The 72,089-nt window shown below is 48.8% G+C and overlaps 1 long non-coding RNA gene across 1 annotated transcript; it reads left to right on the forward strand.

Annotated features, from left to right (window-relative positions):
• The first annotated feature begins 24,975 nt into the window (after positions 1-24,975).
• On the forward strand, positions 24,976-26,448 carry LOC143272770 (uncharacterized). The gene is made up of 2 exons (XR_013050357.1): positions 24,976-25,091; positions 25,553-26,448. It is a non-coding gene; the product is annotated as an uncharacterized LOC143272770 (long non-coding RNA).
• The last annotated feature ends 45,641 nt before the right edge of the window (positions 26,449-72,089 follow it).

Genomic DNA, 72,089 nt, shown 5'->3' on the forward strand with positions numbered 1-72,089 from the left:
CTTAACGATTGAAAGAGGCAGGAACCAGAGCCAGGGGTTTTCCTGGCCATGGCAGTCTCACACAGGGTCTTGATAGGTTCCTGTCTCAAGGCCCTCTTGGCCTGTGGTACAGCACCACCTAAGTCATGAGTGTTTGTGTGTTTGTGTGGGTGTGGTGTTAATGCATGTGTGTGTGTGTGTGTGTGTGTGTGTGTGTGTGTGTGTGTGTAAGTGTATGGAAGTCCAAAGGTATCTTCTTCAATTATCTTCAATTATCTCCACTTTGTCTCAGGCAAGAGCTTCCTCTAAAGCTTGGCTAGCCAGCTTGCTCTAGGAATCCTCTGTCCCTGCCCCCACAAGTTTTGAGATCTCAGGCTGCCACCAACACCTATGTCCAGCTTGTAGGTAGGTTCCAGGACTCTTCCTTCTAGTCCTCACGATTGCAAGGTAAGAAGTGTCTTATCTGCTGAGCCATCTCTCTAGGTCTCTATCATGAGTATTTAACAGTGTGTGTGATTGCTCTGTCCACACCTGCCTCCACCCTGCCCTAGTCTGAGAGCATGTGTCTCTCTTTCTCTTATCATCCACTCAGGCTCACAAGGATTCGTAGGGCGTGTTCACACTTAACCTGATTGCATGCTCCTTTAGGGTCAGAGGATGGCCTTAAACCCTCCTGGGAGGTGAGGGCCTAGGCAGGCTCTTTATCTTTCAGCTTCCCACTTCCCACGAAGTGCTCTAAGTGACCTGTGTCCACAGATAACCACTGTGACCCAATTGATAGGAGCTGTAGGCCAATGCTGTGCTCTGTCCTGGGCTCTGCTATACCAACATGGGTAATTTACGTAGAAGCTGCCACATTCTTCACCGTTTTTCTAGTACTGCAGCTGTTACAAAGGCCTAGGACAGAGAAGGGGTGGGGGTGGGATAGAGCATTCAACACAGTGACTCATGTCCTCATTCACTTGTTTGTCCCTACAGGCCAAAGTTCAAGAAGCAGGGAAGACAACAGGAAGGGCCCCCTACTACGTGAAAAGAAAATACATTGAGGCCTTACATCTACAGGGAGTCCCTGGAATTGACCCTTGGTAGCTCCTATTTGAGACCAATGGCCTCCAGATAGCCTGATATAGATCTACAGTCATTCATTTTTGCAACAAACTTTGGTTGAGAATTGCTGTTGACTTTTTTCTCTTAGGACAGGGATGGACCCCAAGGCTTGGTGGGTGCTACATTTCCAACCTCAGCCATGAATTATTTCCCATTCTCTTGCAACTGTGGCTGCCAACCTTTGTGACCAAGACTTCATGCACAGGCAAGGCCATAATCTCAGAGATATGGTGAGCCAGAACCAGGTTAGGAGACCAACTGATAGGCTCAAATAACATTCCTAGCTGACCCCAGCCTTCCGACCTTGCCAGCTCAGGCCCCAGACCTTCGGATGAGGACTGTCTTCCCAGATATCACAGATCCCTAGGCATGGCAAGATAGCAACATAGTGATAGGAACTCCAGCCACGTCCTCGTGGTCGCACATGCCCCGGCAGGACACTTAGTCATTTCTGCCTAGTCAATTCTGGATCATACGTCCTACATAACCCATGTGCTGCATGGTCACATAAATCGAACACGGTATGACCACATGATCTATGCACTTGCGTGGAGTAGCCACATGGGCCTGTGTGTGCATGTGTGGGGTGGTCCTTAAAAAAGCGGGGCCCCATATCTCCCCGCCCTTCTTCCCTCACATGTGTAGTGGGTAGCCATTCCAGCTTGGATCTGGAAGTTCCAACCCCCATTGAGACTCTGGCAACTGTCACACCTACGAGGCGGGGCCAAGGGAGGCGTCTGGAGACCCAAGACCTGGATGGGCGAGCGCTCTCTCAGTTCCTGGACCCTAGACGGTGGAGGTTGACTGAGCAGAGCTCCAGAGAACACTGCTGGACTGCGATACACATTCCCCAGACCCCCGCAATCTACCTATTCCTTCATTTGTAAGTCACCCACTAAATAAATCTTCCTTTTAACTACGTGGAGTAGCCTTAATAATTTCACCAATACACATGTCCTTTAGCAGGCCTGATTACATTTATCCCTTGTCCTTTCTTTAATAAAACTCTTGTTAGTGGATTTTGTCGTGTTTTGTGACTTTTCCTCACAGGGTAAGAGCGCCACTAAAAACCATCACATAGCCCTTCTATGCCATCTGTATCTGTGGACAAAATATAATGGTTGTTGTTGTATGTCTCTGGGTTTAGAAAGGCCCTTGTGCAGAATAGGTTGCGGTGATGTAGTGTCCCCCCAATATACTGTGTCCCCCAATAAAACTTATCTGAGGATCAGAGAAAAAAGCCAGCCACTATATAGAAGTCAGGCCATGGTAGCACACGCCTTTAATCCTATCACTTGGGAGGCAGGGATCTGTCTGGATCTCTGTGAGTTCAAGGCCACACTGGAAACCACAAAGCCAGGCATGGTGACACAAGCCTTTAATCCCAGCACTAACCATAGAGGTCTGGAGTTCTGTACAGACAGACAGGAAGTGATAGAGCTGGGCAGGAAGAGGAATTGATGTAGCTGGGCTGAGAGAGCCAATGAGAGAACAGAACAGAAAGACATATAGGTGTGGGTATAGGGGGAAGTAGCTCTCTGGAGACTGAGGTGTCAGTGAGGTGAGGTTAGCTTGTGGCTTTTCCTATTTCCCTGATTTCTCAGATTTTCACCCCTGTATCTGGCTCCATATTTTTTATTTAATAAGACCATTTAGCAATTCGTCTACAATAGGTAGCTGGGATAAGAACCAACCTATGACTTCAGCTCCAGCCTTTAGCTCCAGGGAATCCATCACCTCTGGACTCTGTGGGCACCTGCACTCATGTCCTCATGCACACACACACACACACACACACACACACACACATACACACATACATGTAATTAAAAATGCAAGTCATATATAGACATAATAATAAATAAATTTTTAAGGCTTATTAAAAAACAATAAAATAAATTTTGAAGAAGAAGAAGATGAAAAGGAGGAGAGACATCTAATCAGGATTATATAGTAAACATTTGGGAGCTTGATGTTCTTACAGCTTAGTTTCGTAGAGACTCGTTCAAGTTGCCTGTAACAACCGTTCATTCCTCTGTCGCTCAGCATGGAGGTAGACATTGAAGACCACCTGGACTTATCGAGACTTACAGCCATGACGCCAAAGCTGCAGTGAATGTTTGCCTGCAGCTTCTGCACGAATATGTTTTCACTATGTTTCTTTAGGGCATTCCAACCTGCGGGTCGAGGCCGCTTTGGGGGGTTGACTGACCCTTTCACATATTGCAGATATTACATTACGATTCATAACAGCAGCAAAATTACAGTTAGGAAGTATCAACGAAATAATTTTATGGTTGGGGGGTCACCACAACATGAGGAACTGTATGTATTAAAGGGTCACGGCATTAGGAAGGTTAAGGGTATAGGACTACAATCTCCAGTTGTATGGTAGCTTAGCTTTTAAAAGAAACTTCCACACCATTTTTCAGAGTAGCTGTACCACCATACGTCCCACTAACCACAGATGAGCGATCCAGTTTCTCTCCAGCATCCCTGGCATTCCGTCTCAGCCACCCTGATAGGTGTGTGATGATCTCTCATCATAGCTTTTATTTGCATTTCCCCAGTGGCTGGAGCCAGTGAGCATCTTTTCATGCACTTCTTTGCCATCTGTAAACCCTCTTTGGTTAAATCTGTTCATTTCTGAGCTGCCTCTTTTGAAAAGTGAAACTACCCAGGTAATTCTGATAGCTGTTTCCCTGCAAGGCTTCCCATTTGCAAGAGCCACATCTACCAACAGGATGCCAGGTCAAGCATCACTGCTGCAGGGTTCAGGAAACGACTGTGGTCCATGGGTGAGGATGGCCAGAAAGAGAGCAGACGACAGGCAGATTCTTTAAATAGGGCTGGAGAGGGCAGTCACTTGTTTTCTCTCTTAATTCCTGCCATAATCTTCGTGTTTGTTTGTTGTTGTTGTTGTTGTGATGAAAACACCTGACACAAACAACTTTAGGGAAGAGGGAGACAAATTTGGGTTCGTGAGTTTAGAGGTGTCAGTTCATCCTAGCGGGAAGGGCTGGGAGGCAGGGAGGGGTTCACAGGATGGTGACAAGAAAGCAGAGGAAAAAAAGAGGACACAGGAAGGAGCCAGGGAGAGCTGTGGCCCAAAGACACCCCTCCAGAGACCGAGCCAGCTCTCTCCTGCCTCCTGCCTTTCACCGCCCTCAATAATGCCATGGTATTAGGAATCCATCAAGGGATTAGACCTCCAATTAAGTCAGAGCCCTGCAGATCTTCCAGATGAAAAACACCGTCACAGACATACCCAGGCGTGTGCTTTACCACCCTGTGGATTTCATAATCCAGTCAGGTTGACAATCAGAACTGTCACTGTCCTGCCTTTCCAATGGGTGAGCAGAGGCTCTTAACCCAGCTTATAGAACCTCATCTCTTCAAGATCTTCCCAGAGCATCCTTTCCCACAGCCCCTCTCAAAGTACCAAAATGCTGACTTCACTGTGATACACATAAATATCTAGTATTAACTGGCATTCTAGGTGTGCACAGGACAAAAATTCAGTTAGCACTGGCCAGAAAGTTACTGGACCAGAAAGGCAAGTAGTTGAAAGGAAACATTTATGAGATATCACAAGCCGGAGGGGGGGGGGGGGCTTTAATCCCAGCACTCGGGAGGCAGAGCCAGGTGAGTTCGAGGCCAGCCTGGACTACCAAGTGAGTTCCAGGAAAGGCGTAAAGCTACTCAGAGAAACACTGTCTCGAAAAACCAAAAAAAAAAAAAAAAAAGATATCACAAATTAATGTGAGAAAGAAAGGGTTGAGCCCGGGTCTCAGGAAGCTGGCCTCTGTGACCAGCACTGTGACGACTCTCTTTTTGACTCTCAATTCTGTCTCTGTCCAATGTCTACAATGTAGGAGACATGGTCAAAAGACCCAGAGTCGCCCAGAAAGAGTGGGTCTGGCACTTAGTATGTCAAGTCTTAAAACAAGGCAATGCTTTGCTGAGTTGTGGCCTAGGTCCACGGCACCATTTTGGATAGTTCATCAACATCAAGGTAGTGGAAGTGGACAAGCTATGAAGACCTAGCCACTGATGGCCTAAGTTTACTGGTGACCTTGAGGGTTTCTATGAGGCCATTAAGGATACACAAAACTCACATTCTTCCTTTGTTCATGCACACTTCCAAAGTGCTCAGACAAGCTCACATGTGCACGTGAATGCACAAGCATGCTTTCTACATGTTAATTCAAAATTTTTAAATCTCTTATAATCCTCTTGCCTTGCCTGTCCCTGCCTCTGAGTCCTTTGCATTAAGTCAAAAAGATGGAGAAGAAAGTGGAGATGGCACACCCTTTCTTAACCACTTCATTTCTATTCACATTCCATTGTTGGAGTCATATTCCCTGCCAATTAAGATGCAAAGGGTACTGGGATATGTAGTTTCTGATGGACAGTTACTTCCTGGGCACAACATTTGATCATGTCTTAGTCTGTTTATTTTTCTATACTTCAGTACTTGAAACTTTATAAAGAGTAATCTATCTGGAGGCTGGAAAAAAATCAAAGAACAAGGCACACACATTCGCTTGGGAGCTGGGAGGGGGGAGGTCTTCCTGTTGCACCATACACACTATGGCTGATATCACAGGCAATCGTATGAACTCTGGTTTCTTCTATCCTCTTATAAAGTCACTAATGCTACCATGGAGCCTCCACGCCCATCATCTCCAACCCTAATTGCCTCCCAAAGGTCATACATCAGGATGCCTTAAACATATAACATGCTTTGGGGGGGGGGAGTTAAGTTTTCAAGTTTGGGGAAACACGTTCCAATCATGACACAGTGCAAGAAGGAATATATGCTTTCGTAGGCTACCTGTTATGTCACCCTCCTCTTACCTCAGCAGTCAGTCACCCACAGACAAGTACCTCATTGTCCTGTTTTCCTGACTGCTAGTATCAAGATGTAAGACACCGGAGTCCCTGTCTCTGGCTACATCCAAGCAAGACCCAGAAAGCCTATGGGTTCGTGAAAGACAATGGTAGGCCTTACTCAAGTTTGGGAGAAACCAAGTTTACAAGTTATAGCCTGCAAGCTACCCTCTTATCACACAGGGCTGGTTGGAACCAGGTCAGGAACCAAAGTAGACAAAAGGAGATAAGGCTGGGCCAGCACAGTATTGGATCCCATCTGTGTTTACGCCTTAGCATTTGGTTTATCTCGGGATGTCTGTGTTCATGTTGATTTGTAAACTATTACATCAGGGGCTGAGGATGGTGCTCAGCGGTAGAGCAGCTGATTGCCATACTCACGATCCTGGGTTCAGTGCCTGCACCCCCAGAAGTGAGGTCCGAGTGTTAGATCCTTGATTACTAAGTTCGTGGCACCTACAGTAGTATGCCGGTTGCCTCTCTCGCCTCGCCCGGCTTCTCTGGGCCTCAGATCTCCTCACCAGCGGCCAGCCTCAGTTTCTCTCATGCACTCTCTGACAGCCTGGTGTCTGGGGATGTGCACAGTTCTAGCAGCAGGGGGCTGGGCTGCAGGTCCAGGACAGGTGCCTATAGCAGGGGCTGGCCTGGGGGCTCCAGAGAAACCTGTCACCTTTGTCTTTGTCCTGAAGAAGAGCCATCCAGAGATTTCCCTCAGCCCCTGGTGGGGGGTGCAGGGGGGACTTAGAGGCTGCATAACAAGTGGAGAGATGCTAGTTCACTGGTTCTCAACCTGTGGGTCGTGACCCCTTTGGGGGGTCAAACGAGTTTTTCACACGGGTTGCCAAAGACCATGGGGGGGGGGGAGATACTGACATTACAAAATTACAGTTGTGAAGTAACAACAAAAATAATTTTATGTTGGGGGTCATCACAACATGAGGAACTGCATTAAAGGGTCACAGCATTAGGAAGGCTGAGAACCACTGCTTTGGTTTGTCCCTGGGTGGGACCTTAAAGCCATGAGAGGGGCCTCTGCTGTCTCCGGTTGGTTTGGCTTCCTTATCTCATTTCTCTGGAGCCATTTGAATTGAGTCCTGTGAGACTTTCAAACTGAAGTCACCTCTCACAACACTTTGGTAGCAGAACACAGCTGTCACCTATTTGAAGATACAGATTTTTCCCTCAGAACTACGTGGTCTCGCGTGGGTGCCCCAAGGCTCCATTCCTTCCACTTTGCTCACTTCAGATCCCTCTCCCCTCTCCTCACCTTGCCTAGACGCCGTCTAGTTTCTGTCAGCCATTGTTTCTTACCCTTGTCTCTCTCTTCCCTTCCCCATTACATCTCCTCACTCCTGATCCCCATCCCTCTGTCTCTGTCACGCATGGGTGCAGCAGGTCTGGGTGGCTGACATTCTCAATGCTCCCGATAACAGATGGCCATACACGGGAGCCCCGCAGGACCTGGGCCTCCACCCTGCACTCCTTCCCCAGGTCATCAGGATTCCATCTGCCCTCCAGCCCCAGGGGAGGTGCTGGTGGCTCAGGGAGCATCAGGTGTTGGGAAGAAGGAATGTGGTCCCACCGGACCCAGGCTCTTTGTTGGAGGTCATCAGAGGCGGTGACTTCCTTTAAAACAAACAAACAAACAAACAAACAAACAAACAAACAAACAAACAAACAAACAATGTGTTTCCTAAAACAGCTCACTGCACCTCAAAAGAGAAGGACCCCAAACCTTAGGATAGCAAAATCTCTCCCCTAAAGCAAACCGACTGCTTGTGTGTCCTCGGAGCAGCAAACAAGAGCTTTCACCCCAAACCCTCAGCTGCCTCCTGGGCACAGCTTCAGAGAGAGGCACCCTTCAGGCCAAAAGACACATTTAGGGAGGTTCTCAGGGGTGCCACTCATGACCACGGCAAGTTAGAAAGCACCCCAAAACTTCTGGAAATAAGATAACAAATTCAAGAGTCCAGTGAAAATGAAGCAACTTTTAATGTACAATCCTGCAGAAAGCTCCCCCACACCCCCGCATCCCCCACGCATAGAGCTGAAGCACAAACAGCCGATTGTGGTGTGGCGCAAGACAGTGACGTAAAAATCACAAAAAAGAGAAGTCCCTGGCCTCTTCTCCATAGGCCAGGGCTCACTCTATCTCATTGGCTTAGGACACAAAGCCTCATCCAATGAGCAATTTGGGGCTTGAAACTGACCCCCCCCCCCGCCCCACCCGCCCCAATCCTAGACTCAGTCACTCAGCAGACCAAGGATAGCTTTTGATCTCTCAAAGTCCTAAGACACACGGGCACCACCAAAGACGGAAGACCGGGGCTGGTGTCTCTGTAACTCTGACAAACTCTGAACACACCTCATATTGAAAATGGACCATGATAATTATTTCTTACAAAACCCACCATCAGTAACAGTGTAAACACAGCAGACAATAATATTGAGTGGATAAGTGAACAAACGCAAGCCAGCGCAAGGAGAGTAAACTATTCAAAGTTGTATACAGAGAACCCTTGTTGGCAAAGGACGCCCTGCACTAAGAGCATGTGCCAGTTGGTTCCATGTGGATGTGAAGCTGAAAAGAGGAGCACATATCTGCTTTAAGGTGATGGTGCCTGCCACAACAGGCACAGGCTGGAGGCTGGGGTGGCCTCTGGCACCATAGTGGTTCTTGATCCGGGTACTCATCACCCCACACATCCTGCTTCTGAGATATTGTCAATCTGTTTTACAATAATAGGAAACCCATCTCTTTCCATGTCTACTAGGCAAAACGCAGCCATCTTACCTAATGACTGGACATTTGGCCTTTGGGAGGAGTGAGGGGTCTTGGGAAGGTGTGGCAGATCCAGCAGGTCCAGCAGGTCCTCAATGCCTCCCAGGGAAGGGTAGCCCTCAAAGTGTCTCATTTCCTCCACCAGGGTAGCTAAATCACGTGGAATGGAACATTTGTGTGACTCTGTTTTCTGCTGTTGTAACAAATAGCTGGAATAAAGCGACTTAAAAAGAGAAAAGGTGTGGAGGATACAGCTCAGCCAGCAGCAGATGCTTGCCTGTGGCTGTATGCAGCCCTAGACTGTTTGATTCTCAGCACTGGGGGAGGGCAAGGGAAGGACATTAATTTTGACTCACAGCAATTTTGGAAGTTTTAATTCATGGTTGTTGGTCCTGTTTCTTTTTGTGTTCCCATTTTTTTAAAAACCCATTCATTAACAAAATCCGTAACTTTTAATGTTTTCCCCAAATTTTCATTACTCAGAAAGTCAAACATCTGAACAAACAGCAAATGATCACCCTGTCCAAATTCTATTATTATCATCAATTCATGGCCAGTTTTATTGCCTCTATTCTCTAACAATTCCAACCATCAGTCATTTCATCTGTCAAGGTTTTGTTTTTGTTTTTGTTTTTAAATGATATTCTTTTCATCTGAAAAATTCATTTAAACCAAGGTGTAAGCAACTGAAGATGTCTAAACTGCCAACTCTCTCTAGCTCAGTGGAATCTTAATTAAGTCTTAAGCTGAGGAACAGGGCAATGGCAGCAGCATTTGGGGCACCACTTCCCTAGTGGAAAGCAGGGAAGCGAGGCATCTTGGGGGTGGAGGGAAGCAGATTGTATGTGGAAGTGAGGCATCTTACTTGAGGTGAGGTTTCTTGGAGATGGAGACTGACATCTTGGGGATGGAGGTGAGAGTATCAAAGTTGGCTAATACAGCCTCTTTCACAACGTGTTATCAACTACCGTTACTTTCTCCACCAACCAACCCTGTTATTGTCTTCAGCAAGAATGAAGATACTTGAGTCCCATTCAAAGAATGCTCTGATTTTGCTCCCATCTCTCCAGTTCCAAATGCCTTGCTCTACAGTAAAGCCAAACCCCAACAAACCCATTGTAAGAAGCAAATGTACCATTTGGCCTAACCTACTGAATATCCCGGCTCTGCCACCAACACACTGAAGTTATTGGTGGTATTCCCTTGTGACTGTGAGTCTCTCTGTCACTGGCAGCATTAACAGAGAGACTCACACCACATCAATCACCTAGAAAACATGAAGACCCAAAGTACAGTTTCTTCTGTCTTCACTCCATCAGAGAGCCGGAAAAAATCATCAAGTAGAACCACTGTTAAGTCCGGGGCCATCTGCTGTAGTTCAAATTCATTGGCTATGCCTTTTATTGGGGGAAGGGTTCAAACTCCAGGGTATCTTAGGAACTTTATACAAACCTGTAGTCACTCAGAGTTCTCAGGTTCTTCATTCCACTTTGGGTCCAAGGGTCTCCTCCCAACCTAGATACATAAGAGGCAACCCTTGATGGCAGGACGGTGGGGCTTGTACTCTTCCCAACATGGGCAAACCATAAGTCCATTGCTGCGTCCAGGTGTTCATCTTCTCCTGTTTGGCTCTTGCAGTAGTAGAGATTTTGGGATCATTTGCCAGAGTTTACCAGTCAGGGGGTGTGGTGGTGTGAATAAGAATGGCCCCATCGGCTCATATATTTGAATGCTTGGTCACCAGGGAGTGGCACTACTTGAGAAGGATTAGGAGGTGTGGTCTTGTTGGGGTAGGTGTGGCCTTGTTGGAGAAAATGTGTCTCTAGGTGTGGGCTTTGAGGTTTCAAAAGCCCAAACCGGCCTCAGTGGCTCTGTCTTCCTGCTGCCTGAGGATCCAGATGTAGAACTCTCAGCTACCGCTCCAGCACCATGTCTGCCTGTGTGCCGCCATGCTCCCCACAGTGATGAAAATGGACCAAACCTCCAAAACTGTAAGCAAAACCCAATTCTATGCTTTCCTTTGTAATAGTTCTTGTGATCGTGGTGTCTCTTCACCAGCAATAGAACACTGACTAAGGCAGGAAGTTCCACCAAATTCCCACGGAGCCAAATCAGCAACTTCCCTTTAAAGTACCAGGCAAGGCAGACTGCAGGCTCCATCATGATTCTCTCCCAAGGAGCCGCCAGTCAGTGATGGGTGGACAGATGTTGATGTAGTAAATGTTTTTGGTGGGGAGTTCTGAAGGATTCTCCATTTACCACACTGCCTATCAACACAGGCTTCCTTGTCTCCCCTCTCCAGCCCCCTGTTCTTACAGGAATCACCTTCCAAGAGATCTACACGAACTCCATTCATGTCTGTCTTTGGGGAGAACCCAGGCAGAACGCCAAGCTAGGGGTGCTGAGCTCAGGTTGTCCTGCCATCAACCCCCACCCCTCCACGATGGGCATGTCTGTCTGGAGAGCTGCTGTGAACCATTGTGCAAGGGCGGTTTGCCTCAGAGATCAAAGAAGCCTCTGCATTCGGGAAAAATATTGGGTCACATAGCATGTCATTTCAGAATGGCTCTCAAGTACAGCATTTCCTGAGCTCTGCAATTACAGCCGCTTTCTGTGTTCAGTTTAAATGACCGTGTAAGCAGCTATTTACGCTCTGGCTCCGGGCACCACTCAAGGGCTCCTTCTAAATATATCATGGCAAACTCATAACCCTAGGCTGCCCGAATGCCTAAGCGCGAGGGGTGCCACCGTGTTCGCGGATGAGTGCTTTCACATAAAGCCCCGCCTGCCTGGTGCACCATTGAAAGCCATATAGCCCTGCCTCTGCTTTTCCCTTCTCCCTGCCCTGGTATAGAAGCCACAAGGAATTCCCACAGAGCAGGGAAAGCCACAGACCTTTGAGAGTCATTGTTAGGCTGGCTTCAGGGGCCAGAACTCTGCGGAATTTAACAACAGTCCCGCTTCTCAAAACATGTGCCCAATAAATGTCTGTCAGACCCCAAGCCCATATTCATGGATTACTCAACCTCTCTCCCTTCCCTCCCCCCCTCCCTGCTTCTCTCTTCTTTCTCTCCCTCCCATCCCCTCTGAAAAAAGTGTATCATTGCTTGTGATGGGCAGAGACTGGACTCGCCATCTATGTCCATGGATGGATGTAGGCGGGTGAAGTCCATTAGACCCACCTATGGAACACTCTGTGGCCTTTTAAAAGCTGTTCTTTATGCTCTGGGACGGAAGTGCCTCCGAGACATATTAAGTGAAGAAAGCAACATGCTGAAGAGAGTGTGCGGTGTGTTATCCTCGCTTGTGAGATCAGAAAAATGTTAGACATGCACAGAGTATGTCTGAAGCCTAAACAAGAATCTTAGCAGAGTCTGCCTGCAGGGGAGGGAAGTGGAGCATAGGGACCCACAGTGAGAAGGGAACTGTGTTTGGGGTGCTTGGCTCACTGGATGTGGATGTATCACAGGATGCACACACACTGATAGAAAGAAAGTAAATGGACCTGGGGGCGGGGGAGGGGGGAGATAGTTCAGAGGTCAAAGCAAGCCAAATTCAGATCCCCAGCATCCCTGCAGATGCCAGGTGGGCGTGGCAGCCCACCCATGATCCCACCACTTGGGTAGTCCTGGAAGGAAGCTGGCTAGCTAGACTAGTGGGACCAGTGAGCTCTGGATTCAGGAGAGAGACCCTACCTCAAAATTTAAGGAGAAGAGTGATTGAGGAGGACACCGACATCAGCCTTTGGCCTCCACTCATGTACATATGTGTGCCTGAGTACATGCAAACACTGTCCTGGTTGGACTTCTGTCAACTTGACACAATCTAGAGACACTTGAAAAGAGGAACCTGAGTTGAGAAAATGCCTCCATCAGATTGCCTATAGGCAAGTCTGTAGGGCATTTTCTTCATTAATGATTGATATGGAAGGCTCCAATTCTCCGGGGATGGTGCCACCCCTGGACAGGTAGTACTGGGTGATATAAGAAAGCAGGCTGAGCAAACAGTAAACAACCTTCCTCCATGGCTTCTGCTTCAGTTCCTGCCTCCAGGTTCCTGCATTGAGTTCCCAAGGACATTGACTTCCCCTCAGTGATGGACTGTTAACTGGAAGTGTAAGATGAAATAATCCTTTCCTCCCCAAGTTACTTTTCGTCATGGTCTTTATCACAGTAACAGAAACCCTAACTAAGACAAACACGCATGAACACATTTGCACACCACAGACACATACACATGCCAAAACTAAAAAGAAAGCAAGACCTATTTTCTGGTATGAATGCACTCACCATTGTGTGCATTTGTACGGGAGGATTTAAAGTCTGTGTGTCTCCCCACCCAGGCTTGGTTCAGAGCACACACAGACACACTGCTCCTAAATAAGTTGAGTGTAGCCTGCACCTTTTCAAAAACAGACTGCCAAGCCTACCTCCTTGGGGCAGAAACAGCAATAGAAACAAAAAGTTATTCCAAGAGATTGGGAGGAGTGGCAGGTACCAGTTACCCAGGACACTGAGCCCAGGCATTGGAAGCTACACTAGGCCACATAGCAAGACAGAGAGAGAAGGGAGAGGGGAGGGGGAGAAGGAGGAGAGGTCAAGGGAGAATAAAGGAAAGGGCTGGAGGAGAATGGAACACCACGTGTCAGAATAGCATCGGAGCCCCACTTCCACACGCTGTAGAGAGACTTTGGTCACTACTAACTGCATGTGTGACTTTGGTCCCACATTACAGTAGAGCTGAAAGTTTACTGTGGCCTAGTGATGTCCTGACTGGAACATGAGATGCCCCAGCACAATATCTGTTTGCAGTGGTCCTGTACAAACAGACCTATTTGCACTGCCTACAGCACAGACAATTATATATCATATATAGCACCCAATAATGGCCAATTAAGAACCATGTGGCTAGCTGGGTGGTGGAGGCACATACCTTTAATCCCAGCAGTCGGGAGGCAGAGGCAGGGGATCTCTGTGAGTTTGAGGACAGCCTGGTCTACAGAGCTAGTTTTCAGGACAGCAAAGGCTACACAGAGAAACCCCTGTCTTGGAGGGGGAAAGAGAACCATGTGGCTGTAACTGTCTTAGCCTCTTTCCCTGTTGCTGTGATAAAACTCTCTGACCAAAGCAACTTAAAGGAGAAAGGGTTTATCTTAGCTCATAGTTCAAAGTACAGTGCACCACAGCAGAGAAGTCAGTGTGGTAGGACCTTGAGGTAGCGGGTCACATTGGGTCCATGCTCAGGGAACAGGGAGTGGGGCTGTAACGGTGGCTCCATGGTTAAGGGCACTCGCTGCCTTCTGCAGAGGGCCAGAGTTTGATTCCCAGCACGCACACAGTGGCTCACAACTGTCTGTAACTCCAGGTCCAAGGAATCGAATGCCCTCTTCTGGTCTCTTCTTCAGGCACTCCACCGCATGTAGTACACATAGTAAACTTAGGCACACACACATACACATAAAATCCAATAAATAAGTATTTGTAAAAAGAAACAAAATGATGAATGCGAACTATTGCTTAGCTCCTTTTCTCAGTTTTTTTTTTTTCAATCCAGAATTCCCTACCCAGAGAATAGTCCCATCTACCTACGATTAAGACGGATTGTTCAACATTAATTAGTGTAATCCCAACAATCCCCCACAAGTACACCCAGAGGCCATTCTCTGGGGTGATCTTCATCCCGTCAAGTTGACCATTAACACTAACAATGTCACAGAACTGATTTACATATTCACTATTCTGTATTTCATTGGTAGGTTAGAGTGTATTTCTATGTCTAAAAAAATCCTGTTCGCCCTGAGAGTGTGCTGCCTTGCCAGCCTCAGACATTTCCCATTTTACACGTCTCTCAATTGCATCACAAATGGCTGATCCATATCATCTAGACCATGAAAGAACATTTTATGATGCTCATAAGCTACAATATCTGAAGATGCTTTCTCTGAGTACAGGTCCCTCATACGTGTGGTTTATGTGCATCAGATGTCTTTCTCTATTGCTGTCTGTAATAGTGCTTTGATACAGAGAATCTCACTGAAGCAGACACCCACTTATTCAGTGCTGGCCGGCAAGCTCTCAGGAACCTCAATTCTAAGGTCGCAGGTTACCCATAACCATGCCTGGCTTTTGATGCAGATGCTGAAGATTTATAGAGCAAGCACTCTTAGCCATCTCCCAGGCCTGTGCCCCACCTTTAAGTGACAAATGATAACATTTGCTGAGTATTTAGAATGTGCCTCACAACACTCTCAGCTCTGGGGGTCAACAGCAAGATCCTTTAAAAAAAAAAATGCCCTTGATGGGGATTAGCTCAGTGGTGGAGCGTTTGCCTGGTGTGTGTGAAGCTCTGGGTTCAGAGAAAAATCCCTGGCCTCTCAAGACTTGCCCTGGGTTGGGAAGGAAAGAAGGAAAGAAGATAAGTTAACCAGCTGACATTGTGGTAAGTTGAGACGGATAGTCACGGGAATACACAGCAGGAAACATAAACAGGAGGGTGGGGGGATAGACTTCCATTTTAAGGTGGGCATGCAAGTCCTAAGGAGGCAAAATACCTGGAGATAAAGGCAGGGTTTGCACAGGTGCCAAGCCCTCTGAGGCTCCAGAGGGTCCACTTCACAGGGATAGACCCCCTCCCCCTACTACACACACTGGATGCATTTAAAAGGGATTGGGAGCCTGGGAACTCCCCAGAACCTGGTTTTCTATGAACTCAAGTGAGTCAGCTCCATTCCATGAGCCAAGTGGAGCCCCAAACCAGAGACCAGGTCCAGTTACTCACCAAGGCAGTCCGAAGACATAGAAGCCCCCATGGACCTTGTTCCAACCTCAGATTCAGATTTGGAGGAACTAGGCCTGAGGAACCAACACAAAAAATAAATGTTCCAAGAGTGCTGCCTCCTAACTACCCCTGTATGGAGACTAGCTAAGCCTGTATTGAGACTAACTACCCTTGTATGGAGACTAACTACCCTTGTATGGAGACTAACTACCCCTGTATGGAGACTAGCTACTCCTGTGTGGAGACTAACTACCCCTTTATAGCAACTAACTGCCCCTGTGTGAAGACTGCCTACCTCTGTATGGAGACTTGCCTTGCATGCCTTCAGAGCACTCCACCTGCAAAATGCTCCACAGAGAGAAGGGGCTTAAGGGGACACCTCAGAGCTTCACCAGAGGTCCTAGAAGGCCTCTGAGAGCAAACCTACCTGCCTCTGCTCGACTGGGTGTTTCCCAAAGTCCCCTGAGAAAGGCTGCTGTTGCTAATATGCTGGACACACGTGTCTGTGGACCCTCTTGAGGATTCAGTAGAGTCATTCTTGGGGAATTTATCTTATGAATCCCAGCAAGTTGTTGCTGTTGCTCTCTGTTATTTTCCTGGTAAGAGTCTAGGTCAAGACCATTATGCACATGTACACACACTCGTGTTCACATTACACACACACACACACACACACACACACACACACACACACACGGGGCAGGGGGCCTAGAACCCTAAAGAACAGGAGAGCTGTTTCCACTTGAAGGTGATGGATGTGTGTATCTGCAAGTGATGAGCAGGCATGTAGACAAGGGACATATCCTTTCCCTGAGGTAAGCAGCTATGGGGAATGTCTTAGTTTCTTTACCTATTACCATTGTAAAATACTCTGCCAAAAGCAATTTAAAGAAGAAAGGGCTTTGTAGGTTTTTTTGTTTGTTTGTTTGTTTTTAAAGATTTATTTATTTATTATGTATACAGTGTTCTGCCTGCATGTATCCCTGCAGGCCCAAAGAGGGAACCAGATCGCATTACAGATGGTTTTCAGCCACCATGTGGTTGCTGGGAATTGAACTCAGGACCTTTGGAAGAACAGCCAGTGCTCTTAACCTCTGAGCCATCTCTCCAGCCCAGTTTTTTAACTCTTATCCTCTTTGGGGCCCACCACCCAGCTCCTAAATAAAAACATGGAGACTTATTCTTTCTTATGAATGCCTGGCCTTAGCTTGGCTTGTTTCTAGCCAGCTTTTCTAACTTTAATTATCTCGTCTACCTTTTATCTTTCTCTGTTCTACAGCCTTTCTTTCCTTCTTACTTCATGGCTGGTTATGTGGCTGTGTGGCTGGATGGCTGTGTGACTGGGTGGCTGTGTGGCTGTGTGGCTGTGTGACTGGGTGGCTGGGTGGCTGTGTGGCTGACTATGTGGCTAGGTGGCTGTGTGTGACTGTGTGGCTGGATGGCTGGATGGCTGGGTGGCTGGGTGGCTAGCCCCTGGCATAATCTCTCTTTCTCCTTTTTTGCTTCCCCTTCCTCTCTTTTTCTCCTTCTGTTCATTCTCTCTGCCCACCAACCCCCTCTACTTCTCTCTCCTGCCTCACTATTGGCCGTTCAGCTCTTTATTAGACCAATTAGGTGTTTTAGGCAGGCACACTAAAACAGCTTCACAGAGTTAAACAAATGCAACATAAAAGAATGCAACACATCTTTGCATCATTAAACAAATATTCCACAGCATAAACAAATGTAACACATCTTAAACTAATATTCCACAACAGGGTTTATTCTGGCTCATAGTTCCAAGATACTGTCTGTCAAGGAGGCAGGAACTTAAAGGAGCTGGTCACATCACATCCACAGTCAGGAACAAAGAGGGAGGTGAATACCCGCAGCTACTCAGCTCCCTCCCTCTGCTTACACAATGTAGGGAATGTCACACCCACAGAGGGAGGCCATCCCCACCTCCACACAACCAAGACAATCGCCCACAGGCATGCCCAGAGGCCCCTTTCCCAGGTGCTTCTGTCCAATGGACAATTAACATTAAGCTTCCCAGAGCATGTATTTGGTGTAAGGAAGCCACCACACTGTTTCCTTTCGCCTAAGAGTGGGGGAGAAACTGGAAGACCTCTGAAAACTGACTCCTGAAAAACCCTGCTTGTGGTCACCAAGTGCCTAGCAGAAAGGAGTGCTGGTGTTGTATATGAGCCTCCTAAGACACCTGAGAGAATATTCATAGCAACACTGTTCATAAGATCCCAAACTGGATGCAGCCCAAGTACCCATCCAAGGGAGGATATATAAATAACACACTCATACAGTGGTGCAAAGCAAAAGAGAAGACAGAGGGGTTGGGGAGAAGCCTTGGTCTATTAAGTGCTCACCACACAAGCATGAATCCCATCTCCAGCAAAAGCTGGGTGTGGTGCTCTGGGTCTGCAATCCCAGCACTAGCAGGGCAGAGACAGATGGATGCCTAGAATCCACTCACCAGCCAATCTAGCTGTGCCGGTGAGCTCCAGGTTCAGTGACAGACCTTGTCTCAAAAAAATAAGGCAGACAGCTAAAAAGGAAGATGCCCGATGCTGACTTTTAGCCTCCATATATACCCCTATAAATACACACACAGAAACATGTATGTGCACAAACATGTACACACACACACACACACACACACACACACACACACACACACTCACACACTCACACATACACAAATAAGTCACCAAGTTGACAGTGGGATCATAAGAGCAGGGAGACCCCAACTGCCGTTCTTGTACACACACCCCTTTCAGCCCACTGTTAACACAGCCACTAGAGAAAGCTTTTCCAACCACATATCTGCTTTGGCCATGCCCATGCTGGACACTTGAGAATCTCTTCTTTGTCCTCAACATGACATTTACAGCTTCCCTCCCTCCCCATTTCCCCAGCCTACTCCCATTCAGGGCCCCTCGAGGCATGAGCACTCTTTTCCACACGCCCCCTACAAAGCCGTGTTTTTCTACACAGGGATTAACCTTTGCAACGGCCTGGTACTTCCAGCTTCCTCACCTCCTCCAAAAGCCCTGGGAGTGTTCACCGCACTGCCAAGCAACAGCTCATTTAAGTCCCCTTCTCTCCTACCAGACCACACCCCAGGGGGCAGGGGCTGGGTCTGTCTTGCCCAGCATCATGGCTTCGGTCCCAGCACGTGATCAGGAGATACCCCACAGCATGTGTTAATGGAATGGCATGCCCCTTTGTTCTAAAACATTGATGTCCTCCCATGTTCTTGCATTTCACAAAATCCACCCACTCCTCTGCTTCTACATCTGTAAAACCTTCCCCTGAAGCCCATAGACAGGGCACCAGGAAGGGCACCCAGGAGGATGCCCATCTTCCTCTCTCCCTCCAGATTTATCCTGAGGGCAGAACCACACCTTTCCCCAGATTCCCCTGAGATGGAGCTATGGCTGTAGTCATGGGCTGCTTCCGAAGACACCTTCCCAAGGACCCCTCTGTGTGCCTCCCTCTCCCACCTTCTATCTATATCTTCTGGGGTCATCTCCCAATTAAATGACTTACCCCCAGGTCCTTGCCAAAAGGACCACTTCCTGGGCTCTGTCTTCCAAGAGGTTGAGTGGCTGTCAGAAAACTGAATTTGGACCAATCTTACTAGAATGTTCTCTGTAGAATCCACAGGGTAATATCACTAAGTACAGAGTCCAGAGAGGGAAAAAGAGTGTTGTGCCTACCAGACAGAGAAACAGCCAGGATTTCAGGATCAAAGGAAAGTATGAAGCAAGCAAAATAAATAAATAAATAAATAAGAGAAGAAGAAGAAGAAGAAGAAGAAGAAGAAGAAGAAGAAGAAGAAGAAGAAGAAGAAGAAGAAGAAGAAGAAGAAGAAGAAATTGAGGTTAGATTTAGCAATGGAAAGCTGAGTAACAAACCAAGAGAGCCAATGGTTGCCCATGTGTAATAGATGCTGGAAGAGGTGAGGAAGGATCCTCACTGCAAGGACCAGACAGAGTGGGCTCCGCTGACACCATGATTTGAAGCTGTGCCTCCGGAACTGTGTGGTCCATTTCTGCTTTCCAAAGCTACCTAGGTTGTGGTAATGGTTACAGCCTCCTAGGACATGAATACAATATAGCCTTGTTTTTATAGCCTGCAATAATACTTATTTTCATGTAGCTACCAGGGCTTTGTGGAGTAGCTTGTTATTGTTACTATTTTCGGGGGTGGGTGGTGGGGTGGGTGGTGACCAGGGTCAGAGAGTCTGGGCGGTTAATGGATAAGTAACAAAGGTGGCAGTCAGCACAAGGGTCAGGCCTGATCTTCAGGTCTCATTGTCATTAGCTCACTGAGGGTTATTGATCTGCAATTTCCCAGGCACTCTCTAGGCATTTAAGATAAAGGAATGAGATGGTTAGTTTTAAATGTCAGCTTGACACATCGTCAAATCACCTGGGAAGAGTCTCAGTGTGGGAGTGTCTAGCTCAGGTTAGCCTGCGGGCACGTCTAAGGGAACTGACTTGATTACATTAATTCATGTGGGAGGACCCAGCTATCTTAAAAGGGTGTGACACCTTTCTCTGGATTTGCATCCAGGACTGTACAAACGAGAAGGTGAGCTGAGTTGTAGCTCACGTGCATCAGCTCTCTTTGCTCTCGACTGTGGGTGTGACTGCCTGCTTCAAGTTCCTGCCTTGATTTCCACACAATGATGGATGATAACCCCGAATTCTAAGACGGATAAGGCCTTTCTCTCTTGAAGTTGTTTCTTGTCAGGGTGTTTTACCACAGCAACAGGAAAAGAAAGGAAAGCAAAGATCCCTACCACAGGAGTTTACCTTCCCGCAGGGAGGCAGCCTAATGAGTAATCCTGTTCCCGTTGCTTAGCAGGCTAGACAGAGTTAGAGGCTATGAAGAAAGACTGGACAGGGGAGGGAAGGGTGAGTGAGCCCGGGCTCAGTTTGGAGTATTGAACAGAGGCGGCGGGAGCCTCAGGAAAATTGAGGCCTCTGCAGAGATGTGGGAATGGAGAGGGTGAGTCTCGTGGATGTCTCAGAGCCAAGTGTCCCAGGCATAGGGAACAGCCTGGGTATGACAGTAGGAAACCCAAGACATAACAAAAGGGATGATGAAATGGAGACAGGCCTGTCTCTAAGCATCAAGACCAGACTTCACGCTGTGTTCCAAAGAATCCTCTAGACTGTACAGAGGAGCTTCCAAGGCCATGACACAGCTTCACGCCACCTTCTCCATTCCCAGGCAGATTGTTAGATCTCAGTTCTCGTCAGCTTCGTCTCTTGAGGCTCTAGCTGAATTTCATCTAAAGAATTCCAGAGCTGGGAAAAAGGCCTGGGGTGAACGGCAGGACAGCTATTCCGTGCAAGATAAAGAGCCTACCAGGCAACGGTACAAATGAGGTCGAATGCCCTGTGCTAAATGTTAAGAAGCCAGACCCAAATGGCTGCATTCTGGTTTCAGTCCTATAACATTCTAGAAGGAACAAATGTATGGAGACAGAAAACAGATGCAGGCTGCCAGCAGCCGCAAAAGGAACTGTTGCCCATGCTGTCCACTGAGCCTGCCCGGGGATGCTCCATAAATTTGACCTCCCACTCCCCCAGACGCTTGTAGATGCTGCTTGAGTAATCATCTTTCATTCTGAGGTCACTATGAACTCTGACAAAAGGAAACAAAAGACAACTGCCCCGGGTGTGAAGAGCAAGAAGAGGATGTCACTCCGCCCATTCTGCACACAGGGCCAGCGGTAGTGACTTTGACTCCTTTTCTAGCCCCCTAGTTTCCACTCATACAGTTCTCACTAGACTTCAGTGGAGGACCAGAAACTCCACCAGGTCGTAGTTCCCAGAACCGCAAGAGATGCTATTAAAAATAAGATAATGAAACCTTGTGTCTTGAGCCTCTAGTTTGAGGAATAATTTGCTACACAGTAACAGATAATGAGAACGCTGGGAACAGAGCCTGAGGCAATGGCCGCAGTCTGTGTCTGCTCACTGTGCTCTGGACCAGCTGCCTCTCTTTGTTCTGCCTTGCTCCTGGCTTAGGCAGTGGGGAGCCTTCACACACAGCCTACTGGAGGAAACTCCATGCATCCCACCCTAGAGCAACAGGAGTCAGCTCTTCTCTGGATGCCAGGTGCTAAAGTTATACCGGGCACAAAGTAGGTGCTCAAAAATCCACCGGGCAGGTGGAGGCACAGCTCCCAGGCTCATTCCAGAAGCTGGTGTATCAGCAGTGATCACTCTTTACAGAGGAGACCACAATAAGCTAATAATGAGGAGGTTTCGGGAAGAAAATGAGCAGGGCTCTGTGAGGGAGGGCTGTATGTGCAAAGGACAAGGAGGCCCTCTGAAGAGGTGACATCTGAACTGAGACTGAACTTGATAAAGGTGCCAGTTTGGGGCAGGTAAGATGTGTGTTCTTCACAGAGGAATGCCAAAGGAAAGAGCCACAGGCTGTGAGTACATGCACGCACATGCATGCACACATAGGTACATATGTATGTACATACATGCACACACATACATACACATTCACACACATGCTTGCATATGCACACACATACATAACTTTAAAATATAAAAGGAAGGTTCCGGGTTAACATAAACTTCCCTTATTCTTGAGCAGGGCAAGTAACAATAAGCATCAGTATGGGAGGACAAAGAACAGAGAGTTTTGTCAGGGGCTCAGCTCTGTCACCGTGGGCGGTCTTTTCTATGTGGGCCTCTGTCCTTCTTGGTATAGGAAGGAATTGGGCTGGCATTAGAGGGATCCTTGTGGCTCACACTGGCCTGGGAGGGCAGGTTGTGAGCATCTCTTCCTAATACCCTGGATTCAACAGCGTCTCATGGGGTGATGGATGTTGGCCAAGCAGGGGAAAACACTACGGATGATTTCTTTCCCTTTGAGAGCTAGCTTAGTGCTTACCAACATGTCACTGGCCTGAACTGATTCACACAGTCTTCTGCTGAAGTTTCCTGTGTCGGGGAAAAGTTTGTACAAACCCTTAGAGGCCTAGACCTGAGCATCTCAGAATTGTCCTTAAAAGCATCTATCGGGGCTGGTGAGATGGCTCAGTGGTTAAGAGCACCTGCTGCTCTCGGAGAGGACTTGGCTTGAGTTCCCAGCACCCACGTCAGGCAGTTAGCAATCATCTGTAACTCCAGCTGCAGAGGGATCCGCCCCCTCTGGCCTCCATGGGACCTACACCCATGTGCTCAGACACACCTCATACATGTGATTAAAATAATTTTGAAAGAAAAAAGTTTTGAAGCACTTCTCGGGGACCAGTGAGGTGACACTGTGGGTAAAGGTACTTGCCACTAACACTGATGACCTGAGTTTGATCCCCCAGGGCCCACATGGAGGAAGGAGAGAACAGACTCCCAAACATTGTCCTCCGATCCCCGCATTCATGCAGTGGCATGTGCTCACACCTCCATAAATAAATAATGGTTATAACAATATTGAAGGCGCCTAGGATAGGCATGGTGGCTCCCACCTTGGGAGGCTGAGGTAGGAGAATTGACATGAGTTTGAGGCCAGCCTGGGCTACACAGTGAGTTCTAGGCCTGCCTAGGCTACCTTTTAAAAAGTAGCAACAGCAAAAGCACTGGCTGTACTTTTAAATTTACAATCAGTATGTATGGATCTGCTTCCTGTTTATTCACACTTTAAATTTTAATAAAAAAAAAAATTTACAGTTGTATTGTCCTAGCTTCACGAAGATGATGTATGTTGTTGATTCTGAAGGGCCTTTTATACCTTCATATCACACACACACACACACACACACACACACACACACACACACACACACACACACACACACCCCTTTTCCTCCGTTCCCTGGTATCCTGTAGACAGGGTTAGTATCCTCAGTCCCTGCAGAGGGAAAGCCTCCCCATCCACTCTCTCCTCCCTTCCTCTTACCCCTTCTAACCCATGGCCCTCTGCCTTGGAACTAGGATAGGCATGGGGTGACCAACGCTCAGCTGCTTTGAGAGGCCCTGAGGCAGTGGAGCCCAGGCCAAGCACAGGACATTTCCTACTTCATATGACAGCATCTGGCTCCTTACTGCCCCTGGGTGTTTCCAGTAGCTATGGGTCCAGGAGACAGAAGAGAGGAATTCCTTTGCTCCTTCTCTTCTGGAAGCACGTAGCTTAGCTTGTCACCCCGAGGCTTCATCTGGAGATCTGATTTCTACGTCCCAGACTTGGGCCACCGTGGACTTCCTGTCTGACTGGGGACACAGGCCTGTGCTACGTCTGTGTCTCCTTTCCTGCCACCGGCTGCTGCTTACCTCACTGCTAAGGATGGCTGGGTGGATGTGGAAGGCCAGCTTACAAGCAGCCAATAGTACCTGAAAGCACAGCACAGGTACAAGGGCTGTCACACTGAGAAGGACAGATCCAGCTTCTGAAGGGTGACAGGCCCTTGTGTGTTAGAACATTCATCGGGAAAAATTCCAGAAGAAAATTTAGAAAACAACACCACGTCCCAAAGGATCCCGGAGAGCTTTGTGGAAGACAGGAGGCAGAATACAACCAGAATCAGCATATCGAGAAGGGGAGAGTCTGAAAGTCGAGGGGACCCTGTCCTGGCTTCTCCTGATTTCCCCAAAGCAGCACTTGCTCCGAGTATCTACTGCCTCAATCTGCCCGGACCCTCAGCCCTCAGCCATTGTCCCCCTTCCATTCCAGCAATATTCCATATGCCGTGACATCGGCAGGCTCAGCATTGATAAATCCAGGGACTGCTTTTCAAGGCTACCACACCATCTGCTTATCCTGTTTGGGGCTACCTCCACTTCCTTTGGCTTCAAACTCGCTACTTCCGCCGCAGTCTTGGTTTGGGTTCACCTAAGGCAAGAGCTTGCACGCAGGCGTCTTACATGGAAGCAGATCCAAACAGAGGTGAGAGACAGGGAAAGTGGAATCCAGGAAAAGTGTGTGACTGGGCTGGGTACTCCTAGGGGTCCTGGGCCTTGGTACTTCGGGGACCCTCTGAGGAACTGTAGAATAAGTTGGGGTCCAAACCTGAGTAAAGCAGAGAAAGTGAGTTAGGCACCGGCATTAATTTCTTTGCTTCTTGACTGGGTATGCGTGTAACCAGCTGCCTCACATTCCTGCCACCATGGTTTTCCTGACACGAAGGATTGTATTCCCAAACTGAGTCAAAACAAACCTTTTGCCCAGCAGTGGTGGCACACACCTTTAATCCCAGCACTCGAGAGGCAGAGGCAGGCGGATCTCTGTGAGTTCAAGACCAGCCTGGTCTACAAAGCGAGTTCTACAACAGCTAAGGCTACACAGAGAAACCCTGTCTGGAAAAAGCAAAGACAAAACAAACAAACAAACAAAAACCTTTCTGTGAGGGTAAGTTGTTTTTGTTTTTTTTTTAAGATTTATTTATTTATTATGTATACATAGGAGGGTGCCAGATCTCATTACAGATGGCTGTGAGCCACCATGTGGTTGCTGGGAATTGAACTCAGGACCTCTGGAAGAGCAGTCGGTGCTCTTAACCTCTGAGCCATGTCTCCAGCCCCCAAGGGTAAGTTTTAACTGTCCACTTGACACAACCTCAAATATCACCTGAGAGCTTCAGTTGAGGAGTAATTTAGATCAAGCTGACCTGTGGGCTTGTGTGTGGGAGATTGTCTTGGTTAATTGATGTAGGGCAGCATTCCCTAGGCAAAGGGGTCCTGGAAAGTGTAAGAAAGGAGAAAACAGGCGAGCAATCATGCATCTAGTTTCTGTCTGCTCTGCACTCCGGGATGAAGAGTTCCTGCCTTGACATGCGCTCAGGGATGGAGTGCAGTCTAGAGTGATTGGGTGGACAACCACCACCACCACCACCACCACCACCACCACCACCACCACCACCCACCCCCCCCCACACACACACATGTTGCCTTTCATCGGGATATTTTATCACAGCAACAGAAATGACACTAGAACTCCTTCCTTCCTTAAGTCGCTTTTCTCATCCATGATGTCACCTCCCGTTCACAGAGGGCCACCTTCCAGGAGCATTAACTCCTGGAGCATAAATCACGGCAGCGGCAGCGCAGAGTTGCTTGATGTGGGAAGCCATCCCCAAGCATCGCGACCATCTGTACGGTGGCTGCAGTCAGGGGGTCAGGAGAAGACACGGAAGATACCAAAGTATCCACGAGATACAGCTACCGTGACAGCTGGCTGGGGGCCTCTCCTGCCCGTGTGGTAACCTCCCCACACACCCCACCCTCCCGAGGCTCCTTGGACCACCCGTCCCTCCTGCTGTAAACTGCCTGCTTGCCCATCTCCTTCTATATCCAGTGTTCTTACCTTGACCCCACCACTGTACCTCTCATTAGTCTTTCCTTCTCTCCTAAGCAACTTCTGGAAGACAGGAGTCAACACACCTTCAGTGACTGTGGATAACGTGGTATCTAGTATGCAGCAGAAGCTTAAGAACAGTATGCATAGTTCCTCTCCCCTTCCCCATAAAAACCCCACTGGTGTACATTGTGGAATGCATCTTTCATGCCCTAAAGACCCAGTGTGAAAGTTGCTTGCTAAGCTTCTGCTATCCTTGCTCCCTGGAAAACGCAGAGGCATTGGGGTGCTGACCCTGCCACTTTTCCTCTTGGTGATGGCAACCTGGCAGATGGTGGTCCCCCCTATCTGAAGCTCTAAGTTCTGAAAGCCACCTGCTCCAGAACCACCTCCTTAACCTTCGAAACTCACAAACCTCGGGCACACGCAATCCCACCTGTCTTCTATTCGAGTCCAGGCTTGATGGAATCCTCTGCCATGACACCCAGTTAATTACTCCCTCATCCAGGCCTTGAAACCTTCATTCGGGATGTTCTCCATGGATTTACCTGTTCTGGGTACTTTGTATAAATGAAATCATGTGACATTCATCCTTTGGTGTCTGCTTTCTTCCACTGGACATTTTTCAAGGCTCATCTCCATCAGCATGTATCAGCATCTCATTCATTTGCACAAGTTTTATTTCATCTATGGGTGTGCCACAATTTGCGTTTATCCATTGGAAGATGAAAGGGAGGTCTGTAGCCCCAGAATTGGTGTAGGACACACCCAGACACCAAATTCTCAGCACAAAGGAGATTGATTGCCCAGGAAGGGCAAGTGGGGGCAGGGGTGGGGTGGGGACTGCAAAGGCAACCCCGGCAAGCAAGTGCAGCAAGAGTGAGGGATGCAAGAGGTGTTTCTGCAGGTGTGGGTTCTTAGGGGGAAAGAGGGATTCTGTGCTAGGTGAGTTGGTAAATCCGCATTGGACAGGTTAGCCAGTGAAGCCAAATAATGAATTTTGATTGTTGGACCTTGGTGTTTTGTCTCAGGAGCGAGTTGGTGTCCAAATAAGGGACTAGACCTTGGGGGCTAGCTTTAGGAGTGTAAGGGTTTTTAGCAAGGGAGAAGGAAAGGGATGAAAGGACAAAGTGTGTCTGCAGTGTTTGCCATGCTCATGCCTGTTAGAGCCCCTTCCAAAGACATTTGTGTTTCCCGCTTCAGCCACTGTGCATGGAACTGCCCTGAGCAGGACTGCACATCCAACGACCAGTTCCAGATGGCTTGAGTGCAACCTAGCAGTGCATCACTGGGTCCTCAGAGATCTTTGTTTAGCTTTCTTCTTCCTCTGGTGCTGGACGTTGAACCCGGGACCTCATGCGTGCTAGGCAAGCACTCCCCCTCCAAGTCTTTCTTTCGAACACCAGCTTTCTTCTTCTTCTTTTTTCTTCTTCTTCTTTTTTTTTTTCTGTTTTGTTTTGTTTTTTTGTTTTTTGAGACTGGGTTTCTCTGTGTAGCTTTGCGCCTTTCCTGGATCTTGCTCTGCAGGCCAGGCTGGCCTCAAACTCACAGAGATCCTCCTGCCTCTGCCTATGAGTGCTGGGATTAAAGGCGTGTGCCACCACTGCCTGGCATGAGTTTTCTTCTTTTTTAGATGCCAGTCACTCCGGTTGGTGTCAGGCACTTCCTCATTGTCCCTTGCATTTCTTTTGTGGTTCCTGATGCTGAATGTCTCGCCACACGCTTGGTGGCCATTTCTATTTCTTCCGTGGAGAAATGTCCGTTTGATTCCTTTATCCAAGCTCTTTAAGTTTCTTCTTTAGATAAGATTTGGCTAAGCTTCCCCCCCCCCCCAAGAAATCATGGCTCTGGTAACCAGGATTCTCCCAGCAGAGAGAGGGAGTCCCCAGGAAGGGACTGGGAGAGAGCAAGCACAAGGAGTGTGCTTCATTTCTGCTCCCAGCTTTCATGGGCTCACGTTTTTTCCTAGATAAGCATGAACTTCCCTGGCAGCCAGGCTTGGCTTGGAGACTGACTTCCTCTCTAGAAATTGGGAAAGTCCCACAGCACCCTCTTATTGGCCTGGAGGCAGGGGTGGCCTAGTACCCACCACCATGCTCCCCTTCTCCCTCTTTCTCCCCCCACCCTCGGTCGTGGGAGGGGCCATGTGTCCCAGAGACCTGGCCAGCTTCCAACCCTGCCCCAGCACTCTTTGAAGGCTGCCCATTTTCAGGCTGTTGGATCTGCCAAGGGCCAGGGGACAGCTGGACGGTAGGTGGTGATTCAGGGAGCCAACACATCTGGGCTATCGCCAACCCCAGGGTCAGGCTGGCTGGCCATGCTCGCTGGTCAGAAGCTGCAGCTTCAACTAATGGCTTGTCTTGAAAACTTATCCAGAGTTTGTTTTCTGCACGCAGCCTCCCTCCACACCCGGGAACCCACAGAGCACAGCCTGCCTGCTGTCCCCCCATTAAGCACCACAGGCTCTGCCTCTCGTGGCCCCACAAACGTCATGTGGATGGTGCACGAACTCCGTGAGCAGCGGAATGAGTCATGTGCCCGGTCACACACACATGTGCCCCGTCCCCAGCATGAACAGCTTCAGTCTTGGCTGCACACTGGAACAACCTGAGAAACTAAAAGGGGGCAGCAAAACAGTCCTACCCAAAGACCCTGACTGGATTACTCGGGTGTGCCGGCAGGGGCCCCAAGCACGGTGGGATTTTGAACGAGTTATCCAGGTGACACCAATGTGTATACAACAGGGCTTATCAAACCTGGGCCCACATCCAGATCCCCTTCTGCAGGCAAGCTTCTGAGTCACTGGGGCCACAGGAAGCTCTGGGGTGGCGCTTTTACCCAGAGGTGCCAGAGTGTCTCCAGAACAGGGTCAACGTGCTCTTCTAGGAAGAAGCTCTGAAACTCAAGGATGAGCAGGGACTGGGGAGAGAGGGGGCTGTTCCTAGGCGGGGGAGGATACCCTCTAAGATAGAGTGGCTGGAAGAGTCTGTGATGGGGCCACAAGAGGCAAACTCCACAACATCTAACTACCAGAGGTGAGGTATCCGGCTTTGGGGCTGTGAGGCAAGAAGTCAAGCCCGGGTCTCCTGCTCTGTTCACCAGGAACATTCTTTAAGAGGGCAGGAGTGGGGCCAGACAAGCCACCACCCTCTCTACTAGGAATAATCTTGCACCCCACCCCCATCCCTTAGGCTCCTGGCCTCCTCAGCCCCTCCACTGTGCTTCCCAGAGCAGCCAGAAAGACTGTTCCAAAGATCACGGGATCATGTCACTCCCTGGCTGAAATCTTCCCAGGAATTTCCAAGCCCATCAGCAAAAGAGTTCAAATTCTGCACCCAATCATAAAACCCTTCTGCAGTGGACAGGAGGCCTCCATATTCAGGACATGTTTTTTGGTGCCACAAAAGCAGGCCGACATGCATGCTCCCCTTCTCTGCTTTCGGCCAGCAGCTAAGCATGCGGCAAGTGCTAAGGCAGCCTTGTAGCTAGGAGACTCTGGGCTCTCTGGCCGTGCTGGTCTCAGGGCTCCTAGGGTGATTCTACTCAGCGAGCTACAAAGCTCCTACCCAATCTTCCCTGCCCAACAGTCAGCCTTATATAAACCGTCACAGGTACTAGCCAGCCTCCCCTGAAGAGTCCACAGTCCCAGTTTGTTATTCCAGGTAGGGAATAGACAAGAGTGCTGAGGCGCTGAGAGGCTGGGGAGAACATTATCCTGGGGGATGTTCCCTACTATTTGGTGCAAATGATTTAGCGAGGCAGGGTGCCAGGAGCAATGGATCAGAGCAGGGGGGAAGCTGGGCAGAGAAGAGGGGGCAGAGAGGGGACAGTTTCAGCTGTCGGTCTAGAAATGGCTGTGCCCCCAGTGCCTCGGCCATCTGCATGGACCCAAAGAGGCCAAAGTCTGATCCACAGCTCTGCTGCATGTGTGGGCAGAGTCACACCTCCCTCCCACACATGTCTGCGTCCTGATCTCTGGGACCTGTGACTAAGTCAGCTTATGTGGGGAAAGGGACCTGGCAGATGTGCATAAATGGAGGCTCCCAGATGGGGCGATGATCCAGGATTATGGAGGCTTGGCCAAGGTCATCTGAAGGCTGTGTGTCAGGGAGGGGAGGAGCAGAAACAGAGACTGTAGCCAGATGCAGAGACAGAGGCTAAGGGATGCAATGACTGAGCTGTGACTGGGGCCCTGAGGAGGAGTTGAACTGGCCTTCCGGAGCCTGGGGAGACTAGAGGGTAAACTCTCCCTGGACCCTTCAGAGTGACTGCAGCCTGCATCCACCTGACTCCTGTCTGGAGAGCCCCACCCCGGACTTCTGCACAGAGGCCACACCTCCCGGATCTTTAGTCAGGTGATCAATAGGAACTGAACACACCGTGGACTACTTCGGGAACCTCCAGCCTTCACCCCACCCCACCCTCACCTCTGGGACACCCTGGGAATGAGTCATGAGCTAGTCCTCAGAGCTTTCCTACCCTGTCTTCACTCCGCCACACTTCAGGAAGGGCTCCTCCGTGGCAGGGTGCCTGGCTTGGCTTGTGTGGGGGACCAGGACCTGGGAGCTGGCACCTTTGACCTAACTGTCTTCTCACTCCCTGTCAGCCGCAGATTCCAAGTCCAGGCTCTGCTGGTGTGACGGAACACTACCAGCTTTGGAATTTATAAACAACAGCTCATTTGGCTCATGCTTCTAGAGGCTGGGAAGTCCTAGGGCTCTGCCATCTGATGTGGGTCTCTACATTGGATTGGAACAGGGCAGAAGGGAGCTGGATTTTTTTTTTTAAATCAGGACCTTACTTCCACAGTAATGAATAATTTATCACTTCTTAGGGTCCCACCTGTCAGTATTGCTACAGGGCAACTTAATTTCAGCTTGAATTTAGAACAGGACATTCAAACCATAACATTGCCTTTATTTAAAACTGACCAGTCAGGAATGGTGTTACAGGGCTGTGATGTCAGCACTCAAAAGACTGAGACAGGAGGATGGTATGTTTGAAACTAGCCTGAACTACAGAATGAGTCTGTCTAAAACCAAAGAAACAAAAGTCTTATTCTGTTTCTGGGAAGACACACCATGACCAAGGCAACTTATAAAAGAAGCATTTCCCTGGGGGACTTGCTCACAGTTTCAGAGGGTTACTCCACCGCCACCATGGTGGGGAGTGTGGCGGCAGGCAGGCAGGCGTGGCACTGGGGCAGTGGCTAAGAGATTCCTTCTTGATCTGCAGGCAGCAGGCAGAGAGAGCAAAGCTGGGCCCCATGTTGCCTTTTGAAACGTCAACGCCCACCCCTAGTGACACAGCTCCTTCAACATGGCCACACCCCCTGGTTCTTCCTAAACGGTCCACCAACTGGGAACCAAACATCCAAATCTATGAGCCTATGAGGGCCACTCTCATTCAAAGCACCACACCACCTCAAGCCAAAAAAGGAATTCATATCATCAGAGTCGGACAAGGTCTTAGTGATGCTCTGCACAGTATGTATCTAAACTTGACAAAGTCCCCCGCCTGTGCTCCTTCAAGGCAGGATGGCATCCTAAGACAATGGTAACTGGCTTCTGCCCTCCTGCACAGGAGTCATTGAATATGGACTACCCAGGTGCCCCAGGGACCCAGCAAGTCCTGGGTATGAGCCATTAGCAGCAGAGCACACAGATCTTAGAAAAGGATGCTGATGGCCCTGGAAAAGAGGGATTTGGTATTCACTCGGACAATGAGCTCGACCCCACAGGCAATAACCCAGATATAACCCCCTCCCGGCAAACAGCTGCAGGAGCATCAGCCAGATGCCAGAAAAGGCACCCACCTGCTAATGTTGGGGTTTGTGATTGTCTAGAGACCAGGAAAAAGCTGTTATTTTCATCAGGAAAAAAAAATACAAGGGCTTGAGCCCGTACTTCCCACATCGAAGTTCTGTGGTAGCCAATGGGTGCCTCTTGGAGCACAGAGCTGAGGAAGGTGGCTGAGTCCCAGCCTGGGCATCGGGCCAGGCTGAACGGATCTCTAAACACTGGCATGCCCCTGCAGATGCAACACAGAGGGGGCCCCACCCCCACCATCTTCTTCCCACCCTTTTCCAACAACATTTTCATTCCTCGTATTTTCTCTCCTGGCATTTCTCTCCCCCTCCTCTCAACTCAAGAATGCCAACAGCCCATAAGCCCCTGGGGCATTGCTCAGCTCCAAGGATCTCAGGCACAAAGAAGAGTCTCATTGTGGCCTGAAGGAAAGGCTGGAGCCAAGGAGACAGATTTATATCCAGGGTGGCAAACTTTCCTTATAAAGGATCTGGCAGTGAGTATCCAGCCCCTCCAGGCCAAAGGGAAGGGTCTCCACCACCAACCACTAACCACCTCTGCCGCCGCAGTTCAAAACTAGCATTAAATGTAGCATGGACATGTGATCTGACTATTCTGATAAAACTTTATTAGACACGAACAGGCAGGGGACCCGATTTGACTTGTGGGTTAAATAGTTTGTAGCCTTGTGGTTTACATGTCCACAGAAGATGATTTAAGGTGGAAGGATGATACATAGATTTCAATTCTCTTGCCAACTCAGACTGCTCCCCAAGTGACTTCCTGGATGGCTGTGTTAAAAAGGATTCCAGGGAAGGTGCCATCACTGATGAACACCCTGTGTAGTTGACCATAGAAAGGACCGGGGCAGCATCAGGACCTCACTCAAGTCAACCACTGGACTAACCCTCACATTCTGAGCAAACAGCTGCATCCCAGAGAGGGTGACTTGCCCACGGCCACACACTGTGTCAGGGACACCTCCACAGCAGGTGGGAAGCTGCATTTGTCTTTTTGCCTCATCAGTACACATGGACGCTCAACCAGTTGGCCTGGCCAGGCGGTACTAAGGTTTCTGCTCTGCCGCCTTGAGAGCAAAGACACCAGAGCCCTCGCCAGCTCTTGATTTGCAAGAACTGATGTTTAGAAGCATTCGTGCCTGTGAAAAGTGTCTGCCTCTGACATCTGAAAAGTGAAGGAGCCGAGTTGTGGGGAGGCAGTTTGCTATTTGCTGGGGGCTGGGGAAGTGGCCCCATCACCGCCAGGCTCCCCTTTATACCAGGAACTGTTTCTCGAGCATGAGTTCCACAGGTGAAAGCTGATCTCAGGCACAGAGAACATTCCAGTGTGTCAGGCTCTGGCTTACCTCCTCACCGTCTCTATTTCTGAAGAGCCTAAAAGTTTTAACTATCCCGGATAACTGCCAGGCTCTTTTATTAGGGCCAGTAAATAAGCAACTGTAGCAAGAAATTCTCAGCAGGATTCAGGTGGGAGTTTCAGATGAAACATTTAGAATCCACAGTTCTGGAAACAAAATCTTTTTTGTTAATGTGTCAATCAATCCAGGCCATGTAGTGAGAGCCCTGAAGCCTTTGGGGCTGCAGTGTGCCTCACTGGGTAAGTGTTGGGCCAAATGCAGAGGTCGCAATTAACAGGTAGCTGCAGAAGGCCATGAGGCCCAAGCCGGCTCTGGGGTCCTTTATAACTTCAGAGGCCAGTCCAGGCCTCACCCACAGCTGCCTCCCTGAACTGCATCTTTCTGTCTGAGAATAGTCTCGCTGTGCTCCCCTCCACAGGCGCCACAAGCCGGATGGGCTACAAATGGCTCCTGGGATAGCCCCCAAGCCACCCAAGTTGGCCATGCACTCCTGCTGCTTCTGCCTCAGCCCCTGAGTTTTGAAATTACAGGTGTGCACTCCCACACCTGGTTTAGAATGTAACACTTGGTATCACTTCTCAGGTCTGGGGGAAGGGCATCTGAGTCCTATTTCCTGGTTTCGTTAACACGCCCCCTTTTATCTGTTCCTTCACTCCCTGTTTCATGTATTCACCCCCATGCCCTGGGTGTGTCTCTCAAAGAGCTCGTGCACAGTCCTCGTCTCAGGGATAGTCTCGACCCAGATCGCTTTTGAGCTTGTTTGTCCCTTCCCTCAATGTCACAGAGGGGTCAGAGGGTTAAACTTGCTGGTCGCTTTGGTAGAGGGACTTCTGACTGTGCAATGTGTAGCTGTGAGTGTGAGATTCAAACGGTGGCAGCGGTGGCGGCGGCGGTAGCAGCAGCCACACCACGTGTCAGTCAGTCCAGCGTGCATCCCTGTCTTCCTTCTGCTGGCTGCTCTGGATGCTCCTCCATTGATGGCTCCTTCCTAAACTCTATCTTTCTCATGCTCATCCCTCTGCTGCAGGCATTGGCCCATGGCAACCAATCAGAATCTTCTATCCTCTTGGGCACTGTGATTGACTCGGGGAAGCCAATAGAAGGTCTGGGAAAGGCTATAAAGAAAACTTGAAAACAACCAGGAGCGTGGCTGCCATTTTGCATGGCATGGGAATAGAGCAGAATAAATGTAAATAGAAATAAGGTGAGATGAGGTATGTGTGTCTATGCACATGAGAAAGAGAAAACGGAGAATGAGAAAGGGAGGTGGGAAGAAACAGAGCAAAGGGAAGGAGCACCGAGCATGGGTACGTGCCTCATCAGGGCTGTTAGAGCCGGCTCTACTCCAATTGAATCTCTCTGCAGTCTCATCACTGAAGCCAACATATTCCCTGTGTGTCTGAATTGGAGTTCTAACACTTACAACAAAGGGATCTCGACAAGGAGACAATTTGCCATTGTATCTAGCCCCAAACCTACTCATCCCGATGATGCCAAGATGCTCTGTATAACCCTTCCCCCTCACACCAGCTCCTATCTGGGATACCAAAGGAAAACAGTGTCCCTATCCTTCCAGTACTACATAGAGCTTTGCTGCATCAAGCAGAAGTAAAAATAGCTATGACTATTAATAAATTGGCCAAGACTTTATTAGTGACCTTTGAGCCATTGCAGAATAGCAGAGGATCTGAGAAGCCAACAATTAGTGTCAGATGATGTCTTAATGTGGAATCAGATGGCAAACTATGCAGCCATTTGCCAAAGGGATACGAACTGAGTCATGTAACATAGAGAGATTGGTGCTCCCCCATCCATGGTATCTATCCTGCTACCCATTCACCTGTCTATTAACAAGCGTTTACTGACCCTCTCATTTAGACTTTCCTTGGAGCCAACATTGAGACTCCGTGCCAATGTCCGGGTAAAATGCTTGGGCTGACTTTCTCAACCGTTCATCCTGTAGCTCATCCTGTTTCAAATAGAATTTACTTAACCACAAATAACAGGACACAGAAGTGATACTGGCTTGGAGAACTACAGCCACAGTTATTCCATGCATGCACTATGAATGCTAGCTCAGTTTTCATGTAGCAGCCAGCGATACCAATAACCGTGGATTCCTCCACCCTTCCCATCAGTGTGTTGGTTTGTCGTCTTCTTGCTCATCAGCCACAGTCACAAAATAGATGCCTCATCTCCAGATATCAAGGCACATGCAGGATCAGCGGTGGAGGATGTTGCAGCAGAGGCTATTGGAGCTCACTCCTCTCCATCCATTCTCTTTCACGAAGTCCATTCTCTTTCCTGCCAAGTTCCAGCTGCCTTTCCCTGGGGTTTGCTCCTAAACCCAGAGATGACAGTCTGTGAGCTGTCATTTAGGAATGCTAAAACATTTGTCTCTCCCTAGAGGAATCCCCAGCTGATGACTGCAGATGTGTTAGCGGAATGGATAGTCTTGACTGTCTACCTGATTGGATATGGGGTCATCAAGAGACATGTCTTTGGGTGGTTTGTGAGGGCACTTCTAGGAATGATTAACTGAGGGAAAAGACTTTCCCCAGAGTGGCAGCACCTTTTCACAGCATCCCAGATAGAAAGAGGTCCTAAGACAGAAATAAACAGTATCACTTGCAGCCTGTGTTTCTTGCTGGTGAATGCATTTATGCTGCTGCTGCTGCTGCTGCTGCTGCTTGCTATAGAATAATCCTTTTGTACACCGAAAAGATTTGTTACTCAGATTGGTTTAAGAAAAAGCTGACTGGCTGGTAGCTAGGTGTTGGGAATATTATTTCAAGGTGTGTTACTTTTGTTTATGTTGCATTTGTTTAACTCTGTGAAGCTGTGTTACTGTCCCTGTCTAAAACACCTGATGGTCTAATAAAGAGCTGAACATCCAATGGCAAGGCAAGAAAAAAGATAGGCAGAGCTGACAGGCAAAGAGAAGAAAGAGAAGGAGAAATGTGGGAGAAAGGGAGGAGCAAGAGAAAAGAAGGAGGAGGACACCAGGGTCCAGGCACCCAGCTACACAGCAAGCCATGGAGTAAGAAGGAAAGATAAGGTATACAGAAATAGAGAAAGGTAAAAGTCCAGAGGCAAAAGATAGATGGGATAATTTAAGTTAAGAAAAGCTGGCTAGAAATAAGCCAAGCTAAAGCTGGGCATTTATAATTAAGAATAAGCCTCTGTGTGTGTGTGTGTGTGTGTGTGTGTGTGTGTGTGTGTGTGTGTGTATGTATGTGTGTGTGATTTATTTGGAAGCTAGATGGCAGGCCCCCCAAAAGAGCAAAACCAATCAACAACATTTTGATGCCCAACATGGGACTAGAGTAAAAGAAAATCTAACAATAGCCAGGCAGGAAGTATAGGAGGGACAACCAAACTAAGGATGCTGTGATGAAGAAGGGCAGTCAGAGAAGTTGCCAGCAGACAGAAGGAGAAGCAAATGGGCACACTGTGCTGAGAGAAGGTACCAAGCCACGTGGCAAAGTGTAGGTAAGAAATATGGGCTAATTTAAATGTAAGAGTTAGCTAGTAACAAGCCTGAGCTATCAGCTGAGCATTTACAATTAATATTAAGTTTCTGGGTGATTATTTGGGAGCGGCTGCCAGCACAGGAAAACTCCACCTACAGCTGCTGCTGCCAGCCTTGGCTAGCATCAGACTCCAGCTTCTTCAGGCTTCCAACATGAACGAGGAGCAGTGACTCTCCAGAAACCTTCTAAATGGTCAGCATCAGATTGAGACTACTGAGATATCTGGCCTCATGAGCTGGCCAGCTACTGGGTTCTCAGCTTCTCCAGTGTGGTCAGCCATTGTAACTACTCATCTGCTGTCACATAAGCTGACTGAATGGATCCCTTTGTAATGTGTGCTCATTGGGTCAGTTCTGTTCCTCTAGCACTGACATCATGACTTTCTCAGGGATGACTCTAAGGTAGGTGATTTGCACCTTTTCCAGGGATGCCTGTCTGACGAGGCTCCTGTCACCCACATCAGCAGCTAAACCTCTGTCCACTGCTACCCTTCCTTCCCTACTTCTCCTCTCCTACAGGTATCCTCTGAGGCTGCATCTCAAACTAGCTGCCTCACACTCCTTGAGTCAAGCCATACTGGGGAGTGAAGGAAATAAGACAGTGCTTTCTTCCACTAGAAGGAAGCTTACAGAAAGCCCCCCCAGTTCACCTTCCCTTTGTCAGACCTGGGTCCCTCAGCCCCTTTCTGCCTCCAGCTGTCTCAGGGGAGTTGAGACAATGAGCATCTGGTAGGGAAGTAAGGTTTCTGGAAGTTGGGGCCCCTAAATGAACAGGATGTGTAAGGGTTTACTGAGTGGGGAATTTGCAAAGCACTGGGTTCTGACCAGGAACTGGAAATGGGAGGCAGACAATGAGGTGAAGGCATTGCCAGAGACCAGAGACCAGGTGGAAGCCAGTGTGGGTGTGGCAGAGTGAGGAGCCTTGAGAAGCTCTCTGGGAGATGAGCCGAGAAGACCCCAGCGTGGGTTTCTGTGGGTTTGTGCAACAACCCATAGCAAGGGCCAGCGACAGAAATCAACAAAAGCAACGACCCCATCTGGAAGAGGAGAGAGAGAGAGAGAGAGAGAGAGAGAGAGAGAGAGAGAGAGAGAGAGAGAGAGAGAAATAACAAACAAGCACCCAGACACATATGAATCCTGATTAGCTCCATGTTTCAGCAGGCTGGCTTCCTGCCTCTGCCTCTAAGTTCTGGAACTAAAGGCTTGTGCCACCATACCCGGCAAACTGCAGCCTGATCTTATGGAGGCACTTTCTCAATTGAGGTTCCCTCTTCTCGGATGACTCTAGCTTGTGTCAAGCTGGCATAGAACTAGCCTGCACATCAGCTTTACGTGGGTTTGTGGGGCTCAGACTTGGGTCCTTACACTTGTGATCTAACAAACACGTTACCTAGTGAACCGTCTCCCAGCTCTTCTGTGATCCTCTTTGCCAGCAGCTCAATTCCTAACGGGGGCTCTCCTCCTGTTTTGCACAGGGCACATGTGGCAGTCAGAGGATAACCTCAGGTGTCTGTCCCCCCCTCCACCTTGCTTAGACAGGGTCCCTTTGGTACTCACTGCTGTCTAAGGCTAGCTGGTCCCCGAGTTTCCAGGGATTCTCCAGTTCAACTCTTGTGCTCCTATAGGAGTGCTGGGATTACAGATCCATGCTAGCCAGTTCAGCTGTCATACTTAGGGTCATCATTGCTACAATGAAAACCTTGACCTTGGAAGTTTAGCTTCCAGAACTGTGAGGAACAGACGCCTGCTGTTCAAGCCAACTGAGCTGACTAAGCATGCTAGACCCTTGAAAACTGGGATGGGGGTGGCAGAAGGTTAGATCCCTATCATTCTTGCTCTGGATTGACCTTAGCTGGAAACATGTCTCCAGCTGTAGAAACCACCAGGAACAGGTAGTGGCCAAAGGGACAGTAGCCAGAGCAGAGGCAAACCTGGGAACTCAGGACGGGGGACAAGGCTTTAGGCGAAGGCCAAGGGCATGTGTCATGCTGAAGAGAAAACAGCCAAAAAATAGCACAATCATGCCCAGATGTTATTTATCTCCGGAAAGAGACAAAATCTTTACACAACTCTGATAACCCCCTAAAATTGTCTCGGTTCGGTTGGAGAAATAGGGGCTTCCTCAGTTATTTCAGAGATGAGCCATTTGATACTGGGAACTGGCCACCAACCTACAAGAGTGCCCCCCTTATCTGTGGTTTTACTTTTGGCAGTTTCGACTGCCCATGGTCAACGGCGGTCTGAAAATACTGGACGGAAAGTGCCAGAATGAAATAATGCATCATGTTTACATTCTAAACAACCTTTATGACTATATACATTTTATAGTTGTTCTACTGTTACTGACTCAGTCTCTCACTATGCAGTTAATTCACCAATTAACCTTTACCTCGGGCGTGTGTGTATGGGTGGAGAGCATGGCTACATAGGATCTGATGCTGTCAGCTGTTTCGGGTAGGCACAGAATGCCTTAGCGACTGTCTGTCACTAAGCAGGGACAGCAGTGTTGGAAGGACTGAGGGGGCTGACAGGGAAAGACACTTAAAAATTAATACCTGCAGCGAGGGGGTTAGAGAGCTGGCTCGGTGGTGGAGATCTAGTACAGCTCTTTCCGAGAACTCTTGTTCAGGTCTCAGCATCAACGTCAGGCAGCTCACAACTGCCTATCACTTCTGCTGGCTCCCTCCGGTGACTCCCATGGACTGACTCTGCAGAAGACAGATGCTGCTGTATCTATCAAGTGCCACCTGCAGGACTCCCGCCACCCTGGCAGCCCGCACAGCACCAGAGGGCAGGAATGGAGCTGAAGACCACTGAGTTCACAGGGCGGCCGGCAAGTGGGAAGGAACTGTGTGGATGGGGTACTGGAGCCAGATGAAGATGAGAGGCAGAGACAGAGACAGAGCGGGGAGCTTTCTCTTCTGGGCTCCGTCAGCAGAGTGAGCCAGGTTCTAATGTCTCATAACTCACTGGACATAGATCCTCGGTGCCTCAGTTCCAGCTGTGTGTGCTGTCCACACCCACTTCCACGATGACTCGCCAGTGAGCTCTGTGCATTCCACAGGGTGCCACCTCGGTGGTTCCCATCACGTACCCTCTCCTAAAAACCACCTCCCCCTTGAGCCTCACGGCCACCAGCCTCGGTACAGCTCTCATGGTGGCGTGCCCAGGTGGGCAGGCTCCTCTGTGCAGGGCTTCTCACAGCTCACTCTTCTCTTGAAATGTGCTCAGCATCTTAATGGAAAGGTTCTTTCCAGAAAATGGACTAGCACCAAAAATAAATTATCCAGAAAAACAAGACCGCTTTCTCTACCATGAAAGAAACTGAAGAGCTCATTAGCCTTGGGAATAAATCATGTTTTCTAGTGTTGCGAGGCCAGAAGACAGGACCATGAATATTCATAAGCATACCTCTGAAGTGAGGGCTGGAGAGCCTTCTTTTAGGCACCACCCATTTGAGGGAAAGGTTTTCTAACTGTGGTTAGGCTGGCTGAGCCCAAATCTTCAACCAGGAGACTGATAACCTTTTAGTGAGAATTTATACCATGTTAATTGGTTAGTCATACCAAGTTAATTTCTGGTAAAGGCAATGGGGAAAATTGGCCAAACTAAGTAAAGCCAAGGATGTCTACGGGTGGCTTTAGAATCTGTGCAGACCCAGCCACACCTAACAGCAACAGTTTCATGGGGACCTAGCCAACATGGAGAGGCAGCTGCTATGGCTTGGACCTTGAATGCTGCCCAGAGGCCCGTGTGTCAAAGACTTAGTTCCTGTGTGGCAGAGCTGGGAGGCTGTGCAGCCGTTAGTGGGTAGGCCTAGGAAGAAGTCCTTGTGTCATTTGGGGCATGCCTATGGGGAGGGGGAGGAGGGGGGCTGGAGTGCCTTGGTTGCTTCCTCTTAAGCTTCCTGGCCATAAGAAAACGATGTCTCTACAACGTACTCCCCAGCATTATTATCTGGCACATCCTTCTGAGGCTGAAAGCAGTGGGAGCCCCCAAATCTGTGAGCTCATAGAACCCCTTCCCTTTATAAATCCACCATTTCAGGTGATTTGTTACAGCAGTGGAGAGCTGACAGGGGTACAGACCAGTCACCTCCCGGTCTCACGGACCCAGCCTTACCTTTTTGCCTTCCCTGGGTTTTATGGTTTGGTTTGGTTTTAAGTCATAGTTAGGATAAGTCAAGGCTCTCAGCCTTGACTCACCTTCAAACAACCCCAGGAGCTTTCTGGTAGAAAGATGCCCAGACCAGATCAGATCACGAACCGCAGAGGTCTCTGGGGTCACACTGGGTGTCAGTGGTTTGAGCACACAGCCAGGGCAGCTGTAGCAGCTGGTGTCTGAGGTACTGCTGTGCTTCCTCCCCTTCGCTGAAGACACGCCTCCCCACAGAGAGGGAAGTCTGCTCCTGGGGCCTTGACTCCAGAGAAGTGTGATGCTTCTGTCTGGCAGGGTCCTCCTTTTTTTCTCTTGAAGCGTTGGCTTTGGGGCCGTGTCTGCTCAGAGCTCAGCTTCTTTGCCCCCTGGAGAAAGCATGCTAAGAGGCTGGTCAGTGACCCAGCTGATCTCCCAGAATCCCTGCCAACCATGCAGGAGAAACTTCTAGAAGGACCAGTCCAGGAGAACATTCAGGTGACCCCAGTTCCAGCTGACACCCAGGAGCAGTACCCTGCTGTATTCAGGCCTCACCTGGAACTGTGAGCGACAGTAGTGGATGGAGACCTTAACCAGCAGGCTGTGCGATAATTGTCTGTTGAGCAGAGAATGGCTGGAACAGGCAAGAACCACGGGATCAAAGGGGCGTCCACAGGGAAGCATTCCAGCAAGGCACACACAGTCTCCAACAGAGAAGAACACTCTGCTACTGTGTAGATCTGAAATGTCTCCCATGTACAAAAACCTTGGTACCCAGTCTGGGCACTAAAGGTGGATCTTTTTTGGGGGGGGGCGGTTTCAAGACCCCTGTGTAGCTTTGGTGCCTGTCCTGGATCTCGCTCTTTAGACCAGACTAACCTCGAACTCACAGAGATCTGCCTGGCTCTGCCTCCTGAGTGCTAGGATTCAAGGCATGCGCCACTACAGCCCGGCAAAGGTGGATCTTTTAAGTGGAAGGGCCTGGTAGGAAGAAGTTAGACCACTGGAGTGGACCCTTACAAGGGACATTGGGACCTCCCTCTCTTTCACTTCCAGGCTGCCCACGGGCCTCTTTGGTCAGGTTCCCTCCAGGATATGTTTCTGGTGCTACATGCTCAGAGCAATAGGATACAAAGACCATGAAGTGAAGCCCCTGAAAGTGTCACTCAGAAGGAATCTTTCCACTTTATAACTTGATTTTCTAATGTCTCTGTATCACAGCAACAGAAAGATTACTAACATGCCCTGGACCTCAGCAGGGCCAGCTCCATCCTCACTCTGTGTCCTGCCTGCTCCCATGCTCTGCCCACACGTTATAAAAAGAACTTCAGGATTTGGGGACAAGATAGCTGTCAAGGTAGAAGCCACCCATCCATGCAGTGGTCCCTGTTAGGCTAAACAGGTTTTTGCTGTGTTTTCAATTTTGCTAATTTTTCCATTTTTAAACACCAATCCTACGTGTTATAATTCATACAGTTGGTGGTCCCATATGGTCACTGTTACCATGGGAAGGCAGCTATGGCCAATGGTCTATTTTTTTGAACCAGCATCTGAAGGCTCAGAGAGACTATTTGAGTCTCCTTAAATGGTGTAGTGAGTAATAGAAGAGGCGAGAGTTAAGCCCAGGGGCTGTTGGTGCTATTACACTGCTTCTCTGTTTGGGGAGGAAAGGAAGAGGAGCCCCAGAGCCCCCTCAATATGTTCCCCTCGTGGCTTAGGAACTCTATTAATTGGCTTTCTGATGCTGTAACAAAATACTCGAAGCTGGGTACTTTATATACAAAGCAGATTTATTTCTTGGTCCTGCAGGCTTATGAACATGGTGCTGGAATCCGTGTGGCTCTGGCATCACAAAAAACGTGCATGAGAGATTACATGTCAAGACAGGAAGCCGCTGAATATGCTCCCAACAGCTTAATCTCTTAGAACTAATCCATTCCCTGAGGCCAGTACTAATCCATCCTCAACACCAACCTCCACCCCTAATAGCCTTCCACTAGGCTCCAACTCTTCTGCGCCCCTTCACCCCCGCCCCCCAGTGCACTACCCATTCCTACACTAGAGACCGAACTTCCAGATACCTTCAAGCCATGTCTAAGCCACGGGAACAGCAGAAGCCCAATTCATTCGGGGAAGCACTGCATCTAAAGTCATGTTCCCTAGTCATTCTTGGAGCTAGGTGTGGGTGTGTGTCTAGTAAGAAGAGCACCTCAGCGTTGTGAGGACATCTACAAAGCCTGAATCAGAAGGACCTGCAGGAAAAGCCTGCAGCTCATGTGATGGCCGGAGGCGCTCCAGCAGCCACATAGACTATGAAGACACCTTAAGGCTGCTCATTACAGACAATGGAATAAAAAGCAATAACAAGCTTGGGTCCTGCCATGGATTGCCTACCTCTAAACTTCTTAATAAATGGGTTAATACATGCTTGGGTCGTTAAGGCCCTGTTTTAGGCTTCTGATAGGGCCTACTTTATCTCTAAAGTAATAAAGTTTACATATTGGTTAATTCTGAAATTCTTGCGGGAGCCCCATCCGATGGCATGATTTGTCCTTAGGACATTGAAACCCTGTTTTCTACGTCAGAAGTCAAGTTAAGTTCCAATACTGACAACATTCTTCCCTCACATAGCTGGTCAGGCAGAGAGCAGACACGGAACAGGCGTTTGTTACGTTCACCCTTAATAAGCATGCGCAGATCGGCAGGGCTGGGAGGCCGACATAAGAGGTGTTTACCTCATGGGGCTCCACCTTGGGAATAGACTGACGTCCACCCTGAAGGGCTATAGACTGACTCTTGCTCTCTCCTCACACGATGCCTTTCTTCTGCCACGGTGTGACACAACCCTCACCAGATCCCACCCCTCCATCTCAGTCATCCCCACCTCCAGAACTGTAAGGGTTAAGGCTCTGTTCATTGTAAATACCCAGGCAGCACAAACAGAAGGACAGGTGTAGCAGGAATCTTAAAGGTACTTGTTAATAAAATCAAACCTGAGCCAGGTATTGGGGTGAACTGGAAGATCAGAGAAGCAGAACTGGCCATAGCTACCTCACCTCGCCGGATCCTTAGCTGATCCTGTTTCCTCAGACTGGAGGCCTCTGAGTCCTCATCCAGAATGAAACTCAGCTGAACTGCTGCTCCAAAGCCTGAAAGCTTAACCAGCCAAATGCTTCTAGTTCCTGGTCCTCGCACCTTATATACCTTTCTGCTTTCTGCCATCACTCCCTGGGATTAAAGGCTCGCTTTCTGGGATTAAAGGCGTGAGTCACTATGCTTGGCTGTATCCTTGAACAGATGGATTTCTGCCTCTGGAATGCTAGGATTAAAGGTGTGAGTTACCACTGCCTATCCTCATGTTTAATATTGTGGCTGTTCTGTCTCTGACCCCAGATAAGTTTATTAGGGTGCATAATATTTTGGGGAACACAATACCACCACAGACAGGTAGGCAGTAATATTTGTAACTATCACCCTGTCTATTTCTGGTAACCTCATGTATGTGTACAGGTGCCCTTTAAAATTACATCATACAAGTGATCTTTGTTGGTTAAGGGAGTGTTGTGGGATATTTATTTACACTGTGTGAAGATGTGTCTATGCTTTGCCTCACCTGCCTAAAGCACCTGATTGGTTTACTAAAGAGCTGAATGGCCAATAGCTAGGCAGGAGAGAATAGATGGGACTTCCGGGGAGAGAAAGGAACTCAGCGGATGAACCAGGTGCATGAGAGATGCCAGAGAGACACGGAGGGAGTCGGACATACACAATGGAGGAAAGGTGAAGAGCCACGTGACAGAATGTAGATTAATATAAGAGCTAGTTGGGAACAAACCTAAGCTAAAGGCCAAGCTTTCATAATTAATAATAAATCTCCATGTCACTATTTGGGGGCTGGTGGTCCAAAGAAAGTCCAACCATAGGGGAGAGCAGGAAACCTCACTAGATAGCCAGGGAAGATTGGTCCAGCCCTAGTCCTTGGGTACTTTATCTCCTGTGTCCTGGGATGCCCTTGCGCTTGCCTTGTACTCGATGTGATACAAGTTAAATTGTTAAAGATGCTTGTGTGGCATGCACCGTGATATTTTCCCTGCTGAGAGCCTGTGCCAAGTGGTAACTGCCCTTAGTTGTGGCCCCAGAATAAAGTGATCTACAAAATGAACTCGCTGAAGACATCTTGAGTCCTGGCCCAGACAAGCAGGTCATACTCCCAAAGCCAGCCTAGTCTCCTGGATATAAAAGTTTGTTGATGCAGACCACTGAGACGGTGGGACTGTTTGTTTGGCAGCAGAGCTGACTAACAGTATCATTCAGAGAACTGCACACACAAAAATCAATGTCTTCCTCCACTCCTGCCTTTCCTTCTCGCCTCCTTCCTGGTCCTTAAGTCCTAAACCTCACTCAGAGCATCTCTTTCCCCTCTCCGCCTTTCTTCTTCTCTCTTTCAGATCTCAGTCCTCTAGATTAGAGCAGACTTCCTGCTGTAGATGAGGCACATGAGGTCATCCTTGTGTAGCCACAGCAAACTTCTGGAACTGTAAATCAGACCACAGCCTTCCACACTTGGACCCTCTTATGGGCTTTAGCTTGGGAAGCATCCCTGAGTCTAAGAGGGGTATATCTATGGGTTCCTGCATGTACCTGCCCTTCCATTTGTGCACACTCTCCACCTTGAACCTGACTTGCCCCAGTTTCCCATGCTGAGCCTGACTTCACACAGCCAGGCTGGGGTCTTCATGGGTGCTGCCCAACTGAAATGACCATGTCTTTAGTTCAAGGTCAACTTTTTAGGGTACTGTTCAAATGCCTCTGGCTCTGTGGGTAGGGATGAAACGAGGCAGATGGAGGCTCCTTCAAAGTTAGAAGAAGAGCCACCCTATGATATAGGGTCTCACTTCAGGGTAGACTTCTTTCTGTTTACCACAGTTCTATTCCCAACAGATAGCATATGAAGCCAAGCTAGGTTCCACGTGGAAATGGAGGCAAGGTGCTACTTACACGAAAGAATACTATTTGGTCTTTAAAAAGGAGACTCTGGGGTTGAAGAGATGGCTCAGTGGTTAAGAACACTGGATGTTCTTTAAAGGACCCAGACTCAGTTCCCAGGACCTACATGGCAGCCTATAATTCTAGTTTCAGCAGATCAATACCCTCTTCCACCCTCTTAAGGCCTCCAAGGTCACCTGCCCACACATGGTGCATACAGACAAACAGTCACACCCACATACACGTACATGAAAATAAATAGATAACACAATTTTAAAGATAAGTAAATAATAAAAAGGAGATCCAGCCATTTGCAACCATATAGTCAACGCCTGAGGACCAGTTAGTTTCAAACCGTCAAAGCCATCCGATTTCGCTTTTGATGCAGAATCTGGGAGAATTGAACCTGCAACAACAGAGTAAAATGGAACTCACCAAGGGGCATGATGCAGGGAGTGGGGTGTGAGAATGGCATGCCCAAAGTATACAAAGGTCCCGGAACAACACACAAGCAAGAAATCCAAGATCTACTGCACCATATGCCCGTCACAGTTAATACTAACATATCATGTATTTTAAAATTGCTGAAAGAAAGTCAGGCGGTGGTGGCACACGCCTTTAATACCAGCACTCGGGAGGCAGAGCCAGGCGAATCTCTGTGAGTTCGAGGCCAGCCTGGGCTACCAAGTGAGTTCCAGGAAAGGCGCAAAGTTACACAGAGAAACCCTGTCTCGAAAAAACCAAATAAAATAAAATAAATAAATAAAATTGCTGAAAGAATAGATTCGAAATGTTCTCACTATTTAAAAAAAAGACATAAATATGAAACAATGGCTATGTGAATATACATGATATAAGCGTCCCACAAAGTCTACCTCTGTCAACACATCACACTGGACCGACAAATATACTCGATTATTCTTTGTTTACTAAGAATTAAAGTTTAAGTAACCTCACTCGCAAAAAAGCACCTTGTCTGGCTCTCCCCTGGAAGGAGCTCCCTGAGGGCAGGCCTGCGTTCCTGTCCTCCTTGTTCAGAAAGGTGTCTGTCAGTGCCCGCAGCTCTGCTTAAGCCGTGGAGTCCTGACTTTCTAGAGAACTCAGAGTGGGGGATGTCAGGGGGGAGGGCGGGGGGGGGGGGGAGGAATAGAGGAGCAGGGACCGGTTGAGGAGGGAAGGAGTCAGAAATCTAAAGATGGAGCGTGAGAGGGGAGTTAAGGACAGAAAGGGCCACGGAGCTGAAAATGCCTGCTGACACCAACACTTTCCGTTCGCTCTTCCCAGCTCGGCTCAGAGCCGGCTCAGGCCGAGTGTGTGTGCAGCTGGCGCAGGACTTACCGTGCGGGTGCCAGAAACATAAGCAAGAGGGAGAGACACGCGGCCCAGACAGGGCGTTCCTGGTGGGACCAGCCCAGGGGCCGCATGGCCTGCTGCTCCCCTCCAACTGCCAAGGAGTCTAGGGAGCTATGGCTAAGGAGAGGGGCAGAGGAAAGCCCTTGGCACCCTGCAGGGGGACCTTTCTAGGCCAGACTTAAGGACCCGTTCGCCAGGAACACGAATGCTGTGTGCACATCTGGAGAAGCCCAGGGCACCAGGCTTTGTCCAAAGGAGACTGACTCTAAGTCTCAGGCACAGCTGCCTGCTTCTCTAAGCCCTTGACCTCCAGAATCACCCTGGGCCGGGGTGGAGATAGTCCCAGGGAGTTGCGTGGTTTTCAAAGTTCCCCCAGGGATTCTGAGAGGCAGCTCCAAGTTGGGACCCACTGCCACCCACGCATCAGAGCTCTACAAACCTTTGCTGTAGAGCCAGAGGGTAAGTACTTCAGGTCTTGTGCTTGTTCTGGCCGCTGCCCTCATACCCAGAGCAGTAAAACGAGGGCCATAGATCAGAGAAGCCACGCTCCTGTAAAACCTTTTTAATTGAATCTCATAAATTTGAAATTTATAAATTTGAAATTTCATAGAAGATTTATTTACATGCTATGGATATTTCTTCTTTTTTTCCCCCTCCTAAAAGTATCTCCTTAGCTCAAATTAAATGGTGGGCAGGACTACATAGTTCACGAGCCCTGACTCAGACCTGTGTTACTAGGAAGAGAGAGTTCCAGGCAACTTTTAAAACAATGCGGCATTCCAGTGGTTCCTAAGCCAGTGTCTAGTGGACCCAACACTACCCGTTCTGGTGATATTGATTCCCCATAGCACACAACATCAAATATGCTACAGCCTGGCCACATGGGTCAGTGGTAGACTGAGGATTTGAAAAAATCTGGTCTCTAGCCTTAGAAGACTTGAGAAGTGGTTTCATTTAAATCATTCTTTTGATCCCCAGGGAGGCTTTGAACTGCCCACCGTGATCTATAATCCCCCTCAGATCTATAGTGGTAACTGCAGCAAACAAAACAATCCTGAGTGCAGGGGGGTGGGGGGAAAGAGCTAAAAAGGAATGCAGCAACTCTTTAGTGAAGGCTCTTTGAGTAGAATTACAATGCATTTTCTCTCACTGTGTTTGTCTGTTGTCCTTAGGAACACCCGTGAATTTTATCACTGAGAATTGTATAATTAAGAGACTTTTAGGGATGGATAACCAACACTAAGGATCTGTGAAAAAGCAATATGGAAGAGGTTGAATGGAAGTATCCTACACGGCGGGGGGGTGGGGGGGTGAGGGTGGGTGGGGAGGGGGGAATAATGCTTTTCCAGAAGCCATGGGTTATTAAAAATCTTGGTACCAGGTGTGAGATATCTCCCTACAAATTATTGGTCATAGCGTTCCAAGAGATGTCCTCAAATGAATACTGGCAGTTGTCATTGCTCTTGTTTGCCTGCCAGAACTTGAGGATGAGAGCCTGTGGCTGAAGACACCACACACTCTGCTCTCACGACTTGAGGAAATGAAGCTGCAGTTGACCTGGAAGCTTCCTCCTGGCTGGCTAGCTCTCAGAGTGCTAGAAGGTGCTCTCCAGGCTGCTGGGAGAGAAAGTCATCAACAGCCTCACCCTGCTGTGAATTCTGCAAACTGCAGTAATGACCGCCCTGGCAAGATGTACCTATTGGCGCAATAGTGGTGTGGATGTTAGGGGGCAACCAACTGCTTGCTGTTTGGACCGGAGGCCCACTCTAGGAGGGAACTTAAGCTAGGCATCAATGTGGCCAAGCACTTGTACCTAAGAGGCCATAGGCCCCAGGGAAAAGCCTACTATTGTTATTATGCTAAATAAATATGGTATCAAACTGTCTTCTAAAACAGGTCTTTTAGACTTTTTCTTTTTATGTGTATAAGTGTTTTGTTTGCATATGTGTGTATGTATCATGCGTATGCCTGCTCCCCACAAAGGTCAGAAGGAGGCATCAGATGGTTGTAAACTACCAGACGAGTGCTGGGAACCAAACCCAGTTCCTCTGCAAGAGCAACAAGTGCTTGTAAGCACTGAGACATCTCTGGAACCTCCAAACTGCCTTCTAGCTACTTACCTTAATACCCATAGAGTGGGGCGGCTTTCAACCTTCCTCACTTGTTTCTACAGTAGACAGTGGTTAGTGTAGAGACTCACAACTGGTCCTAGCACAGAAACTAAATGACTGTGGATTGATCATCCCTAAGCTGGACATCTCACACACGTGTGCACACTCACAGGCACACACACACACACACACACACACACACACAAAAGGCTCAAAGGATATTGCATGCAGAAGGGACCAGAAGATCGTAAGAGCCAGAGGTTGGAGAGGAAAGCTGTTAAGTGTTGTCTTCTGGGTATTACATGTTGAACACACTCATGAACTCACTGCAGCTGTGGTTACCGACACAAGACCGGGCCAGTCAACATCTTATCGTGGAAGAGGGAAGAGCTCATGAGAGAATATTGACTGCTACTGGTGGCTGGGAGAAGGGTCGTCACTTTCTTCATGACGTTGCCCATTCCTCAGTAAATAACCTCCCACCCATGGTCATGCACATAACCCTATGTAGACTCTGTAGAACACACACACACACACACACACACACACACACACACACACACACACACTGAAAACAGGAAGGGGACTGGTTGGGAAGAAGTGTTTCATGGGAGAAAGCAGAGATAAGAGAGTAAAGGGGAGGGAAATGCCTAAAATTTATTATGTACGTGTATTATACTGTCAAAGAGCTTTTCAAAATTTAAAGAGACCTGTAAAAGAATTCTCTGGACAGCAAGTTCGCCATTGAATGACCTCCTCAGTATCTTCCAAATCTTTGGTCAGGAAGTACTTTTTCATGTTTAATCCATGTCTAGAGAATTAAGGAAAGAAAAAGACAAAATGAGAAACATATGTTGTCCTTTTGACTGCCGAGCCCCAGTTCCTGTCATTCGTGGTTATTTTTAACACTAGAGTCAGGCTGGTGGGATACAGCAGGCCTAGAGATGCTGAGAATGGTCACAAGTCCATCAGCACAGGACCAACGAAAGCAGGTTGCTTCTGCGGCTGACCTCTCAATTCCAGGACATCCCAGCAACCATCTGGATGGTTGTCAGAGTCATCCAGAAGCTCAAGGGCAACACTCCAGGCTTCTAGGGGAAAGTCACGGGCCTCAGTGGACCTGAGTTTGAGTCCCGACTTGGCTACCTTCACACTATGAAGCTTAGGAAGAGCAATCGAGTTTGCTGAGTCTGTTTTCTCTTCCAACAACCTTGAGCCAGAAGGCAAGGGCGGTTGTTCGGCTAAAGCTCCTGACATAGGCAGCGAGGGCATTGACGATTCTTCCTTCTGATGCTGGGACATCAGATACCTGGTCAAGGTCATCACATTATTTACTTTTTGTTGCTGTGACAAAACGCCATACCAAAAGCAACTTAGGGAAGAGAGAGTCTGGGCTTACCGTTCCAGAGGAAGAGCCCATAACGGCAGGGGAGGCGTGGCAGCGGGCAGCTAGAGCCGGAAGCAGAGAGATCACATCTTCAATAGCAAACCCAAAGCAGAAGGAGTGAGGGGAGACGAAGAACTGGAAATGGGGCGAGATTATGAATTCTCAAAGTCTGCCCCCAGCGAAGGGCTTCCTCGAACAAGGCTCCACCTCCAAACTACACCATTAACAGGGGACCAAGTGTTCAAACATGAGAGCCTACAAGGGACATTTCTCATTCAAACCATCGTAGTCATGAGCCTGTGCAAAGGGCTGGGAATGAACCCGCCCCTCTTGTACTTGACTAGAAGAGACTTACGGCGGAGAACAAACTACTGAGCGCTTTGTCTCTGGCTACATCCCGGGATGAGGCCTACATCAGGACCCGTGCATGATGACAACATGTATCTCAACCCCAAACTCAGCCACAGCCCAAGTTCAGAATCTCCTTTGTTGAAGAGCTGGGCAGCCCATTCAGTAGCTACATGTGAGAGCATGTGGCTATTCATGTGTAAATTAATTCAATTTAAATGAAATTAAAGGTTCAATCCCTCATTCAACCTAACCACATATTGAGTGCTCAGAAGCCACATGTGGCTGCCTTGATGTACAGCAAGATGAGCCAGGACATTGCCACCATTACCAGAGGTCATTAGACAGAATTCTTATGATGGTTTCTGGGATCACACAGGCCACACCTAGACAGACAGACCTGTGGCCATTTGCAAAAATGTTCTCATATTACCGCAGTGACATGTTCCCTGAGTGGAGAAACCAAAATTCCATAACTAGCACCTAGTGTCTGACTATTGGGGTGGATTGGTGTGTGTTGTGTGTGTGTGTGTGGGGGGGGGTGCTCATGGGAACACAGCCCCTAGGGTGCTGAGGTTGGGATCTGAAGCTTGAAGATGCTTCTGCTCTACCATGGACTGGCAAAGAGCAGTTGACTCCATTAGGGCAATTTGACGACACAATGGTATCCAAGCAAGAATCCAGCGGACTAATGTGGCCCCGGTGGAATGGCAGCAAACCCACGGGGCACACGGCACGTGGCGTGCTACATCCTGGCTACATACGTTTGGTGAGGCATGGCAGATGTTGAAAACAGCCAAGTTTGCTTCTGCAGGCACCACTAGTTTAAGAAATTCTGGTTTCAGAATGGCTTGGCAATGGCCACAGGGTGGAAAGAGAAAGGGCAGCTATGTGAAGTCTGCTGTGACCCAGCGCCAGGACAGCTGTGTGAAGTCCAAGCTGGAGTCAGGAATCCCCAGGTCCCTTTGAGTTCAGTGGTGTGCAGAGATCCAGGTGGCTCACCTGGAGTGGAGGGTGACCTTTACAGATAATCTCGCCTGGATAACGAGGGCTGGGGTGAAATAAACCTTCTCTCACCTCATCCCCGTCCCCCTCTCCCGGCATGCTCCAGGAGCTACCCTAGCTCCTGCCCCCTACTGGGGTTCTAAAGTCTATGCCAACCTTAGGAATGTGGGTGATGTAGGTGCTGCTGGCAGGACCCACCACTATCCTCAGCTGTCCACTTGAGAGCTTGTGTTTGCCACACAGGAGCTGGGTAACCTTCAGAAAGTTAGTTCCTTCCTGTGACTGCTCTGGCCTTGAAACAGTGTGATGAAAACAGTGCTTACCACGCTAGGCAATTCCAAATATTAAGTAGGATTCAATACATTCAGCTAGGCCCTGAGTACAGAGCCTATTAGTATGTAATAACACTCAGTAATACTGTTAATCACGTCAGTGTGGCATTTGACTGATTGCTATTCGTTACAATTAATACAGTAACATTAGTCATTAGCTGCTGCCTGCATCTCTGAAGGCAGAGCTCCCCGTCTGCATCAGAAAATGGTCACTTTTTGGAAAAATGGACCCTCCATCCCTGCACTCTCCCACTAGGCTGCAAAGAATACCATTAAAATGCTCTGTGTCCTTATCTTGTCAAAGGGTTCAAGATGTTAAAATATGTCTTATTACTGGTGACGCTAGTGGAGAGAGAAGAGAGGGAGAAAGAGGAGAAAAAAGAGAGGAGAGGAGAGAGGATTTTAAGGAATTGGTCCATACAATTATGGAAGCTGGCAAGCCCAGAGTCGGCATGGTAGGTCAGCAGGCTGGAGACCAGCGACAAGGTGATGTTGCATTTGTTGTCTAAAAACACAGAACAGAGTGCAGACAAATTCCCTTTCCCTCAGGGGATCAATCCCCTTTCCTCTGGGGAGTCATCCCTTTCCTCTGGGGAGTCGGTCCCCTTTCCTGGGGGAGTCGGTCCCCTTTCCTCGGGGGAGTCATCCCTTTTTCTTCTTAGATCCTCACCACCTGCTTAGACGCAGCCTCTTGGCTTGGGGAAGACCATCTGCTTCATTCAAGGTCCACTAGTTCAGTCTTAACTTCTAAAATTTCTTCACAGCAGGGCTGGGGTGTAGCTCGGCTGGTGGAGTGTTTGCCTAGCATGCACAAAGCCCGAGATTGAGCCCAAGTGCCTCATTTTGTTTGTTTGTTTTTAAAGGCAGGTGGTACACCCATGTATCCTTGTGCTCAGGAGGTAGTGAGATGATTAAGCTCAAGAGCCAGCCTCATCTATGCAGTGAGTTAAGGGCTAGCCTGGTCTGTAAATAAACCTTATCTTTAAAGAGAAATCCCAGTGTGGCACGGTGGTAAATGCCTTTAATTCTAGTACTTTGGAAGAATAGGCGGGAAGAGCTCCGTGAGATTAATGCCAGCCTGGTCTATATTTCAAGATCTAGGACAGCCAGGGATACATAGTGAGACCCTGTGATAAACAAACAAACCAAAAACTTCACAGCGGTATCCAGACTCCAGTTGGTCTGGATGACCCCGCCAAGGTCACATATGAAGTTAGCCATTATTTCAGGCTACAGTGTATGCGCCCCACTCACATATAGGAATTGAAATCCAAAATCCTCGTGGCAGCTGGTGAGGTGATGCAAATGAGGAGGGCTCACCACTCACACCTGGGGCCCCTGAGCTAACTGGTGAGTCCTGTCTCAAGGCATCAGGGCGGTTCATTCCCCTGGGAATGTATTGGGACTGCCAGACACATCAATTCTTTTTCAAGAAATATCGAAATTTGAAATTCCAGATGACATGGAAAGATGTCCTCAGACAGGCCATTTGCAACCAGGACCCAAATGATCTCATTGAGTATGTCAGTGTCCTTGGTTCATTATTAAAGCTTCTTCTGCTAAAGACTGCCTGGCTGTGGAGGAGGGAGCTCATCAGAAGCTGAACTTCTCTGTGTACTTAGAGCAATGCTGTTCTCATTGTAGCCCAAGTCAGAACCACCCAGAGACCGGGAAAATGTAGACACTGAGCCCCACTTATCACAGATATCTGAATCCGTGCACACTCAGCCCCTTACATATGATATTGTAACATTTGTATAGAGCCTGCACGTTCTCCTGTATACTTTCCATCACCTCTAGGTCGCTCCTTATACCCGATACACGACAATGAATGGCCTATAAATAGATGTTGTGCTGTGTTGGGCTGTGGGTGGGCAGCATCTGCAACAACACACATCATGAACTTAACTGAACAGTTATGAGAGGGTGTTTTATGATTTCTTTTCCCCTCAACTATGCCGTTCTTGAGAGTGAATGTTGTAAATGACATCCTTGTATAATTTGTTCCATTTTCTGTCTGAGATTGGTTAAATCCACAAATGGAGACCCCTCAGAAGTGGAGGGCTGACTGTACTATATATGATAAGATACATGTGGGTGTGCACATGTACATATAGTTGTAAAACCATAGAGTAGAGCAAAGCCTCAACCACAGACGCCAAGAGGCTGACAGGAGCTGCACTTGGAATATGCTAGAAAGAAGCGACCCTGGAATTCACCAGCCACTTCTGCTGATAACCACACTAAGGGCCTAAGGATGGTCTGACCACAGGACTTCAATCGTAGTTGAGAATGCTACACTGTCCTGTTCAAGGACCTGGCCCAGCCAGGACCTGCTTACAGAAATGCTCCACAGTGGATTAAGAATAAGCATCTCTTAGTCTAGCTCAAAACACATATCCTTATCCTAAGTCCCAGAACCTGTGAGTGTGGCCTAATTTGGAAAAACAGAATTAAGTTAAAGATGTCAGAAAAATCACCTTGTGTATGGGCAGAAAACAGGCCAAAGAAAAACTACCATTTCCCTATTCAGAGACTGACTCAGTCACAAGCTGAGAGCTGCCCAGAGCCACCAGAAGGAGGGAGAAACCAGAAGAGTCTTCCTGGAGCCTCTGGGGACAGCTTGACTGTGCCAACCTCTTGCTTTGGGGCTTCTGGCCCCAGAAGTATGAGAATGAATTGCCATTGTTGAAAGTCACCTAATCTGTGGTCACTTTTAAGCAGTTCCAGGAATCTGATACACACTCAATTCATGGTTGAAAGTGAGGAGCAGAGACAGAAAGTGCTATTTCCAAACAGCTCCTGTACCATCCCCGTCCTCTAAGAAGCTGATGCTGTGGAATATTCCTCTTGTACACTATAAAGACTTGCCACTCAAATTGGTTTAATAAAATGTTGATTGGCCAGTAGTCAGGCAAGAAGTATAGGCAGGGACACCAACCAAAGATGATAAGAAGGAGAAGGGCAGAGTCGGGAGAGTCAGGGGAGGCACAAGCCTGCCACCAGGCAAGCAGGACATATAGAAAATGAGGTAACAAGCCATGAGCCATGTGGCAAAGCATAAATAGAAATATGGGCTAATTTAAGTGTAAGAGTTAGCTAGTAACAAGCCTGAGCTACCGGCTGAGCATTTGTAAGTAATATTAAGCCTCTGAGTCAGTTATTTGGGAAGTGGCTGCCAAGTATTTGGGAACAGGTAGGTGGGAGAGAAATGTCTGATTACAAACTGAGGCTAGAATTCTCAAACCCCCACACTCTGTGGATGCCATGCCCCTCCTCCAAGATACCATGCTCTTCCTCCAGGATAAAGAGTGGCAAATCTCAGGGGGTGAAGACCTACCTTGTTGGCCCAACCAACCTAAATGGAAGTTAAGGGATGGCGGGGAGGACCATTGCAACAATTAGTTTAGTTGTCAACACAATGTAGCATCACTTGACAACAGAGTCTCAGTGAAGGATTGTCAAGATCAGGCCAGCCTGTGGGCATAACTGTGGGGGACTGTCTCGATCACGTTAATTGATGTGTGAGGCCCTGATGAAAAGTGGTTTGGGGTTCTGGACTGTATAAAAGAGGAGGTGAGCTGAGGACACGTGTAGCCATTCATTTCTCTCTACTCTTGATTGGTTGCGGGTGTGATGAGTTTAAGTACCTGCTGGTTTGGCTTCCCCACTAATGCATCTTGGAACTGTGAGCTAAAATAAATCCTCTCTTCCTTGAGTTGCTTTGTCAGCATACTTACCACAGTAGCAGAAAGGAAACCAAGACTGTTCCCCTGGAGGGAGTGGGGCTTACCAAACTGGTGGCTTTCCTCCAAAGCCCTGTGGCAAGTTTGGGTCCAATGCAGTCCCTTCTCTGAGACTGGAAAACAGCAAGCAGGAGCTGTTCCCTAGATGTGACCAGCAGCCAGGGCTCCCTGAGCTTAGGTGGTATGTTCTGCGTGGCACCAATCTGAGTCTCTCCAGCTGAGCCTTTGGAAATGCTCTTCCTCACTCACAGCCTCTCTTAATGAGAAGGGGACCAGAAAACCAAAGTGACCCTAGCCACCTCCCAAGAGTCTCTTCTCCTCTTCCAAGAGGCCCATCAGAGAAGACTGTGCCCACAATGGCTCCTCTCCAGGACGGGATGCCCAGCAGGTCCACGACGTACATTCCTTCTTGCCCACACAGCTTACCTCATGCTTTCAGAATTTCCCAACCAGAGGAAAAAGATGACCTCAAGCCCATCTCAGGAAATGTGTTCTCTACCACGGAAAGGCAAGTCTGAGTGGGACAAGGCACACAGCCATGTTGCTCCTCAAGAGGCTGGAGAAACTTCAGGGGCCAAATTCATAGCCTTCACCCTGCCCTGAGAAAGATTTTAAAAGAATCTCCCACCTCCAAAGCTTCTAGTTTTGATACCTTTTTCTTTCATTTTCAAGTATCCTCTGAATTTTTCCTTTGGGCGACACACACTTCCATCCCAAGCACCTATCAACACCTGCTCTACTGACCAGCAGGCGCCTCGGTGGCTTACGCCATGAGGGCCCATTGCCCGCCAGCCAGAAGGCAGACAGCTCGCTACGCTAAGCATGGCCTGGAAGTTGCAGCCTGTGATGTGGGATGAAGCTCCCGAGTCACAGTCAAACCCAAGCGAGCTGGAGACAGCACTCCCCTCCTCCTCTCCTTACAACAGCCTCCTGGCTAGCTTCTTCTGAGCAGGTCAGGCAGGGGTCCTGAGGGTCCTTCTTCCTGAAGGTCTGTCCCATAGTCTGTCCCTCGTGTTGCTCCATTTCCAAACCATCACCCCAGCAGTCTACCTAGCTCTGCAGCAGCTTGCATTTGGAGCCCACTGGGGCATAAAGTTAGGGACGGCCCGGAGCTCTTGGCGGCGCTCCTCACAACCTGGTCACTGTTTTTCTCCTCTGCCCCTCCTCAGCTCCCATCTGACTCTCTCAGGCAATAAGCGTAGAGGTGCCATGTGCTGGGCCTGATGGCACCATCCCTGAGCTCCAGTCAGGCCTGTGACAAGGGTCTGAAAGATAACCCACATGCCATCTGTCTAAACATTTAAACATCACAAGTCAAGCAATGAACGGTTCAATAAATGATATTCCAGGCCCCTGCTCTGACCTGAGGGCTTTCATGAGACCCTGGACGCCGTTTTGACTTCGCCGCTGTTCTAAAACTTCAAAGAACTCCGCCCCAGAATGAGGCTGCAGCAAGACAACTTGCCCAAGCCTCGGCCCAGTCCCTTGCTTGACACTTAGCAATCCCGCCGGCCACCGTACAGTAGGCTGTGTCCCAGCTGCAGACAACCCAGTCTCAAGTCCAAGTTCCTCCAGTGCTTCACACACTGTTCTGTGCCTGCTCACGCTGGTCTCAAGTCACCTCTCGGGATATGTCAAAGCCCCTCTTGCTCAGGGCTAGGGCAGCCCTGGGGTGGCCTAGGACATTTTTTCATTGTTATTCTGCACAGGCTGCCATTGCAAAAATACCGTGGATCTGGTGCGTTAGCAGCAGTCTGAAGCATTCGTGGGTGCAGCTGTCATGCAGATCTTGTCTGAAGCCCCATTTCACAGATGAGGAAGCTGAGCCGAGGTCCACAGAGACAAAGGACTTCAGTAGGCAATATGTGGCACATGCTGGCTCCTGCCACGTCCTCACCCACCCTAAAAATAGTCAGCACTTGCCGGGCGGTGGTGGCGCACGCCTTTAATCCCAGCACTCGGGAGGCAGAGGCAGGCGGATCTTTGTGAGTTCGAGGCCAGCCTGGGCTACCAAGTGAGTTCCAGGAAAGGCGCAAAGCTACACAGAGAAACCCTGTCTCGAAAAACCAAAAAAAAAAAAAAAAAAAAAAAAAAAAAAAAAAAAAAAAAAAAAAAAAAATAGTCAGCACTCACAGCAGGAAATAGAGAATTCTCTCTGTGGTCTTTCTTAGCCCTGTGGTGGCCCTGCTCTGAAGAAGCCCTGTGGGGAGCCCTATGGGTCAACCTGCTGCTCCTGTGGGCATTCACAGCCCTCACACTGGCCAAGGAATAAAGTAGCTTCATTGTGTGGTTCAAGAATCAGGAAACATTTCACTCCAGAAAGGGGCTGGACAGGGCTGGTGGCAAAGGAGGAAAATGTAGACTGAACAGTTGAGAGTGACTTCCACAGGGGCGGCGGTGGCGCATGTCTTTAATCCCAGCACTCGGGAGGCAGAGGCAGGCAGATCTCTGTGAGTTCGAGGCCAGCCTGACCTACAGGGCAAGCTCCAGGACAGCCAGAGCTACACAGAAAAACCCTGTGTCAAAAAAAAAAAAAAAAAAAAAAAGCTGATAGATTGACCTTAGGTTACATGGATGGACTTCACTGTCATGAGATTGAAACTGACCTGGTTAGGAAGTCTCTCTCTCTCTCTCTCTCTCTCTCTCTCTCTCTCTCTCTCTCTCTCTCTCTCTCTCTCTCTCCCTGACTTCTCAGAGAACAACTTAGTTTCCTATTACCATGACACACAATGGTGGCATGGGTGACTCCGTTTTGATTGTTAGTCTGGTCTGTTGGAGCCTAGTACAGGAACTTAAGTTCAAAACACTGGGTTTCTGGTGTTGTTTTGCTTTAGCACATTTGATGCGACATGTATCCTCCCTCTACGTGTATCCAGAACACAATCAAGGACCCTGGAGCCAGTCTACAGGCAGGGTTGTATCTGAATGAAGCACAGTCCTTTCCTACGGCCTCGAAGATGTGTTTGTCTACAGGCTCTGGAAGAGGACCCAGGTGTGGTGATGCATACCTGTAATCCCCACACTCAGGAGGTGGAGGCTGGAAGATTAGGAGTTCAGGGTCATCCCCAGCTATACAGTAAGTCTGAGGCAAGCCTGGCCTATGTGAGATACTCTCTCAAAATGCAAACAACAAAAATCTCTCCAGAAGGCAGCTTTTGGAGAGCACTCAGGAGGCAGAGTCAGGTAGAGAGCTCTGTGAATTTGAGGCTAGCCTGGTCTACATAAGCTCCAAGCCAGCTAGGGCTACAAAATAAAAAGGTACATATAGGAAAAGAGGAAGGAGTAGAGAGACCATGGCAGCTAGGATGGTCAGCCCAGTGCTGGGAGAATCAAGACTCAAAGCCAGCTTGGGTTACACAGGGAAACTGCTAAAAAGAGAAAACAGGAACAGCCCACTCCAAACCTTCTAACAAAAATATCACAGAGACTGGAGAGATGGCTCAGCAGTTAGGAGCCTGGGCTGCTCTTACAGAGGACCTGGATTAGGTTTTTGGCACCCATATGGAGCAGCTCCCTGAAACAAGGGGCCCTGATACAAGGGGCACTAAAAGAACCAATGGAGAACTATGGCCAAGGACTACATATTAAATATCAGCCTCTGTCACCAATCTCTTGCGTTCTATAAATTTTTCTGAGATTTTATTGCTCACGTGTGTAGACACTGAAGTATTTAGGGATTGAGGAAGCAAGAGGTCCTCAACATTCCCTAGTGTTTCAGAAATTTACAGTAATAATACTTTGAGGCTAAAGATGGTGGTGCATTCCTCTAGCCACAGGACTCAAGATGCTGAGGCAGGAGGATGGCAAGATTGAAGACAGCCTGGGCTGCAATAGCAAGATCCTGTCTCAAAAATAAGTTAATAGAGCCAGTGAGGTAGCTCAGAGGATAAAGGTCCTTGTTGCCAAGACCAACAACCTGATTCAATCCCTAAAACCTACATGGTAGAAGAACAGGCTCCCCTGACCTCCTGACATGTGCCCTGGCATGTGTACACATGTACACAACAACTAAATAAATGTAATAAAAATAAATTAAAAAACAAGTGAACAAAAAGTAAATAACTGGTCCACAAGTGATCTGCGCTTATGGATCAGTTTGATCGAGGAAACTTGCTGTTCCTCGGTTTATTCACTCAACACAGGACCACTGAACTGGAGCAGCAGGCCAGGCCCTGCACTGGACAGGGAGACGGGAACAGCCATTCCTGACCAACATCTGCCCGTGGTCCCCCGCACCCCACAGCTGTCCTAACCCACTCGGATCCCTGTCCCCCGCACCCCACAGCTGTCCTAACCCACTCGGATCCCTGTCCCCTGCATCCCACAGCTGTCCTAACCCACTCGGATCTCTGTCCCCTGCATCCCATAGCTCCAGCCTGATGCTTGCCTCTTGATGCCATTTTGTTTGCTTTGTTTTTTCAGTTTGCAGCCTGGCCTTTATCACCTTTGAAAATCTCAGCCAGTACAAGCTAAGCTTTTCTAAAATGCTGTACACCCTCCATAGTGAATGTCACTCCGTCCTCCCCCAGAGGGCTAGAGTTAACAGATGCAATTAGTGTTTAAATTATGCATCTGTGGGTACATAAATTATATATTCATACTTACACAAATCCAGGAGACACACTTCGTTTTACAGCCAGTCTACAGCCATACAAATGCCCATCACCTCTGTAGATATCCATTTTTCTTTTTCTTTCTTTTTATTTTTATTTATTTATTTATTTGTTTGCTTATATTTATTTGGGGTATGGGGTGTGTGTGTGTGTGTGTGTGTGTGTGTGTGTGTGTGTGTGTGTGTGTTTTCAATACAAAGCTTCTCTATGTAGTTCTGGTTGTCCTGGAACTCACTCTGTAGACCAGGCTGGCCTTGAACTCAGAGATCTTCCTGCCTCTGCCTCCCAAGTGCTGGGATTAAAGGCATGTGCCACCACTGCCTGGCTTGCCAGCATTTTTCATCTGACTTCTCTAGTGCTCACTCCTTCAGGGTAAGGGCTCTCAGCCTAAGCTACACATTAAAATCACCAAGGCTACATTCCAACCCACTAAATCAAAATTACTTAGGGTGAGACCCAATCATCTCTGTTTTTAATTCTAAGGGATATCAACAAGCAGTCAGTGTTAGGGATCAGTATAGGAGCTGTGGTAGCTTGAATGTATTGGTCCCCATAAACTCATAGGGAGTGGCACTATTAGGAGGTGTGGCTTTGTTGGAGTAGGTGCAGCTTTCTTGGAAGAAGTGTGTCACCGTGGGAGTGGGCTTTGAGGTCTCCTTTGCTCAAGCTACTCCCAGTGACACAGACCACTTCCTGTTGCCTGCAAGATGTAGGAATCTCAGCTACTTCTCCAGCACCATGTCTGCCCGCACACTGCTATGTCCCACCATGATGATAATGGACTGAACCTCTGAACTGTAAGTGAACCACCCCAGTGAAAGGTTTTTCTTTATAAGAGCTGCAGTGGTCATGGTGTCTCTTCACAGCAATAGAAACCCTAACAAAGATAGGATCTATGAAAAATGTGGGTTTCTTTTGTTTTGTTTTGTATGAAAGCATAGGAAATGGCATTTGTCAATGGGGAAAAAAAAAACCCTGAAAGCTAAAGAAAAACCTTAAACACGCACACACACACACACACACACACGCACACGCACACGCACACGCACACGCACACGCACACGCACATGCACATGCACACACACACACAATCTCCCTTTCCCGGGCTTTTGTTCCTGCACACATCACCATCACCTTCACCCCGGAAGCCTGCGTCTGCCTAGGGCTTGCTAGCTTGCCTTGCTTCTCAGTTCAGGGGAACAGCAGGGGTTTGAAGATGCAAAACTGAGTAAACTGGCCTTTTCCCTCTGGTCCTTGAGCCAAGCGTGTGTAGCCCCTGTCTGCAAAGGCAGCCTTGCTTTTCTTTGCACACGCTCTCCTGGCTCTAGGGATGCTGCAGAAGTCCTGGGGTCTGTGCCTCCGGTGGCTTGAGTCAGCTCTAGATTTTCCCAGCACTGCTGGGCCCCTCTCCAGGAGCATCTCCAGAGGCAAGATCCTGCACAGTGACACACTGGCTCTCTGTCGCTGTTCCTGAGCCCCAGCTCACCTCCCTCAAGATGGCTCAGCATGTAAGGGCATTTGTCATGCTAACCTGCTGACCTGAGTTTGATCCCAACTCCACAAAGTTGTCCTGTGACCTCCACATGTGTGCCATGGCTCACATGCACCGCGGGCTCCCCCCCCCCCCCCCCCCGACACACACACACATCATCATCATCATCATCATCATCATCATCATCATCCTTATCATCATCATCATCCACACACAATTTTTTTAAATTCTCTAAATGAAGGAGAAATTAAGATTAACATAAAATAAAAATACTTTTCTAAACATTTGCTTATGGGTGGGAAAAAAAGAACCTGAGATTTGACAGAACCATGGCCATTCATCTTAACTAAAAGCAAGCCCTTCCTTTTAGCCCGGTAACACGCTGATCCGGCACCCCTGAGGGTGACAGATGAGTTAAAACTACTACTCCCTTTTGACCCCAAGAATGGGGAGTTACTTCCCTGCGTCTGGCCGGGGCAGTTACCTCTGCAGAACCTCTTGGTTCTTTTCAAGTCACAAACATCTCCAGCCGAGTCATGTCCTGCCCCTTTTCACAGGCCAAGCCAATGTCGCTTCTCTTTGAATAAGCTCAGATTTAGAAAAAGAAGACAATTATCCAGGTGGCCTTTACAGAATGAATGGGATAATGGGCAGTCCCAGCACTGTGGGAGCCAGGACAGACTGATGGGGGCTGGGCCTGCCAAAGGCATCCCAGGAAATCCAGGCTTGCACTGGCCACTCTGTGCTCTGCACTAATGATACAACCCATGCATGTCCAGCATCAAGTGTGGGCAGGTACCTCTGGGGATGCAGATGTAACAGCACCCATGGGAGCCAGAAGGCCAGGCAGGGAGATGGGGTCCTGTTGACTGAACTCCCAGCACAGCATCTAGCAGTGGCCTCCCTGGGGAAGGTGATGGGAGGCAGAGAAAGAGGATGCTGAAGACAATGAATGCCCTTGATCTTGAGTCCACAGGGACCCCTGGACCTTGCCCATCAGCAGAAGAGTGCCTATAAGCCTTGCAGGCTACTTGCTTCTCATAACAGCCCCCTCAGTAGGCACTGGTTCACGCTCTGGAGGCAGAGCTGTGTCTATTGCTGATTTTGTATTTGATTTTTATCAAAGAGGGACCTTGAGCAAGGAGCTTGATCCTAGTTTTCCTAAGTTAAACTGTGTTTTTGTCATGCCTAAAATTTGAGTATCCACAAAAAAGTGTTCTCCGACGGTTGAATGAGATGGAGCCTCTTAGACACAGAGATGACATCAAGTGGGTGCCTGACAAATAGGAACCCACCTGGATATTGACTGAGGGAAAAGGCTAGAGAAAACTACACTTCCCAGAGTGCCCTGTGCCAAGGGAAGGAAGATCAGGGGAGGAGAGGACAGAGTGGTTAAACTTACTTGGTAAGGAAAAAGAGGATGAAGTCACCAAGGTGCCTACCAAAAAGAGATCTCAGCAGCTGGACTTGGCTTCGACTAGGCAATATGCAAGTGTGTAACCTGAACGGAGCTGTCCAAGAAGACGGAGCCAAGGCTGAGGCTGCAAGGCCAAGGCTGTGCCCAGCAGCCCTCCTTTCTCTATCTTCCCCGCCCCCTTAAAACATGTCAACACAACCTTTGGGGAACATTAGTTCCATAAGTGGCTTATTCAAAGGATCCCAGTTCATCCCCACAATGGGGTAGTCATCTGGGAAAGGTCAAAGATGGATCCATACCTTCCTCCTCACACAAAGATAAATTCCAGATAGATCAGAGCTTAAAACTGCAATTGTAAAAACAGTAGAAAAAAAAAAAAATGAGATGCTGAGAGCTCTTCTTGTCTGCATCCATGGATTCAAACAACTGTGGACTAAAAACATTCCCAAAGAAATTGTGTCTCTACTGAACATTTGGCCATTATACACTAAACAATACAGCTTAACAACTATTTGCATAGCATTTACATTGTATTCAACATTATAAATAGTCCAGAGGTGAGCTATGCATAGGTTATATGCTAATATTGTGCTTTTTTTAAACAAAAGGCTTGAGAATCTGAAGATTTTGCTATCTGCAGAAGCTCTCGAAAACAATACCCCATGGACACCAACAGATAATTATAGATAGGTAGATATGAATTTTTTTTATTAAGCGCATACATGCTTGCATAATCCAGTCCTGGAAGATGCACATCATGGTGGTTGTCCACGGAGAGAAAGAAGATGGAGAGGGAGGGCACTTGCATTTGTCTTTGATTATATTAACATGTAAATGTAAAAAGGGGGTGGCGGTTGATTTTTTTTTAACCTTTATTTATTTAGCATGGATAGTCTACGTGCGCATGCTCACATCACAGTGCATGCGTAGAGGTTGTGGCTCTGGGACAAGTGCCTTTACCAGCTAGCCATTTTGTCATCCCCATGTATTACTTCTTCATAGCATTGCACTTGGGTAAGTTGTCCATGGTTTCTCCACAGATAAATTCAGTCCCTCAAGTCAGAACCATGAGGATCCTAAAAGTGTCACATCTTTCAAGCAAGGAGCCCCATCGCATCTGCTGGAACATGGCTGCTCCAGAGCAGAGCCAGTCTGAGCCCTGTGTGGGCTCTGGAAACCTAACCAGGTGGGGGGGTGGGGGAGGTGTTGAGAGACAGGGAGCCAGCCAGCCCAAGCCAGGAACCTTGAGAAAGGAGGCAGGACCACACGACTCAGAGAACTCCAGGGTTCCTCGGGTGTTGCAGCTCGGGCCTGAGTACGGAGAGCCCCCCCGCCCCCACACCCCGACCCAAAAAAAAAAAAAAAAAGGCTCAAAACTTAGGAGACTGAGACGTTGAAGTCCCCACCAGGGTGAAAGCAGACTCATCAACCCGTGTTCAGCCTCCTCCGGGCCCAGCAGCTCCCTTCGAGAATTGCTCGCACACCCGTGACTCTTCCCCAAGACGTTAGTTCAAGTTGGCACAGCCACGTGCGTTCTGTGACCTCACCATTTCTCCACTTCTGGGTTTCCCTTTGTGTCTTACATGTTCCTTTTGGAAATTTTCAACTTTTTTTTTTTTTTTTCAAAGTGAAGCGAAAGGAATTTTTCCAGAGCTCGAAGATGTTGGCTGAGAAGTAAGTACTGGTGGGGGAGGGAGGGCTTGAATAAGAAGAACTAAGGAGCTGCTGTGGAATGCGGGAGAGTGGGGGTGTGGGGGGAGGGGGGGCAACATGAGACTCCAAGAACTGGGTGCAGACCCCCCAGGGCTCCTCATGAGCTGGCCACTCCTCCCGGATCTGGTGTGTCTGTGGGCCAGTTGTCTGGGCCTTGGTTACCCCTTAACCACCCCATTAATGCTTGGTCTCCTTTCGTCCCAGGGTAACACACAGCTCAACATTCTGCTGCTGGAGCAGAGAAGGGGCGAACGGAGAACTGGGGTCGATGCTCGAGCTTGGAAGTAGAGGGAATCCATCATCTCTCCCTCTCCCCTCCCCCTTGGCTGATCTCTACCCCTCTCAGACTACACCAGAAAGACAGTGCCGAGTGAAAGAACTTTCTGGGCTCCACCTTGAAGGGAAGTTGCTGAAAGCCAGAGAGGCTACTCCCAAATCTGGACCCCTGGGAGCACGGGGCTTCTTGGAGTCCTCAGAGCCTGGGTCCAGCCTTCTCGTTCAGACCGTACTTGGCCTCTGCTCCCTCCACGTTGTCTTCTTCCTCCCACAACACGTTGACTTTCTGCCAAACCATTCCTCTCCTGGCTCTAAACTTTTGTCAGGGGGGAAGAAAAGATGAAATCAGCACTTGGAGAGCTGGAAGGGGAAAACAGCTGCTTTTAACAAAATGGGGTAGAGGAGGGAGGCCCCACATCTGGATCAGGGTGGAAAGCCTGAGGTCTGAGGTCTGATACGACACACAACTCACATCCGCAGGGTCCTACAGGCACACAGAACACCCACTAACGGCACCCTGAGCTGTATGCATTAGACCCAGGCATGTTTGATACATGTATTAACCTCCCTGATTGCAGAGTTTTTTCCCTTCACCTTAGAGAAATGGGAACAAAACATTTCTCTTTCCTCTTTGCTCTCCTACAAGGAAAATTGTAGCCCACGTACTTAGGGCTTGAGAGAGAGTGATGGGGTCTGTGGCACTCTTGCCCAAGTCGTTGGGCTTGGCCAGACTGTGTGGCATCTACCACAAGACATGTGGGCCTAGGATTACATCCTAGTTGTTGTTTTTACCCCAGAGGGGTCAGAGAACTGGATTTTTATGTGAAAAACACCTGAGATTGAAATGTTGACAAATAATTCAGAAGCTGAAGGTGCTGGGCAGTTCGACCCAGCACTGCCCAAGCAGACAATATCTCAGGGTGAAGCAGGAATGTGGGACACCCGGCTTCCTGGAGGAGGGCTGATGCCAGAAATGGCCCGGAGCAGACAGTGTTGTGACCCATTCTGCACTTTGGCTCCTCCTGCACCATTGGTGTGTCCCCAGCCCCTCCTGGGTCCAGAGAACTCCTCTTCCAGCAGTGTGTGGCCGAGGCCCTTTCCTGAGACTGCTGGAGTCTCCTTTTGGGAGGGGACAGTATGTCGGGTAATTTGATTGACAACTTGATTGGGTTAAGAAACACCTAGGCCTGGGTCTGAGACCAGTCAGTGGTTAAGAGAGATTGCTGGTCTCGTAGAGGACTCAAATTCAGTTCCCAGCACCCAGTTCAAGCAGCTTTCAACCACCTTTAACTCCAGAACCAGGGGATCTGACACACCTCAACATCTGGACACACATACACCTGAATAAAAATAAACATTTGAAAAACAAAAGTGAACTAACTAAGAAAGAAACACCCACTAATGAGGGGTACATTTGAGCGTTTCCAGACCTGGTTCACTAAGAAAGGAAGATCCACCCTAAACGTGGACAGTGCATCCCTCAGGCTGGGGTCTCAGACTAAATCAAGAGAGAAAAAGAATACAGCTGTGCCGAGTCCTGGTATTTCTCTTCTCTACTTCCTGGTTGGCAGCTCCCACCTCTCTGCCTTCCCCTCCCTGAGGACTATCTTCCTCTGAACTGTCAACCAAAACAAGCCCCCCCTCCCTCACATCACTTCGGGGAAGATATTTGGTCATGGTAAAGAGAAAGGTAACTAATACTGTGAGCTCACGGTGCTTAGAATTTACCTTCTCCCCCCAGGCCTGAGAACCTTCGCCAATGGCTTAGGTAAGGGCTTCACCATGTAGCTCCCTTACAAAGGTGTCTCTCCCGCCTCCTGAGACCATGCTGAATTCATCCTCTGGGGACTTTGCCTGAGCTTGCTCTTAGCTTAGTGTCCTTGCTGCCCTGAACTGCTTCCTTCATCCACCACCACCCCCCGCACCCCCCCCCCAGCACTTCCTTAATAAATCACGGGCGCACAAGGCCTCTTTCCAGGATCCATTCTGGAACTCAGCCAAGAATGGAGACAACTCCTGCTACAGTAGAAAAAAATTTTTAAAATTTAAAAAACAACTGGCACAAACAGCTAAGTACCTCAGAGGACACGGTTGTAAAAACCTCATCTGTAAGAGAGCATTGTCTGAGAATCAACTGAGGATGCATGGCTCCTTCCTTTGGGCCCTCTGCTCTCCTACCTGACCCCTATCTCTGCATGACACCCCTTCGTAGACTTGGAACTGTTCTCAAATATCTTCTCACTCTGCCCCAACTATTTGGCAGACATCGTATGTCTGACCCCATCCCAGCCAGACTCAGTAAATTCTAGACCACTTGCCCCAGTGGCTAATACAAGCTAAATTTAAGTCAAGTCATGAGTGAAATTTTCCTGGAACACCACAGTGAGTAGGCCTGAGGGAATTCAGTTATCCTGGTAGTAGGAACACAGATGCAATCTGGAGGCTGTAAGACTTAGAACCCTGCTGTGGGATGTCCTGTATGCTGTGGATATATGTTGCTATGACTGATTGATAAATAAAACGCTGATTGGCCAGTAGCCAGGCAGGAATGACAGTGTAGGCGGGACAAGGAGAGAGGAGAATGCTGGGTGGAATAAGGCTGAGTCAGGAGATGCTGCCAACCACAGCGATGAGTAGCAAGATGTAAGTTACCGGTAAACCACGAGCCACGTGGCAAGGTATAGATGAATAGAAATGGGCTGAACTTAAGTGTAAGAGCTAGACATTGGTAGGCCTGAGCTAATGGCCGAGCAGTTTGATTAATATGAGCTTCTGAGTGATTATTTTATAAGCGGTTGTGGGGTCCGTGGGGCTGGGCAGGACTGGAGAAAACTCCACTACAGAACCCCAGGGGAACCCAGCTGAAAACAAATTGGGTCTACAGAGGTGGAGTGATGAGAGAACTGAGGGGAAGGGGTACCACGGCCCAAGTCAAGTTTCTCTTGCTACCAAAAGCATCCTGATGCTTGCCAAGACTCTCACAGGTAACTGTGGCTTTTGGAAATTCATGGAACCCCCAAGACAGAGAGGAGAGAAGCAGAGAGGAAGCGGGGCTGGTTCGATGCCGCCAATGAGCGCTGAGAACGGAAGCAGTATGGCGGGAAGGTAAAGGAATGGAGAGAGAGGTGTGAGGATGAACATGCGAAAGAAAGCCTGTTGCCAAAAAGGGCTAGAAACTTTTCCCCCCCTGGGCTACTCACAACAACAAAGAAGCCCAGCCATACACAAATGTGGGAGAAGGCAGGTGCTATGGAAATGACTTGTAAAGGGGCCTGAAACTCCTGGCCCAGCGCTTTGGAGCACATTCTGGGGAGTGCCTTTCTCTTTCTTAGTAAACAGTTGTTTCTATTGACTATGTGTTCTGGTGAGGTTCTGTTGCTACTGCTTGCTTGGTTTTGGTTTCGGTTTGTCCTGGGACATGAGAATCTGGATACCCCAGTGGGTACACTCCACCCTGCATACCCAGTGGGTGCCCTCCACCCTGCATACCCAGTGGGTGCCCTCCACCCTGCATACCCAGTGGGTGCCCTCCGTCACCCTGAATACCCCAGTAGGTGCCCTCCTCCACCCTGCATGCCCCAGTGGGTGCCCTCCACCCTGGATACCCCAGTGGGTGCCCTCCGTCACCCTGCATACCCCAGTAGGTGCCCTCCTCCACCCTGCATGCCCCATTGGGTACCCTCCACCCTGGATACCCCAGTGGGTGCCCTCCACCCTGGATACCCCAGTGGGTGCCCTCCACCCTGGATACCCAGTGGGTGCCCTCCACCCTGGATGTAGATCTGCACCTTAAAACAAGAGCATGTCCACAGAGGCAAACCCTGCTCCAAGAAAACCAGCCTTACGGTAAGCATGAATGTCCCTTGCTGATTCCCCGGGCTTTATTCACCAATGTCACGGCATAATGTACCCACCAAGTACACCCAGGGCCTCATCTCCCTCTAGGACCTTCCTTCCACCTGGTTGGAGATCAAGTTGGCTGGGCTGCATACCAAAAAAATATCTAAATATCTTCTCTTTCTTTCTTTCTCTTCCTTCCTTCTTTCTTTTTTTTCTTTCTTTCTTTCTTTTTCTTTTCTTTTTTTTTTTTTTTTTTTTTGAGAGGAGTAACCGTGATGCAAAGTTGAAGAAGCCAGGCTTGGAAACACTAACATAAGACTTCATACCACGATGACTTAGAATGTCTAAGCCTCAGAAATCCAAACACTGGGGTCGTCTGCCGTTCCTGGCAGCCTTTACATCAAGAAATCATGTGGTAACCCAGGAAGCAGCATATGAGTCAGAGTAACCCATCAAACTAGGGTATCTCCACTGCCGGCCCAAAAATCAGGGTGTCAAGTAGAGTATGTGATGGGGGGGGTGTCCTCGGAAACCCCAACAAGGAATGGAGAAGAGGACAGGGAAGAGGACAAAGAGTGATTTATGGAGCTCGTCCTGCTGGGGTAGAGTGAAGGGGGAAAGGCACTGCAGGGAAGAAACAGAGAGGGGTCACACACTCTGTGTCACCCCTGGTGTCACCCCTAGCAGTCAGAGGCAGTTGGGTGCTCAGCTGCCACCTCTCAGCAGCCGCCAAGAAGTCCTGCTCCGGTTTTCCTGGGTCTCAGGCCAGAGTCATCTGGGGGAGGATCAGGGGTGTGTTGCTTTTGATTTGTTTGTTTTCTAACCACAACTTCTAGGTCCCACTTTCCATGAGCTTACACTGTGAGACCGGGTCAGCCTGAGCTGCGGACTGCTCAAAGCTGTCCAAGTGCCTCACTGTGTGGGAAGCCCTGCTCTTGCTGATTTCTCAGATCCCTCGGGGGCCCACTGAGCCTACCGGTTGGAGGCCTCTTTGCACGGAGTTCAGCTGAGGATGGAAACCCTGAGAAAACACCCGTGAAGGAGAGAAGAACCATTTACTGGCTGGAACTGCAGCTGGTGGAGGCTTGAGAAATGAGCTGTGGGGCCTTAATTCAGCTGTTCCTGCTCCCGTGACACAAACTGAGCTCAACTCACAGACTTTCCTTAGAGAGAAATGGGGGGGGGGGGGGCGGGAAGCATATTTTCTTAGGTTTAATTTCCTTCCTATGTCCTTAAGAAATGCCCCTAAAGCTTACACTGCCTCAACCCCAGTAGCATCAAAGACTTTTAAATTGAGACCCAGGGTGAGTTAGCTAAAGTAAATAAAACCCAGAGGATGAGGGAAATTAAAAAATAGACTGTCTCAGAGAAACCAAGTCTCCACCAAACAGCAAAAGGAGGGAAACTGGTTGGGGGGAGGGGCTGGAGAGGAGAGGATATGGAATTCCAGGAGTTTAAATGCAAGGAAGAAAGGAATTAGCATTGACAGATTTAGCAAGTAAAAACACTGGGTGCCTGGTTCAATTTGTATTTTAGACAATAAATAATTTTTATTGTCTGCTCTGTAATATCTCAGACATTCTTTTATCAAATATTTCATGCAATAAATTTACAGTAAAACATTATTCATTGCCTGTCTGAAAGTCAAATTTAACTGGGCATCCTGGGATTTTTATCTGACAACCCTAATTCATACGTTAAAAATTATGGTCAGTGGGACTGGAGAGATAGCTCAGCGGTTAAGAGCACTGGCCACTCTGGCCGCTTTTCCAAAGGGCCCGAGTTGAATTCCCGGCACCCATATGGCTCCTCCAGGAAATCTGGCATCCTCAGACAGACAGACATGCAGGTAAAACCCCAATGTACATTTAAGAAAAATACGGTCGGCTGGTTAGCCACCCTTCAGAGATGCCTTTGCCTTAGGTCAGCTTTGCTTCAACTTCGCTTCAGTGGGGCCTTGCTAATCATTTACGTGGGTGTCCCCTGCTTTTGCGGGTATATTTGGCTTTGGGGGATTTACAACACACGGAGAGGAAACACCCAGAGTAGATTGAGGAAAGTGGAATGCAAGGACTGCCAGAGGAGGTCCATGCGTGGAGGTCACAAGCAGCCAGTATTCTTGCATCTTCTGTCACTCAGTCAGGCCACAGGAGCAGCCCTGTTCAGCTGGAGGCATTCCAGCACTATCCCCTCCCTGCAGTGATTTGGGGGTCCCTGTAGGAGGGTGGAGGGAGAGCTGCAACGTTCCAGGCCTGGCTTGGCGCAGTAGGGGACCACACACACACACACACACACACACACACACACACACACACACACACACACACACACACACACCTATCATGTTCCAGCCCTGGAATGGCTCAGAAGGAGACCACGCACACATCCCCAAGGGGATGCTCTTCTTGCCTCCCTCTGCCCTGCACACACACACCCTGTCCCTGAAGGGATGCTCTCCTCCTCCTCACCTTCCTCTGCAATGCACACACACACACACACACCTGTCCCCTCCCGGGGGAGCACCCCTGCCCCCGGGGGGGGGATGCTCTCCTCGCCTCCCTCTGCCCTATATTTTCCTCCGCGGCGTCTCCACCGCTCTAGCTCCCCACCTCCCGTCCCTCCAAATAAGGAAGCTGAGCTTCGCGACCGCCAGCGAGGACGCCCGGTCTGGTCCCCGCCCCCAGGCCTAATCCAGCTGCCAACGAGGCAGCTGCAGGGGTGGCGGGTAGGAGGGGGAGCGCAGCGGTGGCGGGAGCGTGCG

The sequence above is a fragment of the Peromyscus maniculatus genome, chromosome 4 (assembly GCF_049852395.1).
Source record: "Peromyscus maniculatus bairdii isolate BWxNUB_F1_BW_parent chromosome 4, HU_Pman_BW_mat_3.1, whole genome shotgun sequence".
NCBI lineage: Eukaryota > Metazoa > Chordata > Mammalia > Rodentia > Cricetidae > Peromyscus > Peromyscus maniculatus.